At 40.7% G+C, this 72,089-nt stretch overlaps 3 protein-coding genes across 4 annotated transcripts; 1 reads left to right on the top strand and 2 right to left on the bottom strand.

Moving 5' to 3' along the window:
* Positions 1–12,788: 12,788 nt before the first annotated feature.
* Positions 12,789–13,547, bottom strand: LOC105059240 (kiwellin-1-like). The gene has a single exon (XM_010942470.3). It carries the CDS (start codon positions 13,516–13,518, stop codon positions 12,955–12,957), a length of 564 nt encoding a protein of 187 aa, XP_010940772.1. The 5' UTR covers positions 13,519–13,547; the 3' UTR covers positions 12,789–12,954.
* A 10,458-nt stretch (positions 13,548–24,005) lies between these two features.
* LOC105059145 (mediator of RNA polymerase II transcription subunit 15a) lies at positions 24,006–39,237 on the top strand. Of its 2 annotated transcripts, XM_073249860.1 has the most exons (12): positions 24,006–24,392; positions 25,193–25,304; positions 26,701–26,821; positions 29,319–30,674; positions 32,485–32,551; positions 32,585–32,621; positions 33,816–33,890; positions 34,041–35,465; positions 36,851–37,195; positions 38,181–38,375; positions 38,453–38,541; positions 38,645–39,237. In XM_073249860.1, exons 1-12 carry the CDS (start codon positions 24,277–24,279, stop codon positions 38,847–38,849), a joined length of 4,143 nt encoding a protein of 1,380 aa, XP_073105961.1. In that variant the 5' UTR covers positions 24,006–24,276; the 3' UTR covers positions 38,850–39,237. The 2 variants fall into 2 exon arrangements, with proteins under 2 accessions (XP_073105961.1, XP_010940665.1); XM_010942363.3 differs by having other exon boundaries at positions 32,485–32,621.
* A 5,202-nt stretch (positions 39,238–44,439) lies between these two features.
* LOC105059144 (probable indole-3-pyruvate monooxygenase YUCCA5) lies at positions 44,440–47,201 on the bottom strand. Its single transcript, XM_019855361.3, has 3 exons — positions 45,844–47,201; positions 45,305–45,676; positions 44,440–44,892 (listed from the first exon to the last, which is right to left on the bottom strand). Exons 1-3 carry the CDS (start codon positions 46,519–46,521, stop codon positions 44,590–44,592), a joined length of 1,353 nt encoding a protein of 450 aa, XP_019710920.1. The 5' UTR covers positions 46,522–47,201; the 3' UTR covers positions 44,440–44,589.
* Positions 47,202–72,089: the final 24,888 nt, after the last annotated feature.

Below are 72,089 nucleotides of genomic sequence, written 5' to 3'. Positions count from 1 at the left end.
TCCCCGAGGGTCCCCTCTTTACCTTTATTTATAGAGAGTTAAAGTCAAACGTGGAAGGATGGAAGGTCATTTCGATCGTGTCCCATCACACGGAACCACATGGGGCATCTTTAAATAAACCCGATAACAGACATTCCTTAGCCAGCACGTAGCTGACCACAGAGAGGACGGTGATGTGGCATGGTCTCAGCTAGCATGCAGCTGATAAGTGGAGTGGTGTAGCTAGACAATATGGTCTGATAGATTTATACAAAGAGGAGTAATTAAGGTGTACTCTAGCTTGGACCTCAGGAGAAGAATGACTATCCGATGCTTGACCCTCTTCCGAAGTAAGCAGCTGGGGTCGACTCGAAAGGAAATCAGCTGAATCATCAAAGTCTGCCCAAGGCCCAGTAGCTGCTGGGACTGGCCATCAGATTAGGATCCCAAAGTCAGATTGGCTTGATCCGAGAGGGAGTTTGGACCATGTTACGGGTGTCGGGCGACCCTTGATTCCTTGGGTGGCCCATCCGCCGCAAAGATCGATTAACTAAGACGATGCAGATTTTGTGGGGATCGGTCCTACCCTAACATTGGTAAGGACGTGCTTCGGTCTAGGTACAGTACCCTTCCCCAACAAGAGTTAATACGGATTTTGAAATTATAGTAATAATAGCAGACAAATATAAAGTGTTCGTGCTGACATGGTTGAAATATCTATTAATATGTAATACATAATTTCATATATTTTACATCTAAGTTACGATTTTTTATTGGATGTTGAACCTAGCCAAATCCTGACCTGACCTGATAAGCTTATCACTCTGAAATTCCTGTTGATATGGGGCCCTGAAACACAAGCAAGTGGTTTTTTCCCTCTGACCATGATTATTTTGGTGGTAATATTGTTTCATAATTCTTTTAAAAGTAAACGCCTCCTTTCAAAGGGGTTGTTAAGATTTTATTTGATTTCAAGATTATATTTTGTACATTGAAGAATTCTTGATTTAAATGGTAGTGTCTTGTGTTCCATCATTTAAAATGCGAGCTTTCTGCTTTGTGAAAATTGCGGTTCTCGCATCCCTTTTTCAGTTAAAAAGAAAATATAAAACCATTACAGGTCCTTGTAAACGATATTATATAACAGTTATTACGGCCCCTTTTTTTTTTTTTTTTTGGTATAACATATCTTTTTGTTATTATATAAATAAATATTATTTACTTGTAAATTAGTGAATATTTCAATGAAGTCAAATAGCTCAATCATTTGCTATTATTATCCGTTGTCTTTCATTTATTGGCTGCCATGGTGGAATTTCCAGAAAGTTATAGCTCATGATTGGACGGAGCTAACAGTGATTTTTCTCTTTTCTTTTCTTGTTTTCTTTGTGAGACAATGGCTTTGTGGTTTTTTTCCCTTTTTTTTTGTAGCAAAGTGAGGCAACCGCTTTTAGTTTTTACTTCCATTACTGTGACGAATTCTCCTGGGAAGCTGATACTATGGGATGATAAGAATTACAGGAGACAACCTACATAATTCTAATTAACTGTATATAGAGATATGTATTTCTTTAATGTGCCAATCATAGACTGACATGTTCACAGAAAAAAGAATAAAAGACTATCAGCTACAGGGCCTAAGAACAACTGGGACAAACTGTGGCATTCCTTCTGCTCTTCTCCTTGCAACAAGATGCTTGACTTTCCCTGTCATTCCTCTTAATGTTGCGCCAATCGCCTCCGCCGATCGTCGGAACGAGCCTGCAAAAAAGGAAGTCCGCACTGACGGAGGGGCTCCGGCGGGGACCCTCCGACGGTCAAGTCAGAGAGGTGACTGGGCAACAGTGAAATGCAGACAGAGAGCTCTGAGAAAGAGAGAGAGAGAGAGAGGAGCGAGCCTGCGTATGTGGGAGAGACGGGCGGATCGATCCTTGCACTGTTGCCTTCCCCGGTATATATAGTGGAGCTAGGTATGGCGCCGTCATTAATGGCGCGGACAAGTGAGGAACTGTCAACTCACTGTGGGCTGTCAGAGCCGCCGTGAAAACGTCATGTCGCCGTGTAGCCGTCTAATCACCAGGGTTGACCCGGCTCTCGGCGGGACAATGCCCCTAGGTAACTGCGCCGCATGTCCGTGTCAGAGCTGACAACGTCTGGCGGCTGTACGGCGGTTGGAGGAGCCGACCGACCCAAAGTCGGTAGCCAGATAAGTGGTGTCGGGCCCCATTGGTCGGCGAGCATCATGTAAGTCGGCCATCGAACCTCGGGTTCGTCGGTCGGGATGGACACGCCCGACATACCCCGTCGGCGACGGGCCGTTGGACGGCCGCGGTTAGCCGCTGATGGCTCCCGTCAGTCGGTCGCCCGACCGACGATCGGTCGGCCTCTCGGCCAGTCGGAGTCGTCCGGCGGGGGTCAGGCCGCCAGGCGGTCGCGGTCCGGTCGTCGGGCCCTCCGGTCGGTCGGGCCTCTCGGTCGTCGGGCCCTCGGCAGTCGGTCGGGCCCTCCGTCGGTCGGGCCCTCCGGCAGTCGGTCGGGGGTATCCCCAACAGTTGCCCCCTCCACTCCCAAGTCGGGTGGTGAGCAGGCGATGCTTCCATTCGGGCAGCAATCCCGGACGACTGGGAGTGGATTTGTCGCACGTGTAGATCCGACCGTACTGTCGGATGATCCGATGTCAGACGCCTCATGAATGCCAGCGATCCGGACGTCCAGTCGATGTCAGAGGTCACGTCGGCGTCAGGTGTCAGACGCCACGTCTTGTCGTCGTCAGTCGTTACGTCGGTGTCAGAAGATCGGGCGCGGGACGATACGGCGTCAGTCGATCGGATATTCGGCGCCGATCGCGGAAGAGGGCCGCTGTCAGGCGTCCCATCGGGAACGCGAACCGGCGCGGGTGCGTGAATGCAGGGCCGCGCCCCGCGTGCCGCGTGTCAAGGTGGTTGGCCGGCGCCCCTCCGGCATTTAATGCGGGCGGTGCGGCCGTCCCGGGGCGGGGCGCGCCGAATCTTCCGCCAACCGGTGGGCGCCACGCGTCGCGCATCTGCAGGTCTTCGGTCGGCGCGGAAGGATCTCGGCCGTCGGTCGGCCCTATATATATAGGACCTCCCGGACCCTGACCCACATTTGCAACATTTCGCTGGGGAAACTCTGTCCGGGCGATTTTTCAGTCGTCGCGGGCAGAGCTCTTCTTCGCCTGCGGAGGGTCCATCCGGTTCGTGGTCCCCCTTTTCCTTCTTCCTTCCTCTCTTCTCTTTCGGTCCCTGCATAATGACCAGGAAACCGACTCAGGGAGCTCGGTCGGGAAACCCGACCGACGACTCCCGATCGACTCAGGAGATGAGGTTCCTCGCTTTCGGGGCCGAACGTCGATCAGCTTCGGGAGCACTATCGCATCCCGGAGCAGTTTCGGCTCTCCGCTCCAGGGGCCGGCGGTCGGGTCAACAACCCTCCGCCTGGCGATCTGGCGCTGTACGTTGAAGACCTTCGCGCGGGTCTTTGACTTTCCGATTCCGGAGTTCGTCCGGAATCTGCTTGATTACTACGGACTCTGTCCGGCGCAACTGGCGCCGAACTCTGTTCGGTTAATCATTTCTTTCGCGCTGTTGTTGTCAGCTCTTGCCGACCAACCCCGCGTTTCACTCTTCCGGGCTTCTTTGTGCTCCGACCCCATCCTAAAGCCCGAGGGTGGTGGCTCTTCAACCCTCGGAAGGGTCTTGCTTTCATAACTGGTCTTCCATCGTCCATTCATGGATGGAAGAACCAGTTTTTTCTTTGTTTCCTCCTCTTCTTCTTGGGGCTTTCTTCTCGTTGGGGTATACCCCGAACAGAGGCCAACGACAACAGTCGGGTGGATGTGGACGACCGGGAGGACTTCCACCGACTGAAGGACATGTCGGTACCGAAGCAGAGGGAGCTTGTTACCGAACAAGCTCTCTATGACGCCGGCCTGAGTCTGGTCCCCGAATAGGTATCGTCCGATCCTCCGGCTTTTCTTTTTGTCCATCTTTTGGTCGGCTTTTGGCCCAGCCATTAACTCTCTTGTTGGTATTGCAGGGACACCACCGAGGATGAGGCCGACTGATGCCGAAATTCGGCAGTTCGCCACGAGGAAGAGGCCAGCGTCGGGGGCCGGCCCTTCGCGCCCTGCAAAGAAACCAACCCCAGCCCGCCAACCGTCGAGGCGTCGGCGACCGACCAGTCGGAGCCGATCATAGCCCTCGTGGCTCCGACGGTCCGAGCTGAGGAGAGGCCGACTGAGGGGGCGGCCGAAGAAGTATCGGCGGCTTCGCCGGTGCGGGTGGAGCCGGATGTCGTTCGGGAAGCCGAACATCACCCGACGGCGTCCGCTGGCGCAACGGGGGGCGCCGGCTCAAACTCCAGCGTGCCGTCGCTGCCAGTACCGTCGGTCGGGGCAGCTGATCGGGGAAAGCCCCGATGGAGCCCGAGGAGGAGGATAGGTCGGGGAGCCGCTCAATGCCTCCAGCGCATACTACCCCGAGGGTTCGTCGGCATTGGCCGACCACAACCTTGCGAGGAGGTTGTGCCAAGGGATCCTCCTCCCAGCCGACGTAGAATCGCTGCGGTCTCGGCAGGTGATCGAGATGCTGTCGCGGTTCTACCCGACGATGGTTGAGGTAAGCTCCGCGCCTCCCTACTTAGAATTTTTTCTTGTCATGCGATTCTGACGAAGCTTTTTGATCGGCAGCTGATCTTCACAATGTCCGAACTTGAGGCCGGTACCAAAGGTTCGGCAACGTTCGAGCAGCCTTCAAGGAGAAGTCGGCGGCGGCGAAGCTGAGAGGGCGATGTTGGCCGAACAACTCCTGCAGTCGGCCGACGGGAGGCCAAGTTAGTCGACGAGGTTTCCCAGCTTCGGTCCGAACTACAGTCGGCCAAGAAGGAGGCCAGGCACAAAGGTCGGGCCGTGCGCGTCTTCGACGCGAACGGGATGGTGCAACTGTCGAACTCAAAGGGGAACCGAGCAACTTCGGGTCAGCCTGGAGAAGCTCACGGAAGCCGAAGAGGAGCTGTCCATCGCCCAGATCGACGCGAAATGGCGAAGGTCGAGGCGGAGTCGGCGAGGGAGGAGCTCGCCCGAGCTGAGGACGAGGCAAGTCGGCGAGGGAATCGGCCGAACGGGCGGTGGAGGACTTCCGGTCCTCCGACCGATACCGGGAGGAGATGCTCGAATCGGGCTTCGCCTCATACCGGGTCGGGTTCGAGGACGGTCGGGACGCCGTCCACGTCTTGTACCCGGAGTTGGACGTCAGCCGCATCGTCCCGCCGCTAGCCGAGGAGGAAGAAGTCGAAGGAGAAGGAACGGAAGAGATGGCCGACCAGCCGTCGGGAGGCGTCATCGTGGTGGAGGAGCCGTCCCGGAGCAGGTGCCGACCGAAGTTCCTTTGCCGACCGAAGACCATCCCTCGGCGGCCGACCCAGCGTCGCTTATGGCCGAGACGCCGATCATCCCCGATCCTCCGTCGGTCGAAGAGATCGACTAGGACGGGTGATCGGCCCTGCCGACCGTCTTTACTTTTTGTCTTTTTGAAAATACATGTAATCGGGCTTCGACCCGACTCTGTAATTCCTTTTATCAATGAATGAAACTTCTTTCTTTCTCTCCTTGTTATTTGTAATGCCGGCTATAGCTGCGATGTCGAACTTTAGTCGCTAACTTAAGTAAGCCACCAACTCACATGAGTCGGTAGGACCCGACAACTTGCATAGCCCTGAAAGTGGAATGGGTCCGACTTTAGGTCGGCTTCCAATAGTCGAAGCCGTTAGTCGGGTGCATCTATTGAGTCGGGAGCCGACCGAACCTGGAAAGGTTCGGCAGGCGGACTTCCGTAGATGCACTTGGTCGATCGTCGTCCGACGCAGTGTCGGGGGTACGATAGTAAGTCAGGTCCCCATGCTCTTGCGTCGGGTTCCATGTCTTTTGACAGACGGTGGCAAGCCGAATGTCGTTCAGCCGGCCGTAGGTCGGTCGGCGAGTCGTGTGTGTGCGACTAAGGTCGCGTCGTGTGATAGACGGTGGCAAGCCGAATATCCCTCGACCGGCCGTAGCCTGGTCGGAAGTCGCGGCAATAGTCGCGTGGGCTTTTAGCCTTTCTTCGGTCGGGGCCCGATCGGCCAGTCGGCCGGTGGATTCTGCCCGAAAATTCGACCGTAGAAGGAGTATGAACTCCCGTCGCAACAGCTGCATCGGCCTTTGTTAGGGGCGGATGTGTTGCCGAAAGTCGAAGGAGTGTAACTCCCGTTCATAAGAGTCCGTCGGCCCTTGTGAAGGTCCGACGAGTCGTCGAAGGGGTATTGACTCCCGTCATTGTAGATGCATCGGTCCGTGTAAGGGCCCGATGTGTCGTCGGTGCCAGGTCCGCGTCGATTCGTCGGGGCTGATCGCCGATCAGTAGTCGAAGAGTTAGAACTCCGATTTTTCAAACTGAACTTGTATTCCGACAATTGAATTACAGAATTCACTGGTAATACAGCTTCAAGTTGTCGGCGTTCCAAGTCCGGGGAATGGGCTTCCCCTCAAGGGTCTCCAGCCGATAGGCTCTCGGCCCGAAGGTTTCAGCAACCTTGTAGGGTCCTTCCCAGTTGGGAGCCAGCTTCCCTTGGTCCAAGGGCTTCGACACTTCTGCCTTCCTCAAGACTAGGTCGCCAGGCCTGAAGAGCTTTGGTCTGACCTTGGCGTTGTAATACCGGGCGACCCTCTGTCGGTATGAGGCCATTCGGATTTGAGCCTCATCTCGCAGTTCAGGAAGAAGGTCTAGGTCGGCCCTCTGACTTTTGGAGTTGTCTAGCTCTTGGTACCGCTCGACCCTTGAAGATGGCAGGCCAATCTCGAGCGGGATCACAGCTTCTGTCCCGTAAGCTAAACTGAACGGCGACTCCCTGGTCGGGACGCGGGGGGTCGTTCGGTAAGCCCACAGAACGGAGCCCAGCTCGTCGACCCAGAGACCTTTGGCTTCGTTCAGTCGGGTCTTGAGTCCATGGAGCAAGGTTCAGTTGGTCACCTCAACCTCACCGTTGGACTGTGAGTGTCCGACTGAAGTCAGTCGATGGCGGATATGGAATCTGGTGCAGAAGTCTTTGAAGTCTTGGTTGTCAATTGCCGTCCGTTGTCGTTGATGATGGTGTGCGGCAATCCGAACCTGAAGATGATGGACTTTTGGATAAAGTCCTCCATCTTCCGCTCGGTGATCTGCGCCAAGGGCTCGGCCTCGACCCACTTCGTGAAGTAGTCGATGGCGACAACGATAAACTTCCTCTGGCCCGACGCCGATGGGAAGGGGCCGAGAATATCGACTCCCCACTGAGCGAAGGGCCACGGAGCGACAATGGGAGCGATTTGGCTGGCCGGTTGGCGCTGAATATTGGCATACTTTTGGCATGGCTCGCACCTTCGGACCAACTCTGCCGCATCCCTCTTCATAGTCGGCCAGTAGTAGCCTTGTCGCAAGACCTTGAAGGCTAAGGACTTGCCCCCAAGTGATTTTCACAAATTCCTTCGTGAACCTCTCGGAGAGCGTAGTCGGCGTCGGTCGGTCCCAAGCATCTGAGCAGAGGGAGGGAGAACGACCTCTTATAGAGTCGGCCGTCCATGATCACATATTGCGACGCCGACCATCGGAGTCGCTTGGCCTCCGTGGGATCTTCGGGACTGGTCCCGTCGGTCAGGTACCGGACGATCGGGTCCATCAAGCTTGGTTCGGACGTTAGCTGCTGCACTTCTTCGACCCGATCGATGCTCGGCTGCTGGAGATTTTCGACGAACGTCCGACCCAAGGAGTCATAGACCGACGTTGCCAATCTGGAGAGAGCATCGACGCGGGCATTCTCCGATCTGGGGATGTGGGAGATCTCGAAATACTCGAGGTGTGCCGCGAGGTCCTTCACCTTCTGAAGATACTTGATCATGGTCGGATCTCGCGCCTCGAAGTCGCCCTTGACCTGCCCCACGATCAGCTGAGAGTCAGAGAATGCCCGGAGGCTGTCGATGCCCAGCTCCTTCGCCATTCTCAAGCCCGCGAGGAGTGCCTCGTATTCGGCTTGATTGTTGGAGGCCTTGAAGTCGAACCGGAGGGCATATTCGGTGACCACCCCATCCGAATTCGTGAGTAGGAGCCCGGCCCCGCTTCCCTGAGCGTTGGAGGCTCCGTCGATGTGGAGTACCCAGGTGGAGATCGGGTCTGGCTCAGAGACCGAATCTCATCCCGGGCCTTCAGCTCCCGACCATAGGTCGGTCATCGGGCATTCGGCGATGAAGTCGGCCAAGACCTGGGCCTTCAAGGCAGGCCTTGGCCGGTACTGAATGTCGAACTCGCTAAGCTTCATCGCCCACTTAGCGAGTCGTCCGGATGTGTCGGGTCGGCGCAGTATGGCCCTCAGGGGCTGGTTGGTGAGTACCACGATGGCGTGGGCCTGGAAGTATGGTCGGAGCCGTTGCGCGGAGACGGTCAGGGCGAAAACCATCTTTTCCGTCTCCGAGTATCTGACTTCGGCGCCGTGGAGCACTTTGCTGGTGTAGTAGATGGGCTGATGAGTTCGGCACTCGTTTTCCCGAACAAGCACCGAACTGATCGCCTCGGAAGATGTGGCCAAGTAGAGATACAAGGTCTCCCCGACTTGCGGCTTCACGAGCAGCGGTGGGGAAGCCAAGTACCTTTTCAGGTCTTCGAAGGCCTGTTCGCACTTATCCGACCAAGAAAAACCGTTCGCCTGACGGAGAGTCTTGAAGAACGGGAGGCACCTTTCAGCCGATCGGAAAATGAATCGGCTAAGAGCGACGATTCTTCCGTTCAGCTGTTGGACCTCCTTCTTGGTGTTCGAATGACGCATGTCGAGGATTGCCTTTATCTTCTCAGGGTTGGCCTCGATCCCTCTCTGAGAAACGAGGAATCCGAGGAACTTCCCTGAGGTCACCCCGAAAGTGCATTTGATCGGTTGAGCTTCATTCGGTGTCGTCGAAGGGTGCGGAAGGTCTCCTCGAGATCCTGAACATGGTCCGGGATCTGCGTGCTCTTCACCAGCATGTCGTCCACGTACACCTCCATGTTACGCCCGATCTGGTCTTTGAAGACCTTATTGACGAGTCGCTGGTAGGTGGCGCCGGCATTCTTCAATCCGAAGGGCATCACCCGATAACAGTAGAGGCCCTTGGGAGTCACGAACGCGGTGTGCTCCTCGTCTTCAGGCGCCATCCGGATCTGGTTGTACCCGACGAAGGTGTCCATGAAGCTGAGCAGTCGAAATCCGGACGTCGCATCCACCAGCTGGTCAATCTTCGGAAGTGGGAAGCTATCCTTCGGGCAGGCTCGATTGAGGTCGGTATAGTCGATGCAGATCCTCCACTTCCCGTTGGCTTTCTTGACCATGACAACATTGGCGAGCCAATCGGGATACGTGGATTCTCGGATGAAGCCTGCTTCGAGCAGCTTGTCCACTTCTTCGTCGATGGCCTTCTGCCTTTCTGGGGCGAAGGACCTTTTCTTCTGCCTCACCGGCTTCATTGTCGGGTCGATGTTGAGTCGGTGAGTAATTATTTCTGGAGGGATGCCCGACATATCTGCTGCCGACCAAGCGAATATGTCGGCATTGGCCGTCAGCAGCTCCGCCAGTCGGTGACGTTCGGTGTCGGGCAATTGAGACCCGACCCAAACTTTCCTGTCGGGATTATCTCCAATCGGGATCGCCTCGAGCTGCTCGGCCGACGAACCCCGCTCTTCCTCCTCCCGTTGATCCAGTTTGTCGATTGTCAGAGGATCCTTCGTCCCGTCGCTTTGAGCGGAGATTTGGAAGCATCGTCGAGCGAGCTGTTGATCTCCGCGCATCTCTCCGACTCCGCTTTTGGTCGGGAATCGAACAAGGAGATGGTACGTCAAGACGATCGCCCTGAGGGCGTTCAATCCGGGTCGCCCGAGTATGGCGTTGTAGGCCGAAGGAACTTGGGCGACCGCGAAAGTGAGGGAGACCGTACTCTGCCGTGGTTCGGTGCCGACCGTCACGGGCAGGGTAATTTCTCCCTCTGTCGTGACGGTGTCTCCGGCAAAGCCGATCAGGGGCACAGGGATCCTCCTAAGTCGGTCAGTTGACAGTCGCATTCGGGAGAAGGTCGAGTAAAATAAAATATTTGTCGAACTTCCATTATCAACAAAAATTCATTTTACATCATAATTGGCTATTGTCGCCGACACAACAACAGCATCGTCGTGGGGAGTCTGGATGCCCCGAACGTCATCTTCTGTGAAGGTGATTACGTCGTCCGGGCGTGGCCTTTTCGTCGGCTCCCCTCCTGTAGACGTCCCCGGTCCCAGCCACTTGGAGATCATGTTGATGACTCCGGCCGTCGGCTGGTTAGTCGGCGCCTCTTCAGTCGGCTGGGGGCGTCGATCGGCAATCGGTTGGGTCGGCGGACCCCTCCGGAATTTGCCGAGATACCCCCAGCGGATGAGATTCTCGATCTCATCCTTCAACTGGATGCACCGCTCGGTGTCGTGGCCGTGGCTCCGATGGAACCGGCAGTACTTCCGATGGTCGAGGCCCTTTGCCTTCAGAGGCGGAGGCCGTCGCAGGTATTCTTCCCCCTCAATCTCCATCAGGATCTGCGCACGGGGAGCGGAGAGAGGAGTGTAGGAGTCATACCTGGGACGCACCGGCCTCGGGGTCTGTCGCCGGGGTGATTTTTGGATCTGTCGGGGTGGAGAAAGCCGACTATTGGCCGGGGGCCTGCTTGGTTTGGCGGGCTCCCAACCTTTTCTCCGCTTCTCCTTCGGACCTCTGGGCTCGACCAAGCGTCGGTCGGACGCTCCTTCGTCCGCGCGCATATACTTGTATGCGCGCTCCAGTAGCTCCGCATATGTTCGGGGGAGGGTCTTGTCCAGAGAATAAGTAAATCGGGACGACCTCAGGCCCCGCTTCATGGCTGAAACTGCCATGTCTTCGTTGAGGTCCCGGACCTCGAGCGTGGCCGTGTTGAATCGCGCCACGAAGTGTCGGAGCATCTCGTTTTCCCCCTGCTTGAGGGAGAAAAGGCTGTCCGACGTTCGCGGCAGCTTTCGGCTAGTGCTGAAATGGGCCACGAACGAGTGCTCGAGCTGCGCAAAGGAATGGATACTGTCCGATCAAAGACCGGAGTACCAAGCCCTGGCAGCCTTGCGGAGTGTGGCGGGGAAGCCGATGCAAAAAAGAGCGTCGGTTGCCCCTTGAATCGTCATGAGAGCTTTGTAGCTCTCGAGGTGATCGACTGGGTCGGTGGAGCCGTCGTATGGCTCCACGTTCGGCATTTTGAACCGACTGGGAATCGGCTCGTCGAGGACCAGTTGGGAGAGAGGTTGGGCGGTCTGGAAGTCGACGTCGTTCGAAGACTTCTGGCCGTCCATCTGCAGTTGGGCGAGTCGGCGGTCGATTTCCTCGAACCGTCGCTCGTAGTCGTCCGCTCGTCGATGCTGGGAGACCCCAGGGGTGGAGCCTCCGGAAGATTCTGAGAGAGAGGCCGACGGTGTGTGTGGCCGCTTCTCCTTCCTTGCCCGTTCCAACGGGGAAGGAGAGGGCCGCTGGGACCGTCGGTCGTCGCGCCGTGGTCGTCCCTCCTCCTCTCCGTGGGAGCGCTGTTGGGAGCGCTCGCATGGAGGCGACAGGGGTCGGCGCGGCCGTCGGCGGCTGCTCCTGGATGGCATAGGTCGGGCCGCCGGTTGTTGCTGGAGGCTTTTGACTGCGTCGGTCAGTACGGTCATCTGCCGTACGATGGCCGCAATCTGGGCCTCCGTGGTCACTGCAGGGCGTGGAGAGCTAGGCTCCGCCGCTGGTGGGGGCGGGGAGGCCTCTTCCCGGCGGGAAGAGCGCCTCGCCGACCCAGTGACTCTCGATCGTTGAGCTCTTGTCTTTGTCATGCTGTTCCCCCTACCTGGCGCGCCAATCTGTTGCGGCCAATCGCCTCGTCGCCTGGTCGCCGGGAACGAGCGCCTGCAAAAAAGGAAGTCCGCATTGACCGGAGGTAGCTCCGGCGGGGACCCTCCGACGGTCAAGTCAGAGAGGTGACTGGGCAACAGTGAAATGCAGACAGAGAGCTCTGAGAAAGAGGGAGAGAGAGAGAGAGGAGCGAGCCTGCGTTTTTGGGAGAGACGGAGCGGATCCTTTGCACTGTTGCCTTCCCCGGTATATATAGCGGAGCTAGGTATGGCGCCGTCATTAATGGCGCGGACAAGTGAGGAACTGTCAACTCACTGTGGGCTGTCAGAGCCGCCGTGAAAACGTCATGTCGCCGTGTAGCCGTCTAATCACCAGGGTTGACCCGGCTCTCGGCGGGACAATGCCCCTAGGTAACTGCGCCACATGTCCGTGTCAGAGCTGACAACGTCTGGCGGCTGTACGGCGGTTGGAGGAGCCGACCGACCCAAAGTCGGTAGCCAGATAAGTGGTGTCGGGTCCCTCCATTGGTCGGCGAGCATCATGTAAGTCGGCCATCGAACCTCGGGGTTCGGTCGGTCGGGATGGACACGCCCGACATACCTCCGGTCGGCGACGGGCCGTTGGACGGCCGGCGGTTAGCTGCTGATGGCTCCCGTCAGTCGGTCGTCCCGACCGGCGATCGGTCGGCCTCTCGGCCAGTCGGAGTCGTCCGGCGGAGGCGGTCAGGCCGCCAGGCGGTCGGGCGGTCCGGTCGGTCAGGCCTCCCGGTCGTATGTCGGGCCCTACGGCAGTCGGTCGGGCCCTCCGGTCGGTCAGGCCCTCCGACAGTCGGTCGGGCCCTCCGATCGATCGGGCCCTCCGGTAGTCGGTCGGGGGGTATCCCCAACACATATCAATAGAGCTTGCTGCATAAATATTCTCATGTACTCATACTGGATGACCAAGAGACAGACTAGATTACCATACTACCATCCATACAGACATGCAAACTACGGACATCACAGACACATTCAAATTTAACTCCACAAAGTCCCTGAAGTATCTTTTGCTTGCGAGAGATCACTCATCAGACCAGGTGATCTCATAATCACCATCTGAACCAGGGATGCCCAATGCCTTCCACACAGCGGGCGATGCATCCACTATATTATTGGGACATGGTGGTTGGAAGTCATGCTCGTCGTCGCAGCCATTAACAGAATCACACTCGTCAACCACTTTGGCTAACACAGAGTTACCATTTGCATTGATCTTAATATTCTTTAAGCAACGGCTACCATGATGGTACCACCCGGTAGAAAGAGCTACCACCAACTCGTCATCATTGTGGTACTTGTTGTCGCACTCCGAAGGACCTCCGCCATCCCCACCTTTGGCAAAGCTGTTGATGGTCATGGTGGCGCGAGTGTTTCCGGTCAGAGGCGGTGAGCAGCGGTATTGTGGGTACATTTTGCCAGGCTTGCAGCAATCAGAGTAGTTTTCCCTGTTGCAGTGGCCGGCCTTGCCGCGTAAGTACCCACTCGGACTGCACTCTCCAAGGAGAGAGGAATAGCGGAAGCAACTGCAAAGGTTGAAGCTGGCAATCAGTAAGACGAAGAATGTTGCCAGTTGAGAATTCGCCATTGTGGTTATTGTAATGAAGATTTCAGTGGTTTTAGTGATGGCTATGAAGTTCCCGGGAGCAAATGGATGGGTATTTATAAGAACTCTCTCAGAATAAGTTCAGCAGTGTTGGATGGCAGATTACGAAGGCAATGTGTGAAAGGTAAGTCAACCCAATCCCCACGGCCCTTCTGTCGTTGGTTTCGTCAATCATTTCTTTGAAAAGAGATCACTTAATCATTAATCAAAATATAATTTTCGTAGTTATCAGCTAAAAAAATCACACCGTGTTGCTAAGGCCACTAAAATCTCAAGTACACGCTTGTGTTTATTTTTTGTTTATAAACCCTTTAAAAACTAATAAAATACACCATCAAGATCCCTCTGATCTCTATCAAACACGTATGAATATGAAGGCAAGCCATTAATTCCAATGGTTTGGACAGTCATCAACAATTTCATTTAAAAAAACCTGCCAGCAATAGTAAGAGCATTTTACTGGATCAGCAGATGATACCACAACCCAGCTACGTCAAAGGGACTGCCATGCCAATATTTCCACATCTTCCAGTTTCTTGTCGTTACGGGTTCCAAGCAAATACTATTTTTCTCAGAAAAAAAATATCTGTGAATACGTCCAATAGATGAATCCAAGGATTACAAACAAGCTTTAAAACCTTTCCTAAATAAGAGAGCCGTGGGGATGGCGTCAGATAATTTTTGCTTAAACAAAAAATGTTATGTGCATGCGTCCAATATGTGAATCCAAGTCTTACAAACTAGCCTTAAAACCCTTTGTAAATAAGAGGAGCCGTGGGGATAGCGTCGCATGCGCAGGCCCTCCCTCGCTAAATTGGAGCTCAGAGAAGTTTCATATACCCTCTTCTGCATCCTCCCTCAGAATACAAATATTCAAACATTAGTGCAGCACGCTACACCATTGTATTACACTTGTTTGCATTATGCTCTCCTCTTCTCAACATATGTAAGACCATAATGTACAGGAAGGAAAGAAGGTCAAAATGATGTCTAGAATGTTATTCGGATTACTATGTTATATGAAGTAAACTTGATGATTTTAAACTTCAGCAGTGATCTTTGTCAGAGTTTTAGTTCTAAGGAAAGTTTATACGGGAATACCTATCGATGGCCGCTTCATTTCCAGGTTGATTCCTCCCTGTTGACAGTTGAGAATTCGTGCAATACATGAGGAATAGATTGGTGCAAAGCATTAAATACTGTGAGATAGCTGTCCCCTCCTATCACATATCTACAGTAGTCCTAATTATACATCCCAATAGGTTTTCTCCATCACTCTCATTCTCCTTCTTTTCTTTATATATTTTTTCTTTCATTGTTTTTTTTCATTTTCTTCTACCTTTATTTCTTTTTTTTTCTTTCTTTTTTTCTCCCTTTTATCTTACTTTCATTTTTATTTTTTTTTCATTTTTTTATTTTCTTCATCTTTTCTTCATTTCTTTCCTTCCTCTTTATTCTTCTCTCTCTGTATGGATGTGGGTTTCAAAATTCCAATCCTGTCTCAATCATGTTTTTTATCGGAACATGACGGAATGGCTTGTTTGCCCTCCATGCTACTGAGGCATAAAACTTTAGACTAATGTTGCATGTGGTTGAGCTATTTGGAGAGAAAAATGTCATATTAGGAAATGGAATGAAAAATAGCACAGTGTTGGATCGTATTTTTCATATCAAGTTAGTTTGACAGTTGAAATGATTAAAATCAGTTTAATAGTACTCCATGTAGTTCTTTTTCTTTAAATTCAAAATTTTAAGTTTACATATGGTTGAGAATATATGGGTGCGTGCTTGTGTGCATGTGAGAGAGAGAGAGGGGGGGGATTTGCATTATGAATTTTACATTAGCTTCTTAAAAATGAGGTTTACAATTCAAAATCAATAGCAGACTATGATACAAATTGTTGAATATGATATACACTAAAAAATATTCATAACCCAAAATTTATGCATGTTGGTAGTTTCTGACTAAATCAAGTAAATATCAAAATGGATAGTTTTAATAGTATGATGCTATGTTTTATTGTGATCTAATCAAAGCCTAATAAATTTAAATTTTTTATATTTTAATATATATATATATATATATTATTATTCATAAAATAAATTTTTAATTTTTATGCTTAATTATATATTTTCCATACTAGTGCTATCGATGGTGTTGATTTTTGCATAAGCTTCTTATAACTCTTAAAATACATAAATTTTGATTTCTAGCTATATTTTGTATTATAAATTATATTTAATGATTTGGATAGTGTTATTTTAAAGTTAACTCTCTTTTCAAAAGACTTAATCTGTATACATGTACGTCCACATATAGGTAGATAGATGGATGGATGTATGTATAAAGAGAGAGAGATTGCATAATAAAGGGTTGGAGGTGTATCTTTTGCAGGAAAGAAGGATTTCGCCTTCCTTCATAGGAATCCTTGTTTTGGTGAAAGATGCACCCTCAAAGCCATAATGGATACTTTTAATCTATTCCTTGGATACTTTTAATCTATTCCTACTCTTTAGTAGTCTATAAGGAATTACATTGACATAAACAAAGAGTTTCAACTTAAAAAACTTCTCTAAGGCACATACCACAGCTATAATGTTCTTAGAATATTGCTAATTTTAGATCCATGAGCGGAACATGATACTAAAATTTTTTTCATCATTCCCTGAGATTTGCCTTCCCTTGTACTAGATATATGTTAATAAATTTTATGAAAACATATAAAATTTTTATTGTTAGCAATATTAATCGAATTCAAAATATCATAAGTATTTTGCCCTGTTCCTTTTTTGGCAACAAGAAGATCAAAGAGCCTCTATATCAAAAAGGCCCTATGATCTAACTTATCAATCTCTGATAAAGCCTATTGTGCCATAAGAACACTCATAATGACATAGTCATTAAAACATTTATTAGCAATCAGCTATGCACAACTAGCAACTGACCTATTAGTGGTTGGATGATCCATGACCAGAAATAATTTGCTTGGTTCTTTGGCATACCTAGGTGAAGAGAACATAAAATTTGTTGCATGATTGTTAATAACACTAGCTTTGATTTGACTCTTAAAGTAGTCCATAAATTATTTGATATGTTCTGTCCATGCACTCTTCTACATGTTTAAGGCACAATCCAAAATGATCATAGCATGACTTTAAATCATTTAAGACAAATTCATCAATTGAGTGATTAAAAAAAAACATATATTGACTAGAAGAGTAGCCAAAGTATGATAATTGAAAAATTACAATAGAAAAAAGATAGCCATGAAATACAGCAACGAGTAAGTGGTTAAAAGTACAAGCAGCAAGATGCATGTATGCCCGATGCGATGCAAAAGTCTAAATTATATCCTAAATTGAATGTTGTGTGTAGAGAGTTTCCTCATCTAATAGCCTCATTAATCAAGCATTTATAGAGACTATATTTCTTCCACAAATAACTATATTTAGATACCTATTTTCAAAAAAAAATACTTTTAGATAATATATTATTTTTAGCAGTAGCTATATTTTGGTCTGAATAACTACTTTGGAAAAGGCCACATGTCAAATTAGATTCCTTAGACGAGTGATCAGATCATTCATGATCAAAATATTGCTGATTAGAATATATTTAATTATTAATTAATATATTACTTGATTTGATAAAATCAATAATTAATTTCTATTGCATATTCCCTGATTGACTAAAACTTATTATTTTTTCTTTCGACCTCCGACTTATCTGTACTATTGATAGAAATGTTCGCAACCTCAAAGTGATAATCAAACAATCACTTTTATCTCAATAGCAGTCTCATTGAAGCAATCCCTACCAAGACCATCTTCCTTCAATCCATAGTAATTAGTAACTCCAAAGAAATTCTTCCAACTTTAATTAAAAAAAAAAATCTTCCACTTGCCAAAAGTTACAGGCTCTTGTAACTTTTCCTTCTAATTAATGATTAGTTTATCACTTTGCACTTTCATGTGTTCACTTATCACCGTCAAATCAAACTTAAAAAACCCATCATTATATATGAACAAAAATCATATGGGACAGGCGCCGGAGCAAAAAAAATATGGGACGGACTTTCTATTTTGCCATACCTCCCCTAATATTAATTTTAAATAAAAAATTCAAAAATTTTTTTACTAATAGAACTGTTAATTTTATGATTAAAAAAAATATAACTTTCTCTTTCTTCCTCATTTTCATAATATATTTTTTATCAATATATACTATATAGCAGATAATACATACCAAGCAAATTAATCATCAAATAAGTTATAAATATTTTCAGATAAATAGATACATAATTTTTAGAATATGGATGTAACCAATATATAGTACATGGTCAAATGATATACATTTAATATATTAGTCATCTAGCAACACAATATACACCTCCAAGCAAACTGATTACAATTTTGAAAATATCATGTTCATAAGTACGGACTACATAGCTTAATGATATACTCATCAACTTCCTGATATATATTACATGCTTCTTTAATGTACATCTAGCAATGTCCAATGTGCACCTTAAATTAAATTGATACACAGTTTTCAGAATATATTTTTTACCTAGAGTTATGTCTCAGATCATTGTTGGGTGTATTTTAAAGAAACTTGCAATACGTGTAAGGAAGTGGACGAGCATGTATTATCTAGTAATATAGCATATATTGATGAATATGATGTTTCGAAAACTATATATTAAATCTTAAAGATATGTATTGATTCTTTAAATACTAATTTGTTAAATGTGTACAACTTGGCTATGTATTGTATATTGGTTAACTTTATATTCTGAAAACTATTAATTTATTTAAAGATATATATTGATTTGCTAATATTTAGTGTATTTCATCTGACCATATGGTATATATTGGTAGAAAGCATATTCTAAAAATTAGAAAGAAATAAAATGCCATGCTTTATCTTAATCACAGGACTAATAACTCAATTAAGTAGAAAAAATCTTTAACTTTTAGGTTTCTTATTTAAAATTGGCATCAAGGAGACATGGCAAGTATAGAACTATATGATATATGGAGTAGATTGATCATGGTGGCCCAAAATCTAAAACAAACATCAAACACAAAAAATATTTATAAAAAATCAAGAGAAAAAGAAAATTATGGAAGAAAAACTTCAAAAAGAAAAAATAATTTATTCAAAAAAAATAGAGACCAAAATCTTATAAAAATACCTCATGGAAGAGTTTTGATATGCAAAAATAATCTCTCATTTATCTTTCTTTCTATGCTTCTCCACACTCTTCCACACATCTCACACACTACAAAAGAGACGCTAATGATCTCTTTAAATAGAGCATCATATGAGTGAGATATTTAAGCCCTATTTAAACTCAAAAAATCAAAAATCTATTGAAACATTAACTCTAAAAATCTTTAAAAGAAAATAATTAAATAGAGTTCTAAAGCTATCAAAACTAATAGCCAACTAAAAATAGAATCTTAATTGGATTATGACTTAGCAATGTATCCCGACACTCCCCTCATTACAAAGTCTATGTTGACAATATTGCATTTATCAATATCATGAAATGCTATAATAGTCATTGCCACCATTCAAATAATAACGACAATATATAACAATTTATTGAACTAATAATTGAACGGAACTCCTTCATGGCTCAAACAATAATTCCCCTATTGGCTCATCCTTTTTAATGCATATGTCGAAGAAGATGATGTCCCATAATATTTTTTCTCGATATTAACTCTATAGTCACAATGCCAAGATTCCTTCGAACATCTAGCTTATCCCAATGAATATCATGTTGGTGGTTGTAATAATTATGAGCATCGGCTATTATCTATACACTAGTAAAAACAAAAGTAGAACTTTAGTCGTATTCATATACCTTAACTGAAGAAGTTTCGCTACACACAGTTGATTTCTATATATATAATCAAATCTTTATGCATAGAGTCTTCTAATAGTTTGAATTTTGGAGTAGCTTTAAATTAATTGATGTATGATAAATCTTGTATAACAAAAATCATCTCCACCAAGTATATCTTCATGCTACTTTTTTTCAAAACTATTTCCAAATCATCCAACTTTTCTATTAGAGATATCTGGCCAGAACACCACAACCACCACAGGACCTTTTCGATACCACTCGCATTATAGTAGAAAAAAAATAAAATAGAAAAAATACAATCAAGTATGTGGAACAGTCCAAGTGCTACCTCCATGGAGCATGCAAGCTTCATTAGAAGAAAAAATAATACAAAAGGAGAACATCCTCTCCCAACTCTCTGTATATACATCTCTCTCAACTAAAAGCTATCCTCATAAAAGCTCTCTTAAAAGTCCCCCAAAAAGACCTTCTCACAGGCCTGTCAGTACCAGGATCTTTGACGCCTCTGAATGCTTGCAGTGGAGCGAACTGCTACATCGTGCCAATCCATAGCTACTCTGTCTGACGCTCTACTAGGCTCTCTCTGCATTTGCTCTGCCTGCTGTGCACACTTGGTGCCCTGTCAGACTCCTCTCAATGGCTGCACGAGCCTCCCACACATTGATGCCTCCACTGATAGCCGGACTCCTCACGATTGCACACGACATCCTCTCGATTCTCTATTGGCCACAAGGCCCTTTAAAGGCCTAAAACCATACATGATCAAAGACCCTCTCCTGATCGAACTCTAGAAGCTCAGCCACCATTTGATCTAAGCTGGAAGCCATCTCATCTATCGGATCATGCATGATCACGCCTGATCAAGCTTTCCAGCCTTCAGATCAAGATTGATACATTCCCTAACTATTGGATCACCTCTCGGATGAATACCCATCCGATCATACCCTGATCCATGATAGCCCCGCATGAGCTGTGAGAAACCACTGGAAAACCATCTCTAGTCCATGATGGATCGCGAGAAACCAGTGGAAAATATTCGCCTGATCCACAAAGCCTCCCATGGACCGTCGGTCCACGCACCATGCGTGGACCACATGGAGTCACACGAGCTGCACCAACTCACTCGCTTGGGCCAGGGCCGCGCACCGCATGTGCCCGCACTCGCCAGCGCTGGGTCGTGCGCCCGTGCGTCTACGAGGCTGGGCTGCACCGTCGCTGGCCTCTACCATTCTGTGGATCGTGCCATCTGTTTCGGACTTCTCTCGCATGTGTCTTCACCATTTGGACTCCATTTGGGTTAATCTTATGCTCGTTGGACTCCGTTCGTCGTCCTAGACCTCGCTGTGAGCTTCTTGTGGATCGAATTTGAGATATTTTTCCTAACACTTTGCATCCTCAAATGGATTAAATTTTTATGTGAAACATCCAGATCTTGGATAGCTTCAATATAAGATTTTTTTACATGATTTGACTCCTTATTATGGATCTCCATAATGGAATCAATTGTTCTTTGACTCTTTCAAAGCAATTCTAGAATCTTCTTCCAAAAAAAAAAACAATTCTAGAATCAACTGGTCTTTCAAACATAATCTCTTCTGAATTTGATATAGTATCTACTTGATTAAGTTTTGTTTGCTTCAATTTTTCTTTTAGACTTGATTAATCTTCAAGCTCATCAATCTTGCAGTATTTTGTCTTCTGAATTTGATCCAGTTTTTAGCTGATAAAGCTCCTCCTATTTCAAATCTTCATCTTTAAACTAATTTTATTTTTTTCTAAATCATTAGAGAAGTTTGGAACTAGAATCTACTCTTCAAATGATTTTTATTTGGGATATTACATCTTGTATGCATTTGAGTGGGCAGCCGTAAGAATATCTCACCTTTCTTTGACTCTTTTACATCTTAAATATAAAAATAATCTTCTTTATCATCTAAATTTGAATAATTGATATTATCTTCTAAATTTTAAATTCCACTTTCTTTTTCACAACTTTATCATTGAGGGTATCTGTTGGCATTGTTGACTCATCCAAGATATCCTATAAATCGTATCTTTTTAAATAAGATTTGACAATAACTTTCCATGTTAGATCACCGATATAGTTCAACTTATAGAGTGCAATGGGATTTGTCGATGTTGGTAAGATTGGGCTTCTCAAATTCATTAACATAGAAGATGCTATAATGATTCACCTCTTGAATTACCAAAATATGAGTTCACAGGTTTGCATCGCCACACAAGAGATTATTGAAAACTCTTGAGCCACGTTGAGCTATGAATACAATAATCACCAATAATCAAGTTACTGCTTTAAAAATTATGCTTCGAATAAACTTGAGTGAAGTCACAAACAACTTGATTACTCTCCAAATCTATAGATTTGATATCATATAAAATCACAAATATATGGACCACCAATATCAAAATTATATTTTTGATACTATATAAAACGGCATGCTACTTTGAATAGATCGATCGTATTGGTTCAAGATGCAGAACAAATATCAAATATAAAAAATAATTATAAAAAATAATGAGAACAATAATTATGAAAAAATTTTTAAAAAAATAAATTTATTTAAAAAAATAAAGACTAAAACCTTAAAAAGATACTTTTGAAAAAATATCCACACGTAAAGATAATCTTTCTTTTCGCTTTTTTCTCATTCTTTTCTGCACTCTTCCACATCTCTCACACATGGCAAAAGGGACGTCAACGTGACACATTTCAGCCCTACCTAAACTCAAAAATCAAAATATTATTAAAATATAAATTTATTTTTTTAAATAATTAAATAGAGTTCTAAAACTATCAAAACTAATCAAAGACTCGTGTGTTGCACAGGACCGGATGTATGAAAATAATTTTTCAAATGTTGTTATCCTATTTCTTAGATGTTGCTGTATTCTTATTATTTTTTAAATTATTATTAATAATAAATTAATATTTTAAAAATAATATTTTTATTATTATTTAAAAAAATAATTTTTAAAAATAATATTTTATTATTAGTTTTTTAAAATTAATATTTTAAAAATAATATGTTATTATATAAATAGTATTTTTAAATTAATAATAAAAATATTATTTTTTAAAATAATATTTTGAAAAAAATAATATTTTTTATTATTATTTTAAAATTAATATTTTTGATTTAAATTATTAATAATAATAAAATAATAATATTTTTTTCTCTCTCTCCTTAAATATTTTTTTTCTTTTTTTTTTCTTCGTCCTGTTGCCCTTGCCCCCACAACATGAGATCCAGGTCACGACCATCCGTGCCGCCCCTGCTGCAGCCTCGCCCCATCACCGTCCATGCTGGATGTATGAAAATAATTTTTTTCGATATTATTATATTTTTATTATTATTTAAATTATTATTAATAATAAATTAATATTTTAAAAAATATATATTTATTATTGTTTAAAAATAATATTTTTAAAATAATATCTTATTATTAATGTTTTGAAATAACTTTTTTAAAAATAATTTGTTATTATTATTAATAGTATTTTTAAAATAATATTTTGAAAAAAATAATATTTTTATTATTATTTTAAAATTAATATTTTTTTGCTTCAAATTATTATTAATAATAAAATAATAATATTTTTTTACTTTTTACTTTTTTCCTCTCCCTCTCCAAATATTTTTCTTAAAATTAATATTCTAAAAAAGTAATATTTTAAATTATTAATAATAATAAAATAATAATATTTTTTTCTTCTCCTCTCTAAATATTTTTTTTCTTTTTCCCCTTCCCTTCCTCTCATCGTCTTCTCCCCCACCCCCTGCCCCCGTTGCGTCCCTCGACTCTGGCTCCACCAACCCCCCTCCTCTCTCCTCTATGGCCCTGCTCTGTCACCATCCCCTCCTGTTTATTCTCTCGGCCTCGGCGAATTCGAGCCCTACAGCTCCGTGTGAGCATCGACGACCGCCCCTCCCTTCTTCTGGCTTTGATGCCACCAATCCGGCCCCACCCCACCATCGTCTGTGCCGCACCCAGCTCCGTACGACCACCAAACCCCCTGCCCCCCCTTCTCTGACTCCGATGCCACTAACCCCCCTCTCCTCCTTTTCGCAGCCCCGTCCTGTCGCTATCCCCTCCTATTCCCTCACTCAGTTCTGGCGAATCCGAGCCCCCACGGTTCCGTATGAGCACCGATGACTGTCCCTCTCCTCCTCTAGCTTTAGTGCCACCAACTTCCCTCCCATCCCCTCTCCTCCTCCGACATCGCCAACCCCCCTCGCCTCCTCTCTTCGGTCCCGACTGCGAGTAGTCGCCGATGCTTGTATGGTTGTTGGCTTGGAGCAGTCGAGCAGGAAAACTTGGATGATGGCTGAGATTCGTTGGTGTTCGGATGGAGTCGCAGAAGTTTAGGTCATGACGTTTCTTAGGAGATTTTTGAAATCGATGAAAGTTTTTCAATATTTTTTTTTAAATGGTACAATCAAACATATTTGAAGAGTTGAATTGACAAGATTCTAATACTTCTCTACAATATATATATATATATATATATATATATATATATATATATATATATATATATATATCGGCGGGCATTAGAGGAAAAGATTGTGATGCTGAGTACGATGAACTCCCGGACTCCGAGTCCAGTTCGAATTCGGAGTTCACCGTACTCAGCGTCACTATCTTTTCCTCTGGTGCCCGCCGCTATATATAGGCGTTAACAGGGACTGCGTCTGTGTGGATAGAAACTTGGGACTTCGAGGGGGCGGTCTGCTTTCCTGTAGGAGGAATCTTCCCCGTTGGTCGTGCCGCCGATATTCGCCGCCGATATCTGCCTTTTGAGCTTTGGCCTTTGCCGGAGGCGTTTCGGTCGCCGCGGATGGATGGGAACAGCTGCTGGCTCGGCCAGGGGGAGGCTTCCGCTGCCGACGCCGCATCCGGCGACTGGAGGACCGAGCTGCAGCACGAATCGCGGCAGAGGATCGTCAATAAGATGTGAGTGGATCCCGGACCCTTTTCTCGCGTCTTTCTTTTGATTCTTTTTAGGTTTTCAGATGAATCGGGGACATGCATGAGCGATGGATCATTATTGGGCCGGTGGTTTCTTAAATCTTGATACCGTGATGCTTTCCAGGGTCGAATTTTGTGTGTGTGGAATGATCCGCTGGTCACAGCGAGAAATTTTGAGTCTATGGAATAGTTTCCTTCCTTCTTTCCTTCCTTTTTTTTTTTAAAAAAAAATTGTCGGTATTTGTTCTTGTTTTAGAACGTGTTTAGGTGTGATTAATTTCGGAAATAGAAGAATTCGTTTGGAAATTTTCGCTGAAAGATGGTCTGCCTGGTGCTGGTATCTATGGTGCACATATCGAACTGAGATGAAAACGGTTGATTCTTGGATTTAAGGAAGACTTTGTCAGAATGTATTAGCATGTCAGATGGATTTCAATCTTGATGTGTCATCTGGGCAGAACTTGAATGCTGTGTGTATGTGTTGTTGGTTGGGGGGGGGGGGGGTTGCTGGGCCAACTTGTCTGAGCTTGTTAAGAAAGATGTCCAAAACTTGCTTCATTTGATTTTCCCTAACTTTATAGATTTGAAGGAATTCATGATTCCAATCTGAAATAGATGGGTTTGAGCTTGTTCTAAGGGTAAGCTTCCTTATATATATGGACGAGTCCTCATCCATGATATCTCTGCAGGCATAAAGTTTTCATATTTATAGTCACTGCATCCTCTTAATAGTTTCTGCATGAAATTATACTCCGTTATTAATAACATATTTGTATTTTTTGCAGAATGGACAATTTAAAGAGATACTTGCCTATCTCTGTGCCCGAGGGCTTAAAGGAACTTAAAAAAATTGCTGTACAATTTGAAGAGAAGATTTATAATGCAGCTACAAGCCAGGTGCATTTATTTACCTGAATTTCAAACCTTTTTTTTGTGAGTCTTTTATGTTGCAAGATGAATTATTGGTTCTATAAGCAGTCAAGCATCATTCTTTCTTAGTGAATGTTCCTACAAATTTAAAGTTAAAACTGCAACCATGTTCCAGTGTGTGTTCTGGAAAATATCTTTGGCACTTGTCATATAACCAGGGCCTGAGGGACTCGAAAGAGTCTCCTGGAACTGGTTATCATTTTATAATCAAAAGATTTTAGTGATCATGTACATGCAGAGTTCTGAAATGCTCAACTGCAATGCATGTTTACCTTATCAGGAAGTTAATTAAGTTACCCCTGTCAGGATATGTTTGTTTATTTACAATTCTGGTCAAGATAACAGTCATATGAAAAATGTTGAGATGGGTAGAATTGAATAGGTTTAGCAGCAAGAACTCATAATGAATTTGCTGGCCATTTGGAATTGAGTAGTGTGAATTAATACTAATAACATAGGTGGTACAAAGATACATATGCTTGTTTGTATACAGTTGACAGTTCTCATCAAGATAAGTCATGCCAAAATCACTGAGATTGTGTGGTTGCGGAATTTGGCCATCTGGAGTTTGAGAATTAGTGTGAATTGATTCTAATGATATGTTGTAATAGTACAAAAAGATTTTTTCTCCCTTTATTTCTCTGTCGCTTTATGTTATTTCAAAGTGGATGGAGCTGATAGGAAAGGTCAATTTGTCTTCTTTCCTGTTCCATGGCTTTACCCATGTCTTTGGGGGCATGGGGGAGGGTGGATAAGAGATCGAAGGAGTTCAATTGATCAATGAAATATGAAAAATGCATGGTCTACAACTATAAGGTGCAGGTGTTACACTTTTAGTCAAATCATGTGGGGGAAGCTAGATTTTATGTGAATTAATCGGTATGTTGGCTATCATGATTCAGCATGCTATGCTGGCAGTTATAGGAAGAATTGTTACTTTATCACCTGGCAGTGTTTACTTCAGCTTGTCAAGAAAAAGAAGGGAAGGAAAAAATACCTATGTTCTGTAGCTCTTGCTGAATTTACACATATTTCCTTGACTTTAATTTGGCTACTTGACCTACCTGATGTTGGAAGCTGTCTGCTATTTGCTAATCTTCCACAATGCAAATCATGCTTTTGATTTCCTTTTGTCTATTAATTTTAAAGACTTGATTTTTGAATTGTTGGATTTACCATGGTAAGTATCTTTGAATAGCTTATACGGGCCAAACAAACTGTGGGTGACAAATCAGTACCCTTACTCATAAATATTCATTTTCTTGGTAAAAAAAAAATGCTTATATCTGTTTATTCCTCTCATTCTCATTAATCTGAATTGTCAGCTTTCATGCGAAGTAATTTTCTGACTCTGATATTGCAGGCCGATTATCTGAAGAGAATTGCTCTGAAATTGCTTTCAATGGAGGCAAAGACTCAGCATACGCCAATTAATCCTTCAATGGTGAACACCGCAATTCCAAACCAAAATCCTACAGTCCCAGGTATTGACTTGAAAAAATATATTGCTTCTTAACAATGCAATGTCACAAAAGATCCAAAGGAAACTCACTGATCCTATTCCATTCATTTTAGCATATTATTGTTTATTTTCAATTGTTTATATTTGATGTATGATCGACATGAAGCTGATAAATGCTCCGAGCTTGTTCTATATGTGAAATATCATTTGACGTTGCACCATGTACATTCTTCCTACCTTTGGTCTGGTTTTATTTAGTGTCTTTTTCTGTATAATTGTACAATTTGCTTCCAATGTTCTTTGTTAGTATGTTTTTCTCATTCTTTTTAGTTCTTGTTCTGCACTTGTTATTCAATAGTTCAAGTGGGTCAAGGTAGGACAATATTATATGAAATCTGGAACCATATTTAATCTGGTCCAACATGATATTGGGATTCTTCAATCTATATACCCACTGACACATTACCCCCATGACCCAGCCCATGCAACATGACCCAAACCCAAACTATCCTGACTCTGACTTTTTGACCCAATCCTTGCAACTCTTGATGTGCCAAGTTTAATGTGAATATTCTAGTATTAAAAGGAGAGCAATGGCTCTCAAAGTCTTTAAACCAAGCTCAAGACCCAACCTGATCTGAGTAAAACTTTATTCTCATGGTGTGAGTAGTCCAAGGCTTGACCCACATCTGACATAGTTAAATTTTGGATCAAAAAATTTTACCTGTACCTAACCCAGACTAAAATCCCTGACCTAAATCTGATGTGAACAGGTGCAGGTCAGACCAAGTTTTGTTTCGGGTCCAGTTTTGCTACCCCTTTTGTTGCTATAAAGGACTACCTTGTTGTTTACAAAGCTTCAGTTCATGCAGCTAGGAGCTAGTCTCCACTGTTCCTTTAGACTGGATGATGAACTAGATGAATAGGAATGCAGTCTCCCATATTTTGTTAAACTGCATAAGTGGATTGGCATGTCAATAGCTTACAACCAAAGGATTAAACAAACTTGCAAAAGCAAAGGTTTATGTATTACTTGTTTTGGTCAAGTTGGTTAGTGGTCTGTACAATATATGTTCTGTTTTGTACTTACACTGGACAAGCACTAATATTGAAAGTTTTGCGAGATATTTGAAAATTTGCAATTTTGATATGCTTTGATATCTTTTGATCCCCTAACCTTTTCTTGGTTTATTTTATAAAAGCTTCTTTTTTGATGGTAGACACGCTTTAACTTGATCTTTTTTTCTTGACCAATTTAAGCCATTTTAGCATCCTTTACCATACCAAAGATGTGTGATAAATAACTAATTAGCATGTCATACGCATGCATGGCACACCATCTAAAGAGGTCTAGAATAAAAATTAATATGAATTGGCATCGTACTCGATCAAATAGGCAATAATAGAGAATGGAACTCAAGTTTGAAGGCAACTATCATAAGAGACCACATTGCTACTTCTAAGAATAATAAGAGCGATTTACATGAATGAAAGTGAGCAACCGACAAAAGGAAACAAGGATATTAAGCAATAATCTGTGCATACAAACTTTGACTGTTAGCAGACAGTAGCCAGTTAACTGAAAAACAGATTTAATTTGCTGATAGATTATTTTCCCTTTTTATGAAATCTGATTTTAATAATAATAATTTTTTAAAAGCACTGGGCATGGGCATGTGAAATTTCACCTGCCACCTGACAATATCTGTTGCTGAAAGAAAAGGAGGAAAAGTTTCCGATAGCATATTCTAGAATTTACTACCTTTTTGATATAAAATCATCTTCCACAAAAACACACTAACATTGCTAATTTTCATGCCAAATTGCATTGAAATGTTGAAGGAACCACATTTTTTTTCTGGCAAAATCCATCCACTTTTTATGAAAAATGAATATTTTCATGTTAGTATAAAAATCTAAAACATGTCCAGATCAATTCTCATTTCTTTGCATTGACCATTCATCCTCAATTCGAGTAACCCAGAGTAGGATCAGTGCTAATGTCAGCTAAGGAATGGTTTTGCTCCCCATGTCTTTTAAGCTATTTGTACGACTCTAATTATCATGTGTCAACCTCTTTAAGCTTTATGGTAAGTCTCTTTCTTCTCTAAAGATGCCTCAGCTAGGTATGACCTATATTAGATATGCTCTGGTGTGTTGGTGTATGTCTAAATGTCGGATCCTTTCATTATCCAAGAATTTCTTCTTATGCACCTATGTCTGAGTGTCATATGAGTGCCCTTTTTCAAAATATTGGGGCAGATACTTGTCTTAGAAAATGGGTCTAAGGGTATAACATTGATCCATGAGGTTGACATTAGGTAGAGAGCCTGTTGTGAAATTCTTTTGACTTTGCTAAATGGCACTTTTGTACTAAATCCAACCCTGTACGGATCGTATAAAACTTGTTAATTAAGGTTTGCTAAGTAGGATGATTGCTCTCGTGACAGGCTTTTATTTCTATACTGCTTTCTCAAATCTGTCAACTAACAACCACCCTGGTATCTTTGGAACAACAGTGTCTATCGGCAAACAAGGGCAATCATTAGTGACTCCCATGGTTAATCTGCCTGCAGCAAGGCAACAACTTCAACCTCAAAACTTTCAAAACAATACATCAGCTGCTGTACAAAGTTCTGCCAACCTGCCTTCCGCACTATCATCTGTCACAGGTCACAGTCAGTCCTACATATCCAGTGCTGTTGGTCAGACATCCAACCTGCAGAACATGCCTGACATATCACAGAACTCTGTAAGTAATTCTGTAGGGCAAGGTGCACCACCAGATATTTATGCCAATGCGCAATGGCAAATGCAGGAAAGGCAACAACAGCAACAAATAATTTCCCAACGGCAGCAGCAATCGCAGAATCAACTTATTTGCCAGCATCAGCTTCAACGACAGTTACTAAAACAGAAGTTGCAGCATTCTTCACTTATGCAACAGCAATCTCTGCTGCAGCCAACACGACTGCAATCTTCTCAACAATATGTGATGCAAATGTCATCAGGTCTTCAGTCAGGCCAATGTAGTATTCAGCAGACACAGCCTATGACAATGCAGTCTGCTGCACAACCTGACTTTCAACAGAATCAACTGAATCCAGTCCAGCAATCAGTGCCATCTTTGCTTCAGCAACATCCACAGTCAGTTGCCAGACAGCAAGCACCACTTTCTATGCATCAACAAACACCTTCACTTCAACAACAGCCATCTCCAGTTCCTCAGCAATCAAATTTATCATTGCAGCAACAGCAGCAGCAGCAGCGGCAGCAAACAAATATTTCAAATATGCAACAGGCTCAACTGCTTGGACAACAAAATCATGTCCCAGACATGCAACAACAGCAGCAGTTGCAGCGGAGACTGCCAGTTCAGCAGAATAGCCTTTTGGGCATGCAACAACCTCAGCAGATGTTAAATCAGCAAAATATTTCTTTAAATCAGCAGCAGCAGTTAGGCTACAAAAGCAACATATCAAGGGTGCAGCAGCACCAGCAGGAGCAGCTACCTGGATCCCTTCCTAATGTTTCAAACATGCAGGTACATCAGCACTCGATGCATATTTTGCAACAACCTAAGACACTTACACAGGAACAGCAGGAAAACCAGCAGACGTCCTTGGCATTGCTGCAACCACAAGGTCAACAATCCCAACATCAGTCAACACAACAGCAAATCATTTCTCAGTTTCAATCTCAGCCTGCACAGTTGCAACAACAATTGGCAATGCAACAACGACCAAATCCCTTGCAAAGACAGATGCAGCAAAGGCTTCAAGCTTCATGTGCCTTGCTTCAGTCTCAGAATGCAATTGAGCCACAGAAGCAATTTGTCCAGGTGCAAAGAGTGCTTCCAGAGGTCTCTTCTAGTAGTAAGTCTTGGAATTTATAAATTTTTCTTATACTTTTGCATGCAACCAATGGATATTTTATAATCCAAATTTAACCTTTTCTTCACATTCCTTTTGGTTGTTTTATGTTATTTGTAAAGTAATCTGCTACACCATTGTGTATCTCACCCACTGCCTTGATGTTTCATCACATTCCCAATGTTCTTGTCACCTAACATGAAGCAGGAGTGGTGAAACAGCAATCTCAATTCTCAAAAAATTAGAAAGCTAGAGAGTCGATGGAAAAATCATATAACTCTGTGAAAGAAGAAATAAAATGATACACTCACATATTTATTGGTGCGATGACTGTCTTAGAGAATTCTACATACACCCAAAAGTGGGTGAGGTGGGTGATGAAATATGAATTATATTGTGACTTGAATTGTCTACCGAGGGAACTCTTCTGTATTATGTGAATAATTATTCAATGCTAGTTTTAGTGAATCAGACCCTTCTGTCTAAGACTGGTGAATACTGAATGACGATCATGTCTGGTTAAGGTGGGCGAGCAGTGCCAGTTACATCAGCACCTGATATTAAGTCATTGCTTTGCATATTTTGTTCGGTTCAAAGCAATAAAAGGATCCCTATTTTTGCTTTCTAGGCTCTCTAATTAGGTTTGATGGATAGCCTTGTTTCGCTTTTCCTTTCCTCTCTGTGACATTTATGAGCTTCTTGTTTCTTGGCCTGTGATTTCCTATTGTAGCATTTTAATCTGCTAATGACTGTTGCATTCATTCTCTGCTGGGTTTTCAGCAAATGGTCTGCATTTTATTCTCTTGTTTTCAGAACCACTTCTTCCATCTAAGGACTTGCATATTATCTTCAACTGGTGACTTGCCTTTCTTTCCTTTTTTGGCTAGCTGGTATTTTTCATGTACTTCATCTGTTTTGTCTCTTGTCCTGGGTCCACTGTTTGACTTTTAGCCTCTTCAACCTTGTTATTGTTTGGTGCTTGACTGCTTGGTTTGATCCTCAACACAACTGCATTCAGATCACCACTGTCTTTCTATCTTGGGTTTTTAGTTTGTTGGTGCCAATGACCATGCTGTATGGGTAGCTATTCTCTATGCATCTGGCAAAGGTCTTGACATCTGGGGCCTCATTGATGATTTTTTGTTTCTTATTTCTTCCTCGTCTATAATTTATAATACTGCCTATAATCCGTAGCAAGCATAACTGGTGGTCCCAGGGATAAAGAATAACAGGTGTTTTGCCTTCTTGTGTTGAATTGGTTATTAATTGCACTGCAAAGTATATTTCCCGGCACATGCCTGCAAATTCTATTTAATTATACAAGATTGTGCATTTTGTTGTCTCATTTTCTTTATGTTGCTTGTTCTTCTATCATGTCGTGATCCATGGATGAGATACATTCTATGAAATAATTCATGATTTTAAAGAATCTCTGACATCACTTATGCCATGCTGAACAAATTGTGCACAATAATGTGTAATGATTTGAGGAGGCTAGCATATCCATGATCTGATAAGCTGACAGGCTTGCTTTAAGGGTTGCATGAAGTTTGAAGGCCAAGTGTTCTTCATTTGTAAATAATTGCATAGTAATGTTTCATCATTCCTTCTTTGTTCCTTATACATCATAAAGGCTAATTTGAAAAGCCTTTGGAAATTTTGGTTTACGTAAATAATCTTCTCCTTTGTCTAATCTGATTTCAATCCCACCACTTGAAAATTGAAAATATCCTTACCAAATGATCGAGTTATAGGATGAATTTCCACATATATTTTTATCCTTCATGATATAGAAAACCCTTTTCTTCTGCAGCATCAGTGGATTCAACAGCTCAAATAGGACATGCTGGTGTGGATTCAACAGCTCAAACAGGACATGCTGGTGTGGATTCAACAGCTCAAACAGGACATACCGGTGTGGCTGATTTGCAGGAGGAGATCTATCAAAAGGTAATGTCAAAACAGTTAAGTCTTTATGCATTATATTCTGTTCCTTCTCTGTAATTTTTTGATGTAATTTTCAGTTTTTTCACAAGTTATGAAGTTGAAAGCTTGATTCATACCGTTGTGGTCAGTCAAGGGTTGAAATTGAGGGCTAAATCAGCACCAAACAATCCACAATTTGGATACACTAATGATTTTCTAAATGCTAACATATATTGTCGACTCATATAAAGGCTAAAAAGAGAGGCTAACGTTTCATTTTTTGATTATTTGCATAAATCTATACTGATTTTGAATAACCATTCTTGTATGTCTGTTTAAAATAATTTAGAAGCATCTGACATCTCCATATCTAATTGTAATCAGTAAACACAGCAAATATCCCCTGATTTTTCATATTGGTCCTTATGTTTGGAAATAAAGTTTTAAGATTCTGACTGCTCTGTGCAGTATGTGATAAACTCATAAACTTGGCACTGTTGAACAATTACCTTTCTCTATAGCCCTTTAATTAATACATTCCCTGTTTGGCATGTTCTTATCACTTAAATTTGTTTCTTTCATGCAATGTTAGTCTACCTTCTATGTTAAGCCAGAAGTTTAATTACTTAAAGATCAAGATTCTTTGACAGCTCATAACATCTGTAGCACTTCCCAGAAAAGTAAGTAGAACATTCTACTTTCCTCATTCTTATATAATTTACAAGATGACTTAAAAGAAAGTTGATGGATGGCCATGTATGGGATGTATGTTTTTGTAGTTTTGTTGACGATTTTGAGTCACAGACCTACAAGAAAAAAATTTAGGAAGAGTGACAAAATTAAGAAGTAAACCTAATTGTCTGGGTGTGAGGGAAATTTATAAGTCCTGAGGTTGAAAAATAATTCATGAGAAGTTATAACTCCATCTATAATATTTTCTGTTAGTTCAGATTATGTTATCTGATGAAAAATAGTGGCATCACAAATTTTTAGACCCAATTCACCAATCTTCTAAGCGTATCTACTGATAAGTGACAACATGAATTGAAGGAAGTCTTATTTCTTGATGTCAATATACATTGGTAAATTTTATGTGCTGGGGACATAAACAATTGGGTACATCAGCTCTATAGCTTCTACAATTAGAATATAAGTACATGTATATATTCCTGTGAAGCTTTATCATTCATTTTTTTGATTATATTTCATTGATGACAGATAAAATCCATGAGGGAGATGTACTTTGCTGACCTCAATGAGCTTGACCAAAAGATTACTTTAGAGTTGCAGCAGGTTCTAATATCTCTTGTGATTTTGTAAAAGAGAATTTAGATTTTCTTTAAAACATTAATAGAAGAAGTTCTTGTATTAAAGACAAGCTTCTACTACCTTTCTGATGGGGGATAACTTATGTATCTATCTTGGTATTTTTATTGTCCGCAGCATGATGCTCTCATACCGCCCGCAAAGCAGCCAGAACAGCATGAAAAATTGAAAAGATTCAAGATAATGTTAGAGTGGATTTCAATGATTCTACAGATATCAAAGAATAATATTCATACTGGTTTGAAGGAAAAACTTCCTATGTACGAGAAAGTAATTGTTAATGTTCTAGCTTCCAATAAAAAGAAAATTATACCATCACAACCACAGGGCCAGCAACAATTCCAGCATCCTGGTGGACTTGCTCACTCATCCCAGGTTTCTCAGCTTCAGCAGCATGACAATCACATGAATCAGGTGCAACACATGAATTTACAAGGTTCAGCAACTTCAATGCAGCCAGCTGCTGTGACTGGCATGCAACATGTATCCACGCCTTTGCCAACCCACTTTGGTGTTCCAACAACATGGCAGAATATCACAAATGCATCACAGCCTGGTTCTATTTCAGATTCAGCTCAAGGTAGCTCATTTAGTTCATTGCAGCAGGGTGCTATGGGCTCCAAGCCACAAGGTGGTGGAGGATCTGTGCCAAGTACCATTAATGCACCTCAACGGATCAATGCCAATGCTTTGTCAAACAGCTCTATGAATCCATTACAACCTAATGCTATCCTCATGCAACCAAGTTCTAACACACTACCGCAGCAGCATTTTAAGCAGCAGCAGCAGGAACAACAACAGCAATTGATGCAAACTCAGCAAATGAAGCAGCAGTCACAACAGCACCATTTGCAGCAACAAGTGCTTCAGCAACAGCAAAAGCAGCAATTAATGCAGTTGCAGCCATCACTGGAGCAACAGTTGCACCATCAAGAAAAACAACAACCAGCACAGATGCTGGCTCACCAAATGCCACAGCTTCACCAGACAAATGAAGTCAACGAGTCAAAAGTAAGACCAGGGTTAGGAATCAAACCTGGTCTTAATCAACAATGTTACTCTGTTGGCCAGCACCATGGGTATTATCATCAACAACTGAAGCCAAGTGCTTCTGGTGCTTCTTGGCCAATTTCCTTGCCTCAAAATCTTCAAGTCTTATCTCCTCAAAATTCACACCATGCTTCTCCTCAAGCTGATCAGTGCAGTTTGTTATCTTCTCAAGTAAAAGGTGGAACCCCTCTGCAATCAGCTGGCTCACCCTTTGTTCCATCTCCTTGCACTCCCATGGCCCCATCTCCTGTACCAGTGGATTCTGAGAAACATCTTTCTGGTATCTCACCACTTACTAATGCTGGACATGTTGGACATCAGCAATCAGCTCTTGCACCACCTCAAGCACTGGCTGTTGGTATACCTGGCATATCAGCCTCATCCATTCTAGAAGAAAGCTCCAGTCCAGATGGTAATCAGGCTAATGCATCAAGTAAAGCTCCTGACAAAATGAGTACATCAGAATGGCCTCTAGAGCGCTTAATTAAAGTGGTTGGTCATCTTTTTTACTGTTGTTTCTTTCCATGTTATCTTATGTAGAAATCTGTACTAATCAAGTTGCATCACATCTACTTCCTCTGGAAGGGGTCAACTGTTTAATCACATACTGTATTGCCTAGACTAGCACAAATTTCTGTAGTTGTTATTGAGCTTTACATTTTTTGCGCAATATAAAACTTTGGTCTTGCTTTGTTCAAAAGATATTGCTTATCTGACCTTTATTCTTTACATCTTCTATAGCTTTATATTCAATTAAGAAATTGAACCTTGCAGAAATTCACGAGTTCATCTTTTCCAAGGATATGAAAAATCACAGTATGAGGGTTGTATAGGTTTTCCTGAGGGATGGTATTCCCCATGACCATCCTGCATTCCAGCACTCTGGATGCAGTGTGTCCTCATTCCTATCTTGACCAGATTTAAGGTGGACCCAGAGTAAAATGGTTATTTGGGCCCAATAAAGCACATATCTCACTTACATGGTGCACAAAACCCTGTTCAGTGCTAATTCCATGTACGTGAAGCAACAAGGAAGGAAGAGGGGGGGGATGCTAACCCCCCTCCTCTAGTCCACACAGGACACCTACATGACCCAGGGGCAGTCCCAGTCCCATGTTGGTGCTGGAGCTGTATGGTACCAGTGGTACTGTCCCTTTCCGCTAATATTTGAATCCATGATCTTATACGCCGTACTAAAGAAAGAGAATAATATGAAATCATATAATTTTTAAAAAATACAAGTTCATTGTAGAATTCCTGCTTACATTCTTGCAATTCATTGAAATTAAAGTAGAGTTTGGACTTCTTAGCGACTTTAGTAAATGGATGTATCGATAATATACATCTAGCAGTTCAACTCTTTAATGATGTTATTATTGAGTAACATCAAGTTAATGAAATTAATGTTAGATTCTTATCATTTAAAATTTTGGAAATTTGTGCCACATTTGTTTCTTGTAGGACGGCAATATAATGGTATTGACATTTAAATATCTTTTTAGTGTTAAAAGTTCTATTTAAAGAAAATGAATGAAATTAAACCAAATATTGGCAATGATAGGTTATATTCTAACCCAAAGAACATTACAGAAATTGATCCATTTATGTAAGTTTCGTTAGATTATTGTTTTGGGTGCAAATATGAGAGAAAATTGCATTCATCACTATTGAATCAATCCAGTTTTGCTTTGATCATTCTTGATCAATAAACATGTCTTTGCATGCTCCTGATCCAGATATTTTTGGTTACATATGATTTTATTAAAAATAATTTAACATCTCTTCATTCAAATCTTTGGTAGTGGGCATGCATGATGCAGTGTATTTTCTAGAGTTCAAGACTCAGAAATGCCCTAACACTCATGGAACTCTTTCAGGTAAAGTCATCATCTCCAAAGGCTCTGAGCTCTGCCATCAGGGATATTGGACATGTTGTTAGCATGACTGACAGAATAGCAGGTTCAGCACCCGGCAATGGTTCTAGGGCTGCTGTTGGTGAAGATTTAGTTGCCATGACCAAATGCCATCAGCAAGCTAGAAAATTCATGTCACAAGATGGAATCTCTACAGCAAAGAAAATAAAGCGTAACACAAATTCCATGCCCTTGAATAATATGTCATCGGCTGGCAGTGTAAATGATAGCACCAAGCAATCTTTTGGTTTTGATACATCTGAGTTCGAGTCAACTGCAACATCTCATGTCAAGAGGCAGAAAATTGAGGTACATATTATCAAGATTATTTCTTGAGTCTGACAGTTATTCAGTTTGTTTTATTGAGTTCTTGGTGTATACATTTTCTTTAATGTGGCTTTGATGATACTTTGTAATTTTAAAGTCTGGTAATAACCTTTTCTATCAGCTTCATGTCATGAAGAAGTGTGCTTATATACAAAATTTAAAATTTATATAGTTTGTAGTTTTAAAGTCTGGAAACATCTACTTTTGGTATAGTGTTTCTCAAGCATGATGAAGTTTAACCACTCTTCAATTTAACAATACAAGTCAAACCGACAATCATACAATAGTAATCTGTATATGTGTAATATTAATTGGATTACACATTAAATTTTATATGTTTGGTAGAAGGCTAGGTTTAGAAAAACAACGAAAGGCTATCCAAACCAGAGATCCATACTGTTGATCATAATCTATTCCATTAAGAATACGTAATAATAGTGCATATGTCTTGCATGAATAGATATACCAAAATTATGTGCTTTTTTTTTTTTAAATTTCTGCATTTTAGTTATCCATTCTCTTTCTTAGCTTTTTGTGAGTTTGCTTTTTCCAAGTTCTGGATTTTTGCCTTGAATTGCTCCAAGAGGCTGAACTTGTCATTATGCATGGAATTTCCTCGTTCAATTGACTCCACCAGGAGTCATAGGTATTGGGAATCTGACGGCAATTTGTGTATTGAGAGTTCTGTTGTCAATATTGGTCGGAGGTGTGATACCTCTCTGTTTATAAATAACAAGAAAAAATGGACAAGAAAGATTTTGAAGGGTTGAAAATTTTAGTGGTGAAAGGGGAATTCCAGATGTTTCTAATAATATCATAAATCAGTACACATCATTTTCCGGATGGAATTATGCATAATTACCGGTGTTGCATATCTTGTAGATAATGCTTTAATATAGCCACCCCCTGGGAGCTGGTCAGGGCATCAAAAATCTCAACATTACTGAATTGATGCATCTGACTGCAGGTAAACCATACTCTATTGGAAGAAGAGATTAGGGAGATAAATCAGCAGCTCATTATTACAACAGTCAACATAAGTAAAGAGGATGCTGATTCAGTTGCTGCTGCATCTGATGGAGAAGGAACGGTCATCAAATGTTCTTTCACTGCAGTGGCTCTCAGTCCAAGTTTGAAGTCACAATGCGCTTCATTACATATGGTAAGTCTGACAGGGATAGAGTTACATATGTGCTTCTAACATATATTACTTAGCATAAATTATTTTGCTTTATGCAGAGTCCGATTCTGCCTCTGAGGTTGTTCGTCCCTGCAAACTATCCTAAGTGTTCCCCTGTTCTCTTAGACAAGCTTCCAGATGAATCAAGGTGGGATGTGAAAATTACATTTATGTGCTCATTTGTCAAGGCAATCGGTTTCATTTAATGAAGGTTAAACTAACATATAGCTTTATTACATTTGGACTTGCAGTGGAGAGTCTGATGATCTGTCTGTCAAGGCAAAGTCAAGATTCGGCATATCCCTCCGCGGCCTATCACAGCCCATGTCGCTAAGAGAAATGGCGAGGACTTGGGACGCTTGTGTGCATAAAGTCATTGCAGAATATGCCCAGCAGACTGGAGGGGGGAGCCTCAGCTCCAGATATGGCGTTTGGGAAAATTGTGTGGGTTCTTGACCATGCCTCAAATGATGTACAGATTTTTTTTTTTTTTAATTTATTTATTTAGTTCAAGATTCCTTTTCTAGGCTATTAAATTAGCACCTTGGTGTCTCGTAGTTCATCATTCCATAAAATATGCTGTTCTGGAGTTGAAGCAAGCTGCAGGTACCTGGACCTAATCTGGGGTCCAAACTTTTTCACAGTTGGTATGGATATTGTTGATGTAAATGTTATGCCAACCATATGAAGCATCAGATATCCATGCAATGGTTTGTAATTACAGCATCTCCACCATTGGATATAAAGGCTCTATATATGCGACTGTGAGCTGTTGGTGGAATATGAACTTGTGAGCCTGTTGTATGTGAATATGATGGGCGCGGTGGAGTAACTTTCGTTTCAACTTCCCATATCGATGCAAAATGGGCCTGTGAACGTTTCTGTGCATGGTATCCCCATTTTCTCCTTTTATTCTCAACTGATTTCATTCATATGATGCACCGTGTGGCTGCCGGCTCGTTCACGTCAAAGAACATGTATTGTTGTTTAGAAAATGAATTTTTGAACTGAAATGTCTGAAGAAAAGAACACTGATTTCTAGTCCGATATAGCCTCTGCATTCCAAGCAAATTAAACATTAAACTTTGCAATGTTCATGCTCTTTTCCCTCAGCTCTTTATTCTTCTCTGGGGTTTACCCTTTCAAGTGAGACTTGGAGTGACTAATTAGCAAATTGCGGATACATTCCTTGAAGACACTAGGATACATTTGAAGACCTATTGATGAAGTCCTGTTTCTCTGTGCTATTTTTACATGGATTGAAGCTTGGTTTTTAGCTGGACCTGATGGTGGGAGTTGGTTTCATTCCAAGAAATACTCATGCTAAAATTTGCCGGGGTTTGCCTGTCTTAGATCAATTCTCCAAGGCTCTTGCCACCACAAAACACATCATTGAGGCTATGGAGAAATAAGGTTGTCTTCTGATAATTCTGATAAGCATGATATACATCAAGGTGGGTGATCATATCCATCGTCATTGATCATCCACAGGAAGTAATGCAGTTTGAGTTATGTTAAAAATAAAGCCACCTGTTAACCATCAATTTTTTTATGGAAACATCAATGATCCTATCATTATGAGAGAACAAGACTAGACGTGACAAAAGTGAAAAATACATTTGCAGCTGCTACTTGGATGCACCATCTTTGCATAATTTATCTATCATTCGCTTGATGGCAAATGCAGCCTCAACCTGAGACGTAACTATTTTTTTTTTCAGCATTTCCTGTTGCTTAGCATGCTCCATCTTCCGTTTACCCCATTCTTCAAGAGCTAAATATCCATAGCATGCTTTTAGACAGTTGCAGAATACTATGATGATAGTATATACATTGATTACATTCACTTTGAAGTGCCTTTAATATTGTAATACATTGATAGAAGGTTGCCATTTGATTGATAATACATTTACTGCTATGATTCATACCCGCGGTTATTTTATAAGAATATGCATAATATATTCTATGATTTATAGAGGAATTAAGTTTTTCAAATGTGGATCCCATGCCAATTTTTTAATTTGCAAGCCCAAATAAATTTTATTAAAAGATTTTTGAAATGCTTTTAAATCGTTAAAATAAAATAGATTGTGTTATGTTGGGACAAATAGGAGAATGTTAGGCATGATCTAATTCAAACCAATGCATAGGTGGCCTTCACTAACATGATACCAGGATTTATTTTATTTATTTATTTGTTTATTTTAATCTAAGTTCTGCATTTAAGATAAAAGCCTCCGATATAGTGATAGGACATGGTTTGGCACGGTGATGATGAGAGATGAGTTTCAATGTAATGGTATTGAAGATAATATCCATCTTAATTTCAATAATTGGCTATGATAGCAAGGCGTATTACAAAAGGATATCTTATGGACTTGGTTCGAACTCATTTGGGTGTATTTGTGAGGTCCACAGAAAATTCTCAGAATTGGGATTTGAAAACTAAAGTGGGTGACAATGAGCATATGCAGCTCTTGTTCTTGTGTTATAGCTCGACTCTCTGGACCAGTAAATATAATCCCGTCTTCTTTTACATGATTCTATTACCCACACAGTTGAATATAGCTGTCTATCATAAAAAGAGGAGAAAAAGAATATGAGGATTGAGGACGGGCACTCAGAAGGCATGATTAGCCGATAATGATAGTTTAGCTTTTTTTTTTTTTCTTAAAAAAAAGAGGGGGGTGGGGAGAACTCTCGTCTTAAAAGTCAAAATAAAGAAATGACGGTCTTTATGAAACTGGGTTGGCAGGGCTGGTACATGGTGATGCTTACGTTTTCTGACTCAGATCCCTTCTAAATAGTTTCTCTCACCAATAGAAACTTCGACAACGCAAGACCAGAGAATATTAGGTCACCACATGTTGATTAGAGCATCATGTAAGAATCAAGGCTTTCCAAATTACACTTGGTTCATAAGCATCCCTAATACTATTTATTGATTTTATTGCATAATCTTTCAGGTGATTCAGAAGCATGTTAATTTAATAAATTTGGGAAAAGTGTCCTACTAGCTTTTGGTATGGAAGAAAATGATGAGAACTGTACAAAGAAAGTTATTTGAAATAGATTTCTCTTCAAATAGTGTATTCTTTTGATTATGGTTTCTATTCTTAAGAGGCAAAAAGGAGATTATCGGCTTAATGAAAGGCTGATATCCTGGAGGGAACCATCACTAACATGACTCATGAGGTAGTGTGCATTTAAGCTGAGAGTTTAGTCAATGGGCAATAGACAAGTCACAAATAACTAAAATTTTCAAGTTGAACTGCGTGCTTGAATGCTAGCCCATGCGGACATCACATGGTCCAACACTAGAAACCTTATTAGTCTCTTCGCCAAAGGTGTTAAGGGCCCCCATGACTGGTGACAAGGTGCCATGGGTCCTCCTCATGACAAAGATGTGGAATCCTTTCTCCATTTCACAGCCAAGAGGATAGCCGGGTCCCGGCCATCTAATGTCCACATCCACCATTAACTCTCTTCCTTGGCCTCACAATAATCACCAGTCTAACTGCCGAACCAACGGCAATCACGTGGAAGTCCTTTTGCTTTCTCTTGATATCCTCCAATGAAGGATCGCGGTCGAACAAGATCACGCTAACTGTAGCCGACAGCAGGGCGTCATCTGATAAGGTAGCGCAACAGTGTCCAGATTGATTTGATCATTCTGGGAATCGGAGGAAGAAATGCTGGTGATAAACAAATGGCATCTTGGAGTTGCCGAGCAAGCTTTGCATCTTTTCTCTTTTTGGTCCATCCTCTATAATTTCAAAATGATCACGGATTTCTTAAGGATCTGGAACAGACTTACAAAATTGCTTGAATGTTTGAGTGGATGAGGAGTCTTTTTAGGAGGAATTGGCTTTCATTTATTTTCGTTGATATGACGTAACTAAAATTTTAGACTCTTTGTAACCTTCGTTGTATAAATATTATTCTTTTCAATAAAAAATATGTGGCTGCTTTCTTAGCCTCTTTCAATCACAAAAAAAAAAAAAAAAAAAAAAAAAAAAAAAAAAAAAAAAAAAAAAAAAAAAAAAAAAAAAAAAAAAAGATAACAAATGGCATGTTCGAGCTGGCACGAAAAATTTAACTTGCAACTAAGCGCAGTTTCTGCTCTTCAGCACCTGACACTTAACCCCTGTAATGTACCTTCTCTTCCAAGTGTGGAGTAACACTCAAACATGAGAGAGGGAGAGCTAAGCGGATTGGGCCTCGTAGATACCAGTATAGATTCGGTATCCAACAGTAAAACAGCACCCGAACAACTCTTATTAGCATCTAGTAATGGAGGCATTGATTGGTGACCGTTGCATAGCTGCGTCTGTCTGCCTGTACGTTTGCAAGCATAATGCTACATTTTTTCATGATTTGCCAATCAATCCTTGAGTTGTAAACAGTACGGAATGGACCAACAAATGAGGGGCCGTGGGGGGAGAGAGACAGAGAGAGGAAAGGCAGTGGCCACGGCATGTGTCATGATCTATGGAAGCATATATATATATATATATATATATAACAGTGGAGAAAGTGGTCCGTGTATGCTCCGTGGGAAATACAAAGGAACAGGATTTGATGACTCGAGAAAAGAAACGTTTGTTATACTAAAGCAGAATCATGCCTTGAGATAACTGAATACATACATCTAAGTTACAGAACTGAGAAAAATTAAGTAGCGTTGACCCCAAAGCGCTGGCTGACCTGCTTCCCAAAGCCAGGCCGTTGCCTTTGCATCTCAGCTTTTTGCCTCCCTTATTATCAAAAAAAAAAAAAAAAAAAAAGAAAGAAAGAAAAAAAAGAAAATAAGAAGAAAAGGCCTTTGTATCTCACCTATGTAATGCAGTGGATAATAGAACTACTGCATACATAGTAGAATTTAGACAGAGAAGGTAATTATCATGGCAGACTAGCAATTTTTTGCAATGGACTGTAACAATTGCGCCTGAAGGGAGATGCTTTCTAACTTATAAACTGTTGATTCTAGAAATTGTTTATTTGCCAATCAGTTAAGTTTAGGCTTTTCTACATGAATGAATAACCTGTAAGTTTTCTAGTATATATATATATAAAGAAGTTGAATTGAAGTATATATTTCATGGCATAAAATGGTCATGACATCCTTGATTGTGATAGTAAATGGGGACCAATAATCGACATTCTCTTAGTGCCAGAAAGAAAGCTCATTGCCATTCTTAGCCGGAAAATCTGAAAAGTGTGAAAGACTTGGTATTGGCATTCTTTGTGAGAGGTCACCAGTTAATGCAGAAAGAGGAGGATGCTATCTGATACTCATGTTCCTCTCCTACAGACCGATCCTCCATGGTTGTCAGTGATCTGGTTTATCATCGATCTAGATACATAATGCAACTGGGGACCAACATTGCAAAGGTTCTTGATGAATACAATTAAACATCTGTGGAATATTTGGTCACGAAATAGATCCGACAATCTTATCAGGGAAATGACTAATGTCTTTTTGCCAAGCATGTATCCTGGAGGCAAATTAGCCAACTAGCTAGGTAGTGAAGCAGGGTAGGACTTAAACAAGCCCATTTCATGAACCTAAATTTTTTGATGAATTATAGGAGAATATCTCTGCTGGTTTCTCCCAAGGAATAGTAACTGTGTTGCCTAGGGCTGGAAAGTTCTGAATTTCTGTAAAAGCTGGTGGAATATATTGTGGCTAGAAAAAGAACAAGAACATTATGAAGTTCTTGAGCTACAAGATACTTGCTAGGCTAGGGCATGTGACTGAGTTTTTATAGTTGTAGTGGAGTTCACTGTCTGAAAGTAGCTGCTGACATTTATCTCTCTTCCAGAAATAATTCACACTAATTGAAGTATGTTTTGCTGCACTATCATAGATTTCCACACGCCCAGTTCATATCAAATAATTGATTCTTGCCAGCTACTACACCATTCAACTTCTTCTGTTAAGCATCATCATTATGGATTCTGATCCCATTCCAGTCACACATGGTAATTTGGAGCTATAGCCTCAGTCTTTCTCATAAGTTTAATTTAAAAAAAAGTGTGGCGCCTTATCCATTAAAACTAAATGTCTAAATGATTGTACAAAGTCTCAAAATTTGAAAAAGCCTCTTCATCATCAACTTTTCTCTATACATTACACCCATTACTTTTGCAAAATATGGGCTCCATTGAGAGACGGTTCTGCTCTTCCCTTCTTTTATCTTTCCCTTTTTTCTGAAACAGTCACACTATTGTACAACGCAAAACACCAGGGAACAAATAAACAGGAGATCAAAATCTTCTCATCATATTTGTGAGCTGCATCTCCCATGGCAAGCAATGATATGCTTTGCCTGCTTTGCCAGACCCTGCCAATGTCCTCTGCTATCCTCACTGCATCCAAGGAGGCACCAGAGAGCCCTCTCCTTGTAAACCCAACAGCATAGAGCCCTGACTTCCCTTTCCACCCATTGGGGAATGGCTCTTTTGGAAATCCATCTTTGGAGAAGAAATCAGTGCCCTGCAAATACCAATGACCTAACTAAATCAGTGCCCAGAACACCACTTTCAGCATATAGAGTAGGCAAATTGTACCAAAGAATGTCCTAACTTCTATTAAGTCCAATGTTCTAAACAGTCTCAAACCACCACAAACTCTTCTTCATATCTCAATTCCATTGTTATTGTATTCGATACAGTGACCTATCCAACATCATATATAAATTAGAGAAGTGCCAGAACCCAACTTCCATAACTGTCAGTTTAACAGGACAACATAGAAAGTCGGGAACAACATGCAGACTCTATATAAAAATTCTGAGTTTTGTAGCCAAAAATTATTTTAAAAAGGAGACAATAAGAAATTTAGTACATAATAACAAATAAGTTATTCTTTTTCAAAAGAATAAATTTAAAAAAGGAGATGAATTTACCTGCAGCCATGAAAGAACATTGCTGCGATAACCGGTGGCCATAATAACTGAATCCACATCGAGGACCCGACCATCAACCAACTCAACTCTCCCATGCGAGAACCTCTTGATTCCAGGAACCACCTTTATCTCACCAGATCTAATTTTTCCTAAAGCACCGATGTCCAAAACAGGGGTCTTTCCCTGTGTGTTTTTGAGCTCCAGGGGACCTTCCGAAGGTCGCTTTAGGCCATACTTCTTTATATCCCCAAGTATCATCCATGATAAAGCCAATAAAATCCTATCAGTCAGCCAGATTGGGAGCCATTTCATCAAGGACACTGCTAACTCGAATGTCGATTTCCCAAGAACCTCCCTTGGTAGTACATGAACCTGTTGAGCAATCAGTAAAATAAAAGTGCACCAAGAGTAGTATATAAGGAACAACAAAGCTAAAACAGAGAAAGTAATCTTAATTTTATAGTGGGTTTTCTGCAGTTCACAGAGTAGAATCTATCCTTCTGTCAGATCATGGTGATCAGTTTGTATGACATACTGACCGAGTCTCGGATCACCATTGTTGGGAAGGCATTGTGGTGGCAGAGATCAAGGCAGAGTTCCATGCCAGAGTTGCCACATCCCACCACCAGCACCTGCTTCCCTCGGTAGGCTTCACCAGACTTGTAGTCACAAGCATGGATGATCTGACCACCGAATTCCTCCAATCCTTCCACCTCTGGCTTCACACACTCTGAATTCTCCCCTGTAGCCACCACCAGCCACTGGCAAATGTACTCTTCCTCCACCTCGGTGTTCCTGCCTGCAATCCTGCTCCCCGACACGACGGTCCTTACTCGCCACATGCTGGCCGTCTCATCGTACCTCGCAGATTGGACCGTCTCATTGAATTGTGGATTGAGCTCAAAGATCTTGGCATAGGACTCCAAGTAGTCTATGAATTGTTTCTTGGATGGGTACTCGGGGAAGTCGTCAGGGAAGGGGAGCTTGGGGAGCTGGCAGAATTGCTTGGGGAGGTGCAGTTTTAAGCGATCGTAGGTGTGCTTTTGCCAGAGGGAGGCAATGCAGTCAGACCTCTCGAGGATGACAAATGGAACGCCATGCTCCTTTAGGCATGCGCCTACAGCCAGGCCTGAAGGACCAGCTCCGACGATGAGCGGGCCATTCACCCATTTGCATTTCGGCGTAAAAAGATCGTCATGGTCGGACAAATGGGCCATGATGAGAGAGCCAGGTGAAAAAAATGGATTGGTTGGATTCTGGAGTGGACTAGTACAAGTAGCTCTTTACAAAGATTCTGTGATTATAGAGGAAAATATGGAGGTTGATGAACCAAAATGAAAAAGTTTACCGTGTACCAATATACCAAAGGACGGTAGATTATGACACAAGGGAGAGTTTTGTAATTGGGTTGCTAGAAATGGATATATGAAGGAGTAGGACAAGCAAAAGGCGACTGCAGAACGGAGAGGGAGAGGGGGGATGGAGCTTGTTGAAGTGGTGACGGTTGAGAGGATGAGAGAGGTTTATAAATAGATAGGTGGGCTGCCATGAAAGAGCTGCAAGTGACAATGATAAGCTTCGCCGTCTCTATCGATTTTAATATATATTGGAAAATATGGATGCATTTCAATGTCTAAAACAATGTTTTCATCTATAATATCTACCTTCCCTTTACATGGTTTGACGTCACTACCTCCTCCTCCTCCTCCCTTCCTAAGTGGAAGTGGTAGCTCCCTACTTAAGCTAAGTACTCAATCATCAAACCTTTTCATCTTCTCTCCTTTTCTTATCTTTCAGTTGCATATCTTAATGCTACTGCTCTTGTACATAACTTTTTTCATCCTTTAATAAATTGGGTGCCACAGCCTCCTAAATCTATAGTCTATTTGAAACTTTTATGATCATGATGCCACTATAGGTTTTTTATGTTCTGTATCTTCTTGATCTTCAGAAAAAGGAATGAAGTTACCCTGGATACCATCGGCAACCCTACGCCCCTGGTTTTCTACTGTTGTATTGCAGACCTTAGGAACGATAGGCAGTACCAGCCAAGCTCACATATAGATTTACAATAACACATATTTATATCAATTCACTTTGTGCTTATTTCCTCTTCATTTAGTCCCATAATTGCTGCAGTTTATGGTTCTGTTATAAATATTTTACTGTTGGATTGCACCATCATAGGCTAAAAGCAATGCATGGAAGATGATTCTACTCTTGAGAGCACAAAGTTTGATGTTTCCACTGAAATTCACTGCTGGTTAATGGATAGCATCTTTCCAGGAGAAGTGTGGCCAAAGGTCTAGCATATGTAGCACCGATTGAATCTTTCCACTAGAAGTGTAGCCTAAATTCAAGCATGTTTCGCACATCGATCTACTGAAATGCTGAAAGCAGTTCAGCACGATATTGTCCCGCCAAGCCAGATCTCTTCAGCTTTGTTGATCAATCACTTTCAGATGGTTAGAAAAATAGAAAGAATATTATCGGGCTCTGAAGCATAAGATGATCTGGGTGATTGAGATGGTGGCTATCATCCTCCTTTTCGATGGAGCCCCTGTGAACTTGTCAATGATTTCCTTCACCTTTTGCAATGACCAAAATCATCATTGGCAATTGAGCTAACAATCTCCATCAACTGTTCCTCAAAAAGCTCCGATTCCAGTCCTATGCTTCATCTGATATCCTATGCATTTGTTGCAGTCATGAACTCGTGTAATCATTGGAATCTCCATAGTTTTTTCTTCTTCTTTTTTTTTTTTTTTTTAATTATTCTTGTTTTGGTTTTCTTGGTTTTTATTTCGGCCAAACTTCATAGTTTAACTAATGGAGAGTATGACACCTTTTCTTACAGCACAAGTAATATCATATTAGCAGATTTGCAAATTGGAATGGACTCCATCACTACCATAAAGTTATGCAACCAGCTAAAAAAAATATACCCTATTCTAGAAAGTTGCAAATAGCTAGCAAGAATAGGAGATCTCTTAAATTGAAGGAAAAGCGTATCAGATCAAACTACGTCTTTTTTATGCATCATCCAAGATACATGGATGGGTTGCTTGAATCTTTCCAAAATCTGGAACTGCAAAGCTTCAACAATTCTTTGATTTTTTTTTTTTTTCCCCCTATGTTTCCTTGAGTTGTTTGGACTTTGTTTCTTAACAGATAAGACATTCCATTGTGGTAATAGATAAAATTGAAGAATAACTAAGCTGACATATCCTAAACTGCAATCTATTATTTTTCTGCACCTAGGAATATAGAATTGCCGTAGTTCTCTCTTGAAATGCTCTTGAAGTGTTGCCTAGATTCTTAGCTGCCTCTTCTATTAACAGCACTAAAACTTGGAATCACTAGCAACTACAAACTCTTGATATTATATTCTCTTGATTATTCTTATCTTCACAAAATCTTAACAATATCATAAGTATGGGGGTTATTGACCAAAGGAAAATAGGTGCCCTTAATTGTCTTCATAATTCATACCACAACTTAACACAAACGTTAATTAAGAGCAGATGCCACCTAACTCTAAAGTTAGATCTTATGATTGCCTGGGTAGGTGGTGTGCTTCTTTGCAAACGAGGTAAGGGAATCTTTTTCTATCATATATATGGCAAAAAGACAGTGATATGGGTGCTATTAGAGTTTGTTTTGCATCAAATTGAAAATAAATACATGCCTGATTGACACATCAGTGCCCAACACAGCCAATAAAATTTAACGAAAATGCGGTCCTCATTGAGTGGATCGAAACAGCCATATCGCATTCTGAGTCTATTGGAACTGTTTGTTTGATCAGTTCTTTCGGTGTTCCAAGTTTGATAAATTATTTGCCACACATTATTTGTGAATATATTCTGTTTAATATATAAATTATTTTTCTTGTCAATTTGTATCTGTCATACTAAATTTAAGAATTATGATTGCAACTGGTCAGTTCCTAAACTCTGGCAGATTAATCTTTTCGAGAAGAAAAAAAACTTGCAGATTAATACCTGATTCTTAGTTCAGAAATTTGTCCCAAAGAAAAGAAAAATATCAAGAAAATATGGCAGCAATTAGTTTTGGCGCTTGTCTGTTGGTGCTTCTCTAAGGACTTTAAAATTCGTGATGGAGTTTCGAATGTGATTTTGATAATCTCAAAGTCCTGCCCGAAAGTCATAGTCTGCAGGGACCTAACACATATCCCAAGAAAACAGAGCAATTTTAGCTCCCATGGTTGTCACAATAGCCACCCAAATTTGCAACTTGTAAGAGATGGAGGAGCCTAAAAGTATTGCTGAAAAGCTTCCGTTGCATCAAATACGGGCTCATCTTGTCACCAATAGAGAGGCATTTGTTACAGTTCTTGGAGCTAATCTTCCTGTTTCTCGGTACATCCCTCCTAGTAATAATAAGTAGCGCAAACAAATCTTGCTCTATTGAGAAAAAACATTAATTATGCCTTATTTTAGTTTTATTATTACATTGGCTATAAGTCCTCATCCAGGCTTTGCCTGTGTAGAATGTGTTTCTAGGATAAGCTGTAGAGAATTCGTGGTTCATATAGCAATTTGAAAAAGCAGGAAGATGAAGAAGAAGAGATGGAAGAGAAGGCCACAATTGTTTCTATGGAGGTAAAATATCTATGGCGTAGCGCAATAGTTTGAAGTGTTTTTTCCCCTAAAAAAAAATGAGTTTTAAGATCATCCTATGCCCAGGATCACAAAAACAAACATCAAATACAAAAAATATTTGATAAGACAAATAATATGGGAAATAATTAATAATTTTCATTCAATAATTAATAAAAGTATACAAGATTCACAAAACACTATTCTCTATGACTCCAAGCTCAAGCACGTCCACTTACCGTCCAAGGCTGCTCCAAGGTGAACCAAGGGGCATTCCCCCCGCTATATGACGAGGCCACCACCACCAGGTCCTCATGGACACCAGGAACACTAAGCAATTAATAAAACAAGGAGGCATACCAAAAGGATGCCTCACTGATGCATGGTTGCTCACACCTGAGACAAAACACATTAGTTCAAGATTTAAAGGCTCACATCCTGACTCCAAAACCCACTCAAGTTAAAACAGTGACTTCCAACTCTTACTTCATAACTAACTAGCACTTGAGCCTAGTTCATTCTTACCAGGAGTGGAATATCTAACATGGTGTACCACAACAATAAATTATGATGATAGTTGGCCACACAGAAGCCTAAGACTCCTATTCCATGTAGAATAACAACAAAATGAATTGGAATAGAAAATTGTAGCAAGAGTAGGACAAGCAATGACTCGCCTACACGGGGTTAAGTCAATGGCTTGATAATGTAACAAGAAAATAACACGATTATAAGTTCTTGAGCCATTTGACCCCTGAGGTGGAATTGATTAGCAAAATAAGGATTGACATAAATGATACAAAATATTTATGGCAACCGTTAGTCAACCCATCTCCCTGGAAATAAATATCCTTCCATCTAATGACTCCTCCAGGTCCCCGTACTTCTTTTTATTTCAGCCTTTCGTAGACCATCAGACCGCAAAACTGATACGACTCATCAGACGGTTCATACACCAGTGAATCGGAAGCACACGGTACACACACTTCTACTCCTTTGCCTTTTTATAATGTTATAATGACCGAGAGGCAGACCATTGCAGGAGACCAGTAAGAAACGGGGTCCATCTTTCCCTGGGCCCCGCTGCATCGTTGGGGGAGGGCGTACGCCGGGGCGAGGACTCTCGCGTTAGGTTCTCCATTATTTTTTTTGGACAACCCTATTCGCTTGTTCCATTAAGTCTTATATAATATTTGGCGTCTATATATAGAGGTTCGAGCTGTTGCCGGGCACCGGGATCGGCTGTTGTTCTCCGGAACCGAATAGATTTTTCTAACGTAAGCATGCATTTCAATTATTGAAAAAATAACCAACCTTATCTACCCAAAAAAAACAACCAGCCTCAGTTAAGGATGATAGCCCCCGGCTTACAGTTGCACAGCTTCACCTTTTCTGATGAGGTAGCCCGTTTGAACCAAACAAGAGAAGTCTGAAAGAGGTTTCCTAGTTGGAAACCTCCACCCCCATTAGATCACTCTCTCTTTTTATCCAAACCAACAAGAGGGAGCGGTCATTCTATGTCACACCTGATGTGGCTCAGATTCACTGCTTCTCACGTGTGCCAGCTCAACCTACTAATAAAGGGTGATACATGTCATGCTGAGTCAACAGGCCAAGCAAATCTCCGGCGATTAGCAAGGATGATTATAGCTAGGTATTTTGTCATATCGGATTTGGAAGATTATAACTGTCAAAGCCGGTAGATAAGAAAAGAGTGTAACAGCTCATTCGGACATCATACGATTTGAATCACATGAAATCAATGCCTTTCTTTTTATATAAACTAGAGCAAGAGATCCTTAGATAAAAAAAATTCACCATGTTCTCATCTCATCATTTTTGCTCAAATTTTTATTATTTTATTCTAAAATTTTATCTAACTTAAGCATCAAAAAAAAAATTTATCAGGTATATTCCAATGATCTTCTAATCATTTTCTGTTAGTGGTAGGTCAAAGATCATACAGCATAACCCATCTCCAGCCAAGCCAGGCATACAGGCTTTCACTTGTCAGACCGTTGATTCTTTCAAGTTGGATTTTAGACGGCCGTACACCCAATAAAGTGTAGAAAGTGATCTGTGATGAGACTTACGTGAGTAGGAGAGACGGGACAATAAAACGAAATTAAACCGGAGAAGAGAAATGAGTTCCACTCATAGTTTAGGAAGTGGCAATATTAATACACATCAAGATCACCAAAGCTACATGAAATGTAGGATGTCTGATGTCTGAAATGTTGGTGCCGGAGTTTACATAGGTACTTCAACGCAACGGCATTTGTAGATCACCACCTACGGTGTATCATCACAAGCTTACGGATTACAGTATCCACCACCCTCGCCGTCAAGCAGCATCTCTCTCAAAGCAAAAAGTGATTCCAAATGGGAATCCTTTTTTGTATTCAAAAAAAAAGGGCACCATCTTGGGCATATAAAAAAAAAATTTCTTCACACAGCACAAAGAGATTGGTGTCTCCGAAAAGACTGATGTAATGTAAAAAAATAATTAAACACGAAGCAATTCTTATTCGCATTGGGAGGCGCTGCGATGCATTCAGCGCTCCCCTCCAAAGCAAAAGACTGAAGTGAATTGGTACAGTGGGTCCCATTTTAGGCATACGTGGAAGCAGGCTGTGATGAGTCAAATATGGCTTGCAGTGCGCCCACGTAGAGCAGTGGGGGCAGCCAAATCGCACTACGGATCAGGTACTGGCAGTGGGACCCATCGTGATTGCTGTGGCACGAGCGGGCTCCGTAGTGCAATCGCGGCGGGCCCTTCACCACTGTACGTCCCGAGAAGATATTCAACGGTGATACCACGTCAAAATTGTTACCATGTAATTAAAATTTAAAAATCAACAATCAGTATGAGACATTATTTATAAAAATTAATAAAATATATAATATTTAATAATATATAAATATTTTCATTGAGTTGTAATATATTTCACGTGATATCATCATTGCAATAAATATTTTTTTATTCTGATATATAATTTTTTTTAATTTTTAAATTCTAATATCCATTTATACGCTTTTGATCTTTTTTTTAGACTTTGTATACTTCTTCCTTTCTTTCTTCTACTTCCTTCTCTTCTCCCACCCCTCTCTCTCTTTTTTTATTTTTTTAAAATTATATTTCTAATTTTTAAACTAAATCAAATTTTTTTAAATTTTAAACTATAAAAAACTAAAATTTAATCTTTAAACTATTTGACCGATTTGATATTATCCTTAGATATCACTTTGAAAGTTTTTTTCATCGAAAATTTGATATGACAACCTTTGATACTTATATGGTATTAAAATGTAAAAAAATATTGGTATGATAAAAATAAAAATTATTTCTTCTTCCCAATCATATTTTTCTCTCTTCTTTGATTATCCTTCGGCCTCTCTTCTTTGAGGAGGATGGGGTTATAAAGGGAAGAGAGGTTTGGAATAGGAGGAGAAAATAACAAAATCGATGCCGGCTCGACGGAAGGTGTTGAGAGGAGGCGATGGAAGATGAGTGAAGGAAAAGATTGAGCAAAAGAGGGTGGGATCATAGAAGAAAGAAAGTTTTTTTTTTTTGCTTTTTTCATTAGAGTTTTGGGGATAAAAAAAGAGAGATGAAAGATGAGAGATTTAAGAAAGTATGGGTGAGGAGAGTTCATTGGGACAGAGCAGTGAGAAATAAAAAAGAGAAGGTTGTGAGGGAGGAGGATGGGTTTATGGAGGAAAGGAGATATCCTACTCTCTCTTTTTTGTCTATTAGGATTTTGGAGATGAAAAGAAGAGAGATGGGAGTTGAAAGATTTGGAAAAGAAGATAAAGATTTGAGGAGATAAGAGAATAGGGATTTTGATCATATTAGTAGATTTGGAGAAGAAAAAGATGATGTGGTTCAAAATATTTTAAGCCACATAGCACTCATTGAGCCATACAAGTGAAAAAACTCCATATAAGCATCAGAGATTACTACATCAAACTTTCGATGAGAGAAAACTATCATAATTATATTTGAAGACAATATTAAACCAATTTAGATAGTTTGAAAACTAAATTTTAGTTTTTTATAATTTATAAATTATTTAAAAAAATTAATTTAATTTAAAAATTAGAAATATAATTTATCTTTTTTTTTTTTGATAAGAGGCACTTTGTATATGATTGACTCTAGTGCAAACACACTAGACACCTATTTATTGCCTATAGATTTTATACTCCACCAATTGTATGTCAGGAAGATGCGACAAGTTATTACATGAAAAGACAAATGCCAGGTATTTATAGGACTTAAAATAATATATAAAAAAAATTATAGGCAATACCTTTAATTTTTTACAGGTCTGATCTACGTGTCAAAAATTTTAACTTTTTAATTAGATCCTAAAATTTTGATTTTGATGGTAATATGGTATAGTCATCCATCTCCATAAGAATTCAAAATGCTGAGATAAGTTTAGACACAAAATTTTATTAATACATTTATCAACTGGATTAGAAATAGAGTTAGTGCTTGGATGGAAATAAAATTCTGAGAGTATATTAATTATTTCACACTTGTAGTTAACTGCATTAAAGTTCATATGAATATCTAAAGCACATTGCAATCAATTCGTAACTTTTGAGATCTCAGTGAAAAAATTGAAAAATTAAGATGTAAATAAAAATTACAAAAAATTGAGGGCATATCCATATAATTTTTATTAATAATAATGTAGATAGAGTCTAAGACATGGTACATCTTTCACTGATCACTAGGACCTACTTTAGCAAGTTCCTCTCTATCATGCCCTAATAATGATGAAGTAGAAAAAGCAATATCTTTCAATAATTTTTTTTTTTTTTGGCATCCAAGAAAAAATACGCACTATAAAAAAGTTTCACATCCCTGATACAACGAATCTATATATATATATATATATATATATATATATATATATATATATATATATATATAGTTTGATGCCCTCCGTCGGTTGCACAAGCTAAGCAACTTAAAAATCATGAATATTTATGCCAATGCTATGCAATATTCGGCATGCCTTAAAAGAAAAGCATGTTAGCCACAAATTGCAAATCAAATTCAATTTGACTTAGAGATCAGCCTTGTCTGAATATAAGTTCATTTATATGACACATTATTTTCAAGTTTTTGTTTTAACTCTTGTGGAACGTGATAGGTAGTTGACCTGGATGCCAAGACTTAGATTCCCATTTGTGAAGGGATTCGGGTCGTATCTTTCACGTGAAAGAATGATTGCTCTTCTTGCACGATGTCGGCAATTGGATCATCCTCCGTATGATCCTCAAAGCATTCCAAACTCCTTCATTCATCTCGAAGCGGCACTTGCGCAATCCAATGATGGATTCACGCAAAGGAAAGGGAATCACTGTAGCATGAAAGATACCACCACTATCCTTTGTGAAGTAGGTAAACGGTCCTCGACAAAGCTCCTTTGGTCCTTTCACAACTTAATAGCTAGAAAGTTTGTATAGTTTATGCCCGTGGTGGTATTTTGGTTTGAATAATTCTCAGACACAGTGGGCTTTGGGGGATGAACCCCACTCTCCTGTTTGAGTGAGAGATCATGGTGCGGAGACATGTGCATGCCTGGAAGCTTGGTTATCTTTAAAAGTCTCTCCTTTTCATGAGAAAAGGAGACGGTATAGGCCTTTGGCGTTTCTAAGGCATAATACTCTAGGGGCATATGGAATAAGAACCTCTCACCGCCTTTGTTCCTGGCCACTTCCTAGGCAAATATTAAAACTAGAGGCCTCCAAAAGCAACGTACAAAGGTGATGGGAAAATGATAGCATTATCCATCGGCGAGATTGGTCAGATGGGGATGTGCATGAACTATCATCGCGCCATCTTTCTTTCAATCCCTTACGACAACTAACCCATCATGCGTTGGCATTCTGTAGTGTGGTGTAACCTCGCAATTTAACATAAAAATTGGAGGACTTTTTAGGCAAAGGGTTCAGGTTGTATCTTTTGCGCAAAAGATTGGTTGATTTTTTTTTTACAACGTTAATCTTTAGATCGTATTTTACACAGCTTTTAAAATATTTTGTGATCTGTGCTATGGATGGAAGAAAGAGATTTCTCATGCTTTGAAGATGTGCAAAATATGATCTATTGACGAGCTGAGAAAATATCAACCATCCTTTCGTGCAAAAGATACAACACAAATCCTTGGGATAATATCTCAACAGTGCGCTCTCTCTTTCTCTCTCTCTCTCGTCTAAAGCAAACTTGCTGGTAGGACTTCTTGTACATTTCGATTTATAGACTAAACTATGGGAAAGCCTGATGCTCATCATGACAGGCTTTTCTAAGGGAAAGTTGGTAGTACCATCATTTTTTTTTTTTTACTTATCATTGAATAGAATATGAAATATCCTGTGGATAGGGTTTCATTCACGCACAACCCCCACAAAAAAAAAGAAAAAAATATTGTGAAAAATAGATTATGGGTTTCTTTGTGGCTTCCTAGGGGCCAGGCAACCAACGTTAAGCCTAAACTGTGGGATGCTTTGGGAAGAGTACTTGAAAAGGGAAGAAGAAAGAGTGATACAATTTGTTAATACGTATTATGGCGTTAAAGCCCGTTGCCACTTAGGATGAGGAAGTTCTTTAATGAAACTGATGAACATATGGGACATATAAAATCTGATCTGCATTCTCAGTGATGATGAGGACCCCATTTAATTTTCAAACAGAAATAGCTTTTATTTTGTACATTGATTCATGTAATCTTCCTAATTCTTCTTTTTCTTCCCCATTAGAGTACAACAAAATTATGGGCCTTAATTTGTAGCTTTCACATGAAGTTCTACAGTATCATGTGAGTAGAAAATGTTGAGTTACCTAATAATTGAGTTGACATAGAAAGTTAATAACTACATTTAATTAAGTGCTAAAGATAAGGACCTTGATCAATAGTGCAGCTGATTGGATGGTATTAATTTTATAGTAGCCAATCATACTGAAACTATGTAATTATGGAATTCTATGACGGATATTTAGTGATTTGCTATTTATTTTCTCACCAAATCATTTTCTATCATAGCATTGAAGCTATATAAATTTTTTTTCAATGAAAAGAGAGGACAGGTTAATTTTAAAAAAAATGATCTTGAAATATTCTTTTTTCAATGTAAAGATGGGGCCGGTAACTTATGGACCAGTCTTGTAGTACAGTTCTTTTTTTTTTTTTTTTTTTAATTTATTTTGAAGGAAGCCTTGCTAGCTGCACACTTCTGAAAGCAGTAAGCTTATATATTGGATTTCATAGTTGAGGAAGAATTGTAAATCGGAAATTTTTAGCAGTTTACGTTGACAGAGAACTCCAATTTTAGCAGCGAACGAAGCATCAGAGGTTTAAGCATTGCTCGTGATCAAGTGGCTATCATCCATGCCAAGTGATTTTTGGTACCATGAGAAAAGGAAAACTTCTAGTTTGTTATTCTTACCATGTTAGTTCAAACTCATCTAGTTGGATCTAACCTAGCCAAGTCGATTTGACTCAATTATATATCAGTAGACAAGACACCACATTGTCAATACAAAAGCTGTCTGATACTTGGATGATTCATTGAAGTATTTCGATTATTCACTTGGGGACTTTACATGAATCATATATAAACAATTTTAATGGTGATTTCATGAAGAAATCAGTGAGCTTCAGCTTTGAGGGTTCTGAGCATTGTTTTTAATTGCACACCAATGGCATTTTTAGGTCTCTAAGTGGCTATATTTTTTCTAAAGTCTATACAAATTATAAGCTGGTTAATTGGTCATATGATTTGGTCAATTCAGAATCAAATGACCAGTCACATGGGAAACCAGGATATGATGAGAATAATAATTTGGTGGCGTATTGCTTAAAATCAGAAAGGAACCCTTGCATACTTAATATTATTCCTCAACCTCTCCCTTCGATTTATCATTCATCAAATTCACAAAAATCCTAACCCATTCGGAAATAAAAATGCACACACATGAATATGGGTGACCTCATCCTTCTCTGATTTCATTCCCCGGACACTTAACCGGCTCCAGAGGACCAGGTTCAGTTAATTTGGCTGGTCGAAAACTGTTGAGAGAGTGACTTAACTACCATGTTAGCTAGGCTAGCTATTGCATCCGGCAAGACATATCATATTCTGACAATATTATATGAGACTTAAATGTTCTAGAAAGCAAAAAAAGAGTTTCGATCTCCTTTACACCGTAGATTCTTCAAGTTTTTGGGGCCTGAAATGTGCTTTTGTGAAATGATATATTGATTGGTGGTGTGGTTTCAAGGAAATGTGTGCCTAGGGGCATTTATATATGCAGCTTAGAGGAAACCATGCATCTAGGCATAAGCTTACATGAGCCAACAGAAGTGACAAAATAGACTGCAAGGATATGGAAGGCTCAACTAACTAGCTAAAGATATTGATTATCCCCTAAATCATATGATGATTGTTCTCCAGACCACAGAATGCCATCCACTTATCTATGTTAAATGTGCATAGTATTCGATTCACCTGAAGCAAGATGACATCTTCCACAGTGATACTGTACAACCATAGTATTCCACTTACTTGCATGTACAACCATGTCTTACAGAAGATACTGTATGCATAAGTATGTATATATATGTTTGTACACCTGATATGAATCTTAAAGCACAATATATTCGTTATTTGGAATAAAGTGTCGGTTGTTTTGAAATTGAGCAAGAAATAAAATATAAAATTAATGGATGGTTTATTGATTATGTAAATTAGGAGGATTTTGTACTAGCCAGAATATGAACTTTCAATTTTTTTTTCATCTTTCTTTTGTTTTCGTTGATTTTTCCCATATTTTCCCCTGGTTTAGAACAAATCAAGGCATTGGTTGCTGCAGCACAGAAAAGACCCTACTTGGTTGTATGTTTGATATTTCGCAGTTTATCAACCAACTTCTTGATAAATGCAACAGTATGACACCAGTCAAATACATCAAAGTATATAAACCTCAAGTCCTTTGTGCAATCCAATAACCACTAGTGCCAACCCTGAGAACCTGAACCTTGAACATCAAGCCTATCCCACCGCATCAGTACCTCCATCGATTAGTCCAAGCCCATCCAATCCCAATATTAACGCGTACATTCACCCATTAACATAACCTGATTAGCTTCAATATATCCTGTACCAGAACTCATAACCACAGCATAAATTCCTTGCTATTTCACCTCAGCTTAATTTATAACCCATCCAAATGTTAGACCGAACCCAACTAGGTTAAGTCCAACTCAAATAAACTAAACCTAAAATCCAATTGAGTTGGCTATGAATCGTGCCCCGGGAAACAGACGATCTGTCAGTCCACTTACATGTTGGGCTTGGGCTTTTGTTCCTAACCTCAAAATTAAGAAAATCTGGTAATAAAATATACATGCGCAATGAAAATCAAGTGAATTTTTTAGCATTCAAACAAATCCTTCTGGTGAGAGAGAATGATTAATTTTAACGGGTAATGTTTTATGAACCTTTTTGGACATGTTTGTGCATGAGCACTAGATACGGCTTAGTGAGATTTCTGAAGTAAGATTTGCAGAGCCAACATCAAATAGGCAAGGTTTGTCTGGATGCTTATGCTGAGAATAATAATACAAGATTATGGCCATGCCATTAATCAACGCTACAAATTAAACACGTCTGTGCTTTTACTTCAGCCAGGAAGGACCTTTCACTCGATGTGGTTGGCACCAATGAAGACCCATAGTTTTTTGAGAGAATCTTACTCGGTAATAAAAGGTTAATCAAGGGATCAATAGAATAACAGATATTAATGATGACTGTTAGTAGCTGTTGTCAATCTCCTGTTACGTCTGCTGTTAGTGAAGAGCACCTGTAAAATGAAGTCCACACTGATCGGAATTATGTCCGACGGAGATCCTCCGATGCTTAAGTCAGTGGGAAGTGGTGAACAGTAGATAAAGTATTCGAAATGGCAGAGTATCAGCCCAGAATTATCTTACCAAATGTTGTTCATTTACCTCCTTTTATAAATGAGTAGTTAATAACCGTTTGTAATGGTTAGACACGTGGATCTCGCATATTTCGATATTATGTGATCGTATGATAAGTGATTGTACCCATCATTGATCATGTCTTGGCCATTATGCACTTTATGCACTGGCAATTTTAAGTAAATCGACTGTATGTCGGTAATAATAGTACGTCGATCGTATGTCGATAGTTGTGGAGATCCGAATGAGCATCGGTCGATAACTCTGATATGTCAATGATCATCGGTTGGAGATTAACCAAGTCATTGTGGTTGTCCGTTGATGGTTGAGGATAGTCGACTGTCGGTCGGCCAACTAATTGTTAGTCGGTATTTTGTATTTATAGTGCCGATTTAGAGTCAGAATAGGAAGTCGGTTGAAATGTCCCAACAGTTGCCCTCCACTCCCAAGTTCAAGATGGTCTAACGTGTATATTGTCACGTAGTCTATCATGTTGGATGAAGGGAGTTGTCACGTGCTGCTTTGAGCCCCGATTCAACTGCTTGTATTAATGATTTTTTAAAAAATGAGAGGTCTCCGACTGTTTTATTGTTTTGATAACTGCGAGACCATCATTGGGATGTCGTTTTGGAAAGATAATTCGACGTCCAGAAAATCTGAACGATTTGATTCTAACCAGTAGATCTTGACCACATATTCAGATGTCATAGGCTCTATGTTACTCATGTGAATTATGGTGAGGTGGCATGATCTGAAAGTAGGTGCGTCGAATCGTCCGATCAATGGTCGGTCTTGATGTAGCCACGTATCGACATATGAGGAGATCCTGATTTGAATAATTTCATTCAGGCCATTGAGGGGTCATATATATATATATATATAAAGTCATTTTCATCTGGACTTTACTTTTGTATTTGTCGCTTTCCTCTGCAACAGAAGGTTCCACCCCAGTGTTAGGAGCTTTCAAAGTGTTCTTGTTCCTAGCATCATCTTTGGCTCCAGGTCGAGTTTCCTTTTCTTTCTCTTAGGGTCTTCCTCCTCTTAGGATTTTCTTTTTCTTTTGGTTCTTATTTTTAATGGCAAGTATGAAGGCTTTATCTTTTCGAGATAGTCGGTTGGAGAATCTGATCGATGATTCTCCTTCGGATCCGAAGACGGAAGTTTCTTCTTTATCTAGGCCCAACATTGAATGACTCTGGGAATAGTACTGTATTCCGAAGCAATATCAGCTTTCTGCTCCTGATCCGGACGGTCGAGTGAATTCTCCTCCTTCAGGTCAGGTCGCATTTTATGTCGAAGACTTTCAGGCCAGTCTTCGATTTTCGATCATGGAGTTCGTCCAGAATCATCTTGATTATTATGGTCTCTATCCTGCTCAGTTGGCTCCGAACTCTATCTGGTTGATCATTAGTTTTGCTTTGTCATGTCGTTTTATCCTGACTGATCTTCATTCTTCTTTATTTCGGACTTTGTTTGTTCTCTGTTGTCACTCTAAGATCAAGGGTTGGTGATTTTTCAACTCGAGGAAGGATCTTTTTTTTATTTTCGATCTTTCATCGTCCATTCATGGATGGAAGAACCAATATTTCTTTATTTCTTCCTCATCTTCTTGGGACTTTTCTTCGTGCGAACCGAGAACCAGCCCCAACGAGAACAATCGGATGGATTCTGTCAATCGAGAAGACTTCCTCTGACTGAAAGATATGAAAGTTCCACCACAGCGAGAGCTGATGACCGAACAAACTCTCTATGATGCCGAACTTAGTTCGATAACTTCTTTAGATATAACATAGTCGGTCATCTCACTTTTTCTTCTGTCTATTTTTGAACTTCATATTGATCTTTTTCTTTTGATTGCAGCTATGTGGACAAGGACACAAGTGTCGGCTGCTGACATCCATTTGCATGCTGCCAAAAAGAGGGCAATGTCTGATGTTGGATATTTTCGACCACCGAGAAGAGTCGGATTGATACTCCATCGGTACCGACAAAGGAGTCTGATGTTCCATCGGAGATAGCTCTCGAGCCAGTTCTAGAGTTGTCGGCCCTGACAACACTTTCTCCGACTGAAGCACCGTCTGCTAAAGTTGGGACAGCGGGAGATGAAGAAGTCGCAGCGGAACCATCAGTAGCTCCATCAATAGGGGTTTGGGCCGAATTAGCAATCACGATCGAACCCGAATAATCTATTGCTGCGCCAGCCATTCCTCCAGTAGAGCGATCTCGGGTGCAGTCAAGTACTGACTTTGCGGCAGTTTCAAGCATGCGACCACCAACTGGGGACCGAGGGAAGGCACTGGCTGCTTCTACCGACGATGGATCAGTTGCAGGCCTTCCCACCTTATTCGACATCAGAATCTCTGTCGGTGAGTCGGCCTTGACCAATTCGGCATTGGCTAAGCAACTCATCAAGGCTGTACTTCTTCCGACAGATAGGGAGAATAGAAGAAATTGGACAATATTTGAAATATTTTTGTCTTTCTATCCGACGATACTTGGGATAATTTTTCGACACTTCTCTCCTTTTTTTTTTTTGATCTGATTTGTCCTTTCTTTTCAGTTGGTGCATGATATATACGACTTAGCAAGTGGATATCGAAAAATCACCGACCTTCATCGAGTGTGGATGGATAAGGTCACGACCGTCATCATCGAGAAGACTGCTACTGTCGAACAACTTCAAACGGCAACTGAACGGGAGAAGAAACTTCAAGAGGAGATATCCTATATGACGGTCGACCTGCAGTCCTCCAGAGCCGAGCTTGAGTTGGCTCATCAGAACATCACATCTCTTAAATCTCAGATCAAGAGCAAGAAGTACTCCATCAATCAGCTCCGGAGAGAGAGGGATGGATGTATTGAAGAGCTGGAAGCAGAGCACGGAAGGCATCGGGCCACCATGAAAAAGATAGCACTAGCCGATGCTGAGTCAGCCTTCGCGAAAGCTGAAACTAAGTCGGTGAAAGGCACCCTAAGTCTAACTATCGAGAACTTCAAGGATTCGAAAGAATTCAAAGAGGAGATTCTGGAGGATGGATTCACCTCCTCCTGTATCGGATACGAGGACAATCGAGATGCAGTCAAAAAATTATATCCGAATTTGGACTTGAGCAGCATCATTCCTCCTAATTCGGGAGATGAGACTGCTGAAGAGAATGCTGCACTGGCTAAAGGAGATGCACTGACTGTACCAGGGCCTGATCCAACTATCGAAGCTGTGTCGGAGTAAGGTGATGAAGAAATTGAGTGGTGATCGATGTAACATTCTTCTTTTTTCTTTTTGTAATCAAACAAATTTGGTAATCAGACCTTGGGTCTAATTTTGTAACCTTCTCTTCAATGAATGAAAAGAAAAATTTTTTGAATACAAACTTCTTTTTTTGATATTTATCTCTATTTATACTTTCAATGTTGTGGAATCTTAGTCGGACAATCGATTATCCATCGATGAATCGGATGTTCAGTAATAACTGTAGTAGAGTTTCTGTTAGTCGAGTATTGGTTAACATACTTTACATACTTTTTAGGCATTTAAATAAATGATGATAAGCCGAATATCCTTTGACTGACCGTAGTCAAGTCAGTATGTTTAGATATTTGATAGACGGTAGTAAGCCGAATATCCTTCGACTGATCGTAGTCAAGTCGGTGTATTTTCAATTCGATCGAAGTCGAATCGACATAATATTCTACTTAGTTAGAACTAAGTTGGTATAAGTAGTCATTCGATCGAAGTCAGTTTTTACAGTAAAAAATCGAGATATAGTCAGCATATCGATTTTTACAGTGAAAAATCGAGATATAGTCGGTATGTCAATTTTTACAGTAAAAAATCGAGATTTAGTCGATAAAAATTAATCGATTATTTATCGATCTAATGTCATTTTGTAGATGTAATTGATTGAAGCTTTCACGATTCTGAATTTTAATGTTTCATTCTGAATATTGTATATGTGAATAATTTTATTGATAATATATCTTTAAATTATCAGCATTTCACGTTTGAGAAATAATTATTTCATAAAAAATTTCTAGCCGATATGCATCCGATTGAAGTGTCTCGATTATTCTATAGGGTCCTTCCTAATTTAGAGATAATTTTTTCTGATCCAAAGGCTTTGAAACTTCTGCCCTTCTTAGGACCAGATCTCCTGGACGGAAGATCTTTAGCATAACTTTTGCATTATAATACCGGACTACTCTTTGCCGATATATTGCCATCCGAATTTGAGCCTACTGTCGCACTTCTAGAAGTAAGTTTAGATCGACCTCCGATATTCTGAATTGCTCGGTTCATTATACTACTCTACTCTTGCTGATGGTGACCTGATCTCAAGTGAAATCATCGCTTCTATTCCATAGGTCAGATTGAATGGTGATTCTCTCATTAGTATGTGAGGAGTTGTTCGATATGCCCATAAGACTAGATATAGTTCTTCCACCCAAAGGCCTTTAGCTTCATTCAGTCTGGTCTTGAGATCATGTAGGATTGTTCGGTTCGTTACTCCCACTTCATCGTTGGATTGTGGATGGCCGACTGATGTGAGTTTGTGCATAATATTAATTATCGAATTATCGATCATTGTCAGTGATGATGGTGTGTGGTAGATCGAATTTGCATATGATTGACTTTTGAATGAAGTTTTTTATCTTACTTTTGGTGATTTGTGCTAGTGGTTTAGTTTTCATCCATTTGGTGAAGTAATCAATGACAACTACTGTAAATTTTCTTTGACTAGATATCGGAGGGACAGGATTGAGTATGTCGATTCTCCATTGTGCGAAGGATTATGGTGAAATAATTGATGTCGGCTGACTGACCAGTTGATGTTGTATATGTGCATACTTCTGACATGATTCACATCTTCGGACGAGTTCAGTTACATCTTTTTTCATAGTAGATCAATAATATCCTTATCCAAAATTTTATAAGCCAAAGATTTACCCTCCAAGTGATTTTCATAAATCTCTTCATGAACTTTTCAGAGTGCATAATCGGTATCTGCTGGTCTCAAACACTTCAGTAAGAGAACAGAGAATAATCTTTTATAAAATTGATCATTTATCAAAATATATTATGAGGCCACCCATCTAAGTCATTTGGCTTCTGAAGGATCTACAGGTAGAGTTCCATCAGTCAAGTATTGAATGATCGGATCCATCCAGTTTGGCTCATCATTGACTTGTAGCACTTTTTCGACTTTATCAATGCTCGACTGTTCAGGATATTCGACGAATGTCTGACCCAGCGAGTTGAATGAAGTAGTTGCAAATCGAAAAAGTATGTCGGCTCGAGCATTTTCTATTCTTGAAATGTGAGAGATCTCAAAATATTTTAGAGTCGATATAAGTCTTTCACTTTCGGAAGATACTTCATCATAATGGGATCTCGGACTTCAAACTCGTCCTTAACTTGTCCGGTAATCAATTGTGAGTCAGTGAAGATCTTCAGACTGTCGATGTCAAGCTCTTTGGCAATCTTCAAGCCGGTTAGGAGAGCTTTATACTTGGCTTGATTATTTGAAGCTTTAAAATTAAATCAAAGGACATATTCGGTTATAATTTTTTCAAAATTGATGAGGATGAGACCAGCTCTGCTGCTTTGTGTGTTGGATGCTCCATCAATATGTAGCACTCACACCGATTTTAAGTTGGGCTCAAAAGTTTCAACTTATTTTTTTTTATTGTTGGATTCATCCTCAAGATTATTGTCGGGTATGGTACATTCGGCGATGAAATCGGTCAAAACCTGTGCCTTCATCGATGGATGTGGACGATATTGAATATCGAACTCACTGAGTTTTGTTGTCCACTTTGTCATTCGACCTGAAGTATCATATCGATATAAAATTACTTTCAATAGCTGATCTGTTAAGACAATAGTGGGATGTACTTGGAAGTATGGGCGAAGTCACTATGATAATATGATTAGAGTATAGATCATCTTTTCCATCTTTGAATATCTTATTTCGGTATTATGAAGTACTTTATTGGTATAGTAAATAGATCATTGAATTTGATTTTCATTCTCCTGGACGAGTACCGTACTAACTGCCTTCGTCGAAGTCACCAAATAGAGATATAAAGATTCTCCCACCTTAAGTTTTGTAAGTAGTGACAGAGATGTCAGATATCTTTTTAGATCTTTGAAGGATTGTCGGCACTGGTCCGACCAAAAAATTTTTTTTGCTTATCTCAAGGTCTTGAAAAAAGACAAACATCTTTTTGTCAACTTTGAGATAAACCGGCTAAGTACGGTGATCCTTCCATTGAGTTGTTGTATCTCTTTCTTGGAGCTTGGATGCTTCATATTGATGATAGCCATTATTTTTTTGAGTTTGGCTTCAATTTTTCATTGTGACACAAGAAATTTAAAAAAAAATTTAAAAATTACTCCGAATGCACACTTGGTCGGATTCAATTTCATCTGATGTCGTCAAAGTGTGTCGAAAGTTTCTTTCAAATTTCGAACATGATCAAAAATTTAGAGGCTTTTCATTAGCATATCATCAATATAGACTTTTATATTTCGTCTAATTTGTGTCTTGAATAGTTTATTGACTAACCGTTGATAAGTAGCTCCGACGTTCTTTAAACCGTATGGTATTACTTTATAACAGTAGATGCCTTTATCGGTTATGAAGGTTGTATGCTCCTCGTCTTCAAGCGCCATCCGAATCTGATTATATCCTACAAAGATATCCATGAAGCTTAAGAGTCGGTGTCCCGAAGTTGCATCAACTAGTTGGTCAATCTTTGGCAAAGAAAAACTATCCTTCAGATAAGCTTCATTTAGATTTATATAGTCGATGCAGATTCTCTATTTTTCATTGACTTTTCTCACTATCACTACATTGACAAGCCAATTGGGATAATTAACTTCTCTGATAAAGTCAGCCGTGAGAAGCTTGTTGACATTTTCATCGATGACCTTCTACTTTTCAGGAGTAAAAGATCTTTTTTTTTATCTCATCAGTCTAACCTTTGGATTAATATTTAGCTGGTGGGTTATTATTTTCAGAGGAATGCTTGGCATATCAGTTGCCGACCAAGCGAAGATGTTAGTATTTGCTATTAGTTAATTCACCAGTTGTTGCCGTTCTGGATCAGACAGCTGCAATCTAATTTGGACCGTCTTCTCAGGATCTTCTTCTTTTAGTGGGATGAAAATTAGTTGCTCGACTGGTTCACCTTTTTTTTCATTTTTTCTTTGGTCCAATTTATCAATGGATAAAGAGTCTTCAGATTGATTATTTTGTGTGAAGACTAAAAAGTAACGTCGAGTAAGCTGTTGATCTCTTTACATTTCTCCAACTTCATTTCTTATTGAGAATCAGACCAGTAAATGGTATATTGAAACTACTGCTCTCAGGATATTAAGTCCAAATCATCCAAGTATGGCATTATAAGTCGATAAAACTCGGACAACTGTGAATGTTAGAAGAACAGTACTTTATTGTGGATCTGTTTCTGCGATTAGTGGGAAAGTGATTTCTCCTTGCACAGTAACTACATCTCCAGTAAAATCGACTAATGCCGTCGAGACTCTTCTGAGTCGATCAGTCGGTAGTCGTATTCGGAAGAAAATCAAGTAAAAGAGAATATCAATTGAGCTTCCATTATCAATTAATTTTTTTTTATATCATAATTTGCTATCGTCACTGAGACAATGACAGCATCATCATGGGAAGTTTGTATTCTCCAAACATCATCTTTCGAAAAAGAAATTACATTGTTAAGTCATCGTTTCTTCACCGACTCTTCTTTGAAAGTTGCCCCCCAGTCTTTCTATCGCTCAAAGATCATATTGATGACTTTTGTCGTTGGTCGTTGGTCGATTATTGATTGTTTCCTCAGTTTGTGGCTGAGGCTGTTGATCAGTGGGAGGTTGAGTCGGACGATCTCATCGAATAAGGGCCTCTATTTTGTTCCTGAATTGGATGCATTGTTCGGTATCATATCCATGATCATGATAAAACCAGTAGTACTTCTTTCTGTCACGGCTCGATGGCATTTTTATTGGCGGAGGGTGTCGAAGATACTCTTTTCCTTTGATTTCCATCAAAATCTACGCACGAGGAGCAGAAAGAGAAGTATAGGAGTCATATCTGTCATAGCTGTTTGACTTCGGACTCCGTTGTCGAGGTGAAGTTTGCTTATTGGTGGTTGGCCGACTTGATTTGATCGAAGCTTTTTTTTTTTGCTTCTTTTTTTGACCTTTTTCTTTTGTTTGATGTCGGTCAGAAGTGCCCTCATCCGTACGAATATTCTTGTATGTGCGCTCCAAAAGTTTAGCATAGATCCGGAGGTGAGTCTTATCTAGAGAATAGATGAATCTGGATCCCCTCAGATCTCTTTTAATGATCGATATGGCCATATCTTTATTGAGATCCCTGACCTCAAGTGTAGTCATGTTGAAGTGAGCCACAAAATCTTTTAATGTCTCTGTCTCGCCTTTTTTAATGGAGAAGAGATTGTCTGATATCCGTGGCACCCTTCAGCTATGCTGAAATGAGCCATAAAAGAATGCTCAAGCTGTTCGAAGGAGTTTATGCTTTCCGACTGAAGCCCATAATACTAGGCTTGAGCAGCCTTCTGAATAGTCATTAGGAAGTTGATGCATAAGAGGACGTCGGTTGTCTCCTAGATCATCATGAAAGTCTTATAGCTCTTCAAATAGTCGATTGAATCGGTGGAGCCATCGTATGGCTCTATCTGCGGCATCTTGAATCGAGATAGAATCGGTTCGTCCAAAATGCACTGAGAGAGAGATTGGGCAGTGTGAAAGTCGTAGTCATTAGAGGATTTCTGACCTTCCACCTGAAATCGGGCAAGTCAACAGTCATTCTTTTTGAATTTACACTCGTAGTCGTCGAGCCATCGTTGCTAAGAAAATCCAAGGGTAGAATACCTTAAAGAGCTTGAAGATGGAGAAGCAGAAGGCGTACGCGACCTTTTCCCCTTTCTGATACTATGTACATGGGAAGGAGAGGAAAAACATCGCGAAGGATGGGCGGCACGATGGGAGTACCGAGAATATGGTTATCCATCTCAGTGAGAGTACCGAGATGGTCGCCACTCTGAAGATGAGGAGGGTGGACACCGTGAAGGACGGCGGCTGTGCCTAGACGGCACTGAATGAGCCACCGGCTCCACCGATGGTTGCTGCTGCTGTTGTGTTTGTTGCTATTGCAGACTGTCGACCATCTCTGTTAATATCTTCATTTACTGTATTAGAGCAATAATCTACGCGTCCGTAGTGACCACAGGATGCGAAGAGCTAGGCTCTGCCAATAGAGGTGGGAGAGAAATATCTTCCCGATGGAAAGACTGCCTCGCCGATCCTATTGAATGTTGAGCTCTGATTTTTGCCATGGTTGCTCGTATCTTTTCTCCTACCTGACGTATCAATCTGTTGCGGTCAATCCCCTGTTGCACCTGCTGTCGGTGAAGAGTACCTGCAAAATGAAGTCCACACTGATCGGAATTGTGTCCAATGGGGACCCTCTAATGTTTAAGTCAATGGAGAGTGGTGAATAGCAGATAAAATTTTTGAAATGGTAGAGTATCTGTTCAAAATTATCTTATCAAATGTTCTTCATTTACCCCCTTTTATAGATGAGTAGTTGATAACCATTTGTAATGGTTAGACACATGGGTCCTGCATGTTTCGGCATTATGTGATCGTGGGATGAGTGGTTTACCCATCATTAATCATGTCCTGACCATTATGCACTTTCTGCGCTAGCAGTTTCAAGTAGCTGACTGTATGTCGATAATAATAGTACGTCGATCGTATGTTGGTAGTTGTGGAGATCCGAATAAATATCGATCGATAACTTTGGTATGGCGATGGTCATCGGTTGGAGATCAACCAAGTTATCATGGTTGTCCATTGATGGCCGAGGATAGCTGACTGTCAGTCGGCCAACTGATTATTAGTCGGTATTTTATGTTTATGGTGCTGATTTAGAGTCGAAATCAGGAATCGGGTGAAATATCTCAACAGTAACAAACCAAGCGTAAGTGGATGATGAGCACGCTTTGGTGTTTCAGGATATGGAGGTTGAGTTAATTTGATAAGAGTTTAAAGTAGGCATATGATGCTAAATAAGCCTTGAGCCATCCATACGGTATCCAGAGATGAGGAAACAACCATATGACTATTTCACGAAAGAAACAATGATTAGCTGTTACAAACGTAATTAATTCCACGCTCGCTTTTTTTGGTAGAAAGAGTCATCATTCAAACCCAAGTAGAAAAGTGTGTCTATTTTAGGAAGAAAATCAATTCGCTGATTCGACAAAACGATCACGTTTAAATCTGGATCAGTTTAATTTGTCAGAGGTGAAGGGAGAAAAATAGGAAAGTTTTAGGGAAGGCTGCAAGGCATATACAACGTTAACACTTACTTTAATATTTTATTCATCTTTGATTGCGTTAGATTCTTATCATCTTTAACTCGAAAATAATTAATAAGTAAACAATCATAATCAGTCGCAAAATTTATTCATCTTTGGTACATACTTTCCATCCCGGGTTTTGTTGGGAATCTATGGCTCTGTGTTCCAACAACTATAAATCATACCATGCGTGGGATTGTTGTTCTGAACTCCCATCAACTAACTGGTCTATCAAAATCTCTAGTTCTGAAAGAGAGGTATCATGGCTTCTTCTCACGACATTGGTTTGTCGCAAGCAGAGTGGAGCCCGTTAGAAGAGATGGTTTTGACTCTGAAAGATGAGTTGCAGAAGGAAGAAGATGGCAATTCTGGTGATGGATGTAGCATGGATATGGCACCAGAGCAATGCCCACCGAAAGGTCAGAACACCTCTTCTGGGTCAAGACGCCGCGGCCAGGAGAGGAGGAAGGCTAAGCCATGGACGGAGGAGGAACATCGGTATATATATATATATTATTATTATTATTATTATTATTATTATTATTATTATTATTATTATTTTAAAAAAAATTTGAAATCCAATCAAGGCGCACAGCAGATTGGCCAGCATCGTTCAAGTACGCACAGTGCAAGTACCGATTGAGGAGATAAATTTTTCAATAGGGATTTCTTAAAAAAACATGAATGATTTGTTTGTACATTAATAATATTATTGTTGCATGCATGCAGGTTATTTTTACAAGGACTTGCAACTTATGGGAAGGGGGATTGGAAGAGCATATCTCGACATTCAGTGGTGACGAGGACGCCATTGCAAGTGGCCAGTCATGCACAAAAGTTCTTCATCCGTCAAAAACAAAACATGGAGCGCAAGAGAAAGAGCATCCACGATATTACCAATCCTTAGATCTTCTTCTACGATGCATCTCAGATATATAATTCGCCATATTAGCGGTTGTTTTCTATTTTTCTTTAGCAGATTTTACCAAGCCTTAGTATGATGTTAGGAATTATGCAAATTCAGTTAGACTCAGGTTATTCTGACTCTAGATGCAAATGTTGCTTCTGATATTCGTTCGTTTAGCTTATGTTCTCCGTCCCAGATATGTTCTCTGGTGTTTAAGAAATGCTTTCCTTTGTCCTCTTCCAAACGGGACACGTGCGTTCAACACTGTGCAAAGAACTGGAGTTGTTCTGGAGTTCATGCATTCATTAGATTTTAGGGGTTGAGTCTATTGCCATCAGATACAGGACCAGCACTTACATCAGCCACATGAAAACGGATGATGGATCATGATCATGTTGCACTTGGTTATTCGAGAAATCTTTTAACAGAATAACTTTCATCTCCTATATGACCTGAGATCCTCAGGCATGGGACATATTTGAGGGACTAATGTGTATTGCGAGCAAAGCAGTGGAAAACCACCCAATTGTATCAGAAAATATCTTCATCTGTTATATTACTCTACATGGTTCCAGTTGATGCCACGTTGATATTAAAGACCGTAGTTACACATTAATTATTTCATAATTTTGTTTCCTTAAATATTTTTTCATTGCTTTCTCTATTTATATGAATAGAAAGGTGCGCCTTATAATGTTAATGAAAACAAGCAACCATCTATTCTTTGAAAAACTCAATACGAACTCCAAAACAATCCTGATGAAGATGATTTGTTAAAGCCTCTTTCAAAAGAAATCATGAAGTCATTGATTTTACAAGTCATCTTTACGTCATCATTTGATGACTGGGCA

This window comes from Elaeis guineensis, chromosome 16 (genome assembly GCF_000442705.2).
Source record: "Elaeis guineensis isolate ETL-2024a chromosome 16, EG11, whole genome shotgun sequence".
NCBI lineage: Eukaryota > Viridiplantae > Streptophyta > Magnoliopsida > Arecales > Arecaceae > Elaeis > Elaeis guineensis.
This window is presented reverse-complemented; position numbering and strand designations above follow the sequence as displayed.

Coding starts and splice junctions, on each gene's coding strand:
- LOC105059240 (XM_010942470.3), bottom strand. CDS start 13,518: ATGGCGAATTCTCAACTGGCAACATTCTTCGTCTTACTGATTGCCAGC.
- LOC105059145 (XM_010942363.3), top strand. CDS start 24,277: ATGGATGGGAACAGCTGCTGGCTCGGCCAGGGGGAGGCTTCCGCTGCC. Junction 25,305..26,700: donor ATAATGCAGCTACAAGCCAG/GTGCATTTATTT, acceptor CTGATATTGCAG/GCCGATTATCTGAAGAGAAT. Junction 38,542..38,644: donor AAGCTTCCAGATGAATCAAG/GTGGGATGTGAA, acceptor TTGGACTTGCAG/TGGAGAGTCTGATGATCTGT.
- LOC105059144 (XM_019855361.3), bottom strand. CDS start 46,521: ATGGCCCATTTGTCCGACCATGACGATCTTTTTACGCCGAAATGCAAA. Junction 45,677..45,843: donor CAATGGTGATCCGAGACTCG/GTCAGTATGTCA, acceptor ATTGCTCAACAG/GTTCATGTACTACCAAGGGA. Junction 44,893..45,304: donor ATGTTCTTTCATGGCTGCAG/GTAAATTCATCT, acceptor TGGTATTTGCAG/GGCACTGATTTCTTCTCCAA.